Source organism: Oryctolagus cuniculus, chromosome 6 (assembly GCF_964237555.1).
Source record: "Oryctolagus cuniculus chromosome 6, mOryCun1.1, whole genome shotgun sequence".
In the NCBI taxonomy this organism is placed as follows: domain Eukaryota; kingdom Metazoa; phylum Chordata; class Mammalia; order Lagomorpha; family Leporidae; genus Oryctolagus; species Oryctolagus cuniculus.
Window position 1 is genome coordinate 151,295,982 of NC_091437.1, and position 72,089 is coordinate 151,368,070.

The following is a 72,089-nucleotide window of genomic DNA, read 5'->3' on the forward strand; positions in this document are numbered from 1 at the left end:
AGTTATAGCATTAACTCACATTGGACAACACATTAAGGACAGATTCCCATGTGAGAAGTAAGTACACAGTGACTGCTGTTGTTGACTTAACAATTTGACAATCTTGTTTATGGTGTCAGTAATCTCCCTAGGCTCTAGTCATGAGTTGCCAAGGCTATGGAAGCCTTTTGAGTTCGCTGACTTTGATCTTATTCCTACAGGGTCATAGTCAAAGTGGAAGTTCTCTCCTCCCTTCAGAGAAAGGTACCTCCTTCTTTGATGACTCCATTCTTTCCACTGGGATCTCACTCGCAGAGATCTTTCATTTAGGTCTTTTTTTTTTCCAGAGTGTCTTGGCTTTCCATGCCTGAAATACTCTCATGGGCTCTTCAGCCATATCTGAATGCCTTAAAGGCTGATTCTGAGGGCAGAGTGCTATTTAGGACATCTGCCATTCTATGAGTCTGCTGTGTATCCCGCTTCCCATGTTGAATTGTTCTCTCCCTTTTTTATTCTATCAGTTAGTATCAACAGACAGTAGTCTTGTTTGTGTGATCCCTTTGCCTCTTAGACCTATCAGTGTGATCAATTGTGAACTGAAATTGATCACTTGGACTAATGAGATGGCATTGGTACATTGGTACATGCAATCTTGATGGGATTGTATTGGAATCCCTGGCACGTTTCTTTCTTTTTTTTTTCAATTTTTGACAGGCAGAGTGGACAGTGAGAGAGAGAGAGAGAGAGAGAGAGAGAAAAGTCTTCCTTTTTGCCATTGGTTCACCCTCCAATGGCCACTGGAGCCGGCGTGCTGCGGCCGGTGCATTGCGATGATCCGAAGCCAAGAGCCAGGTGCTTCTCCTGGTCTCCCATGTGGGTGCAGGGCCGGCCCAAGGACTTGGGCCATCCTCCACTGCACTCCCAGGCCATAGCAGAGGGCTGGCCTGGAAGAGGGGCAACCGGGACAGAATCAGGCACCCCGACCAGGACTAGAACCCCATGTGCCAGTGCCACAAGGCAGAGAATTATCCTATTGAGCTGTGGCGCTGGCCCCCCTGGCACGTTTCTAACTCCACCATTTGGGGCAAGTCCAATTGAGCATGTCCCAAATTGTACATCTCCTCCCTCTCTTATTCCCATTCTTATATTTAACAGGATCACTTTTCAGTTAAAATTTAAACACCTAAGAATAATTGTGTGTTAATTACAGAGTTCAACCAATGGCACTAGAACAAAAAAAATATTAAAAGGGATAAAGTATTACATAGTACATCAACAATCAGAACAAGGGCTGATCAAGTCACTGTTTCTCATAGTGTCCATTTCACTTCAACAGGTTTCCCCTTTGGTGCTAAGTTAGTTGTCGCTGATCAGGGAGAACATATGATATCTGTCCCTTTGGGACTGGCTTAATTCACTCAGCATAATGTTTTCCAGATTCCTCCATCTTGTTGCAAATGACCGGATTTCATTGTTTTTGACTGCTGTATAGTATTCTATAGAGTACATGTCCCACAGTTTCTTTATCCAGTCTACTGTTGATGGGCATTTGGGTTGGTTCCAGGTCTTAGCTCTTGTGAATTGAGCTGCAATAAACATTAATGTGCAGACAACTCTTTTATTTGCCAATTTAATTTCCTTTGGGTAAATTCCATGGAGTGGTATGGCTGGGTTGTATGGTTGGGTTATATTCAGATTTCTGAGGAATCTCCAGACTGCCTTCCATAGTGGCTTAACCAGTTTGCATTCCCACCAACAGTGGGTTAGTGGGTTAGTAGTGTCCCTTTTACCCCACATCCTCGCCAGCATCTATTGTTGGTAGATTTCTGAATGTGAGCCATTCTAACCAGGGTGAGGTGAAACCTCATTGTGGTTTTGATTTGCATTTCCCTGATTGCTAGTGACCTTGAACATTTTTTCATGTGCCTGTTGGCCATTTGGATTTCCTCTTTTGAAAAATGTCTATTGAAGTTCTTGTCCCATCTCTTAAGTGGGTTGTTTGTTTTGATGTTGTGGAGTTTCTTGATCTCTTTGTAGATTCTGGTTATGAACCCTTTATCTGTTGCATACTTTGCAAATATTTTTTCCCATTCTGTTGGTTGCCTCTTCACTTTCTTGACTGTTTCTTTTGCAGTACAGAAACTTCTCAATTTGATGTAATCCCGATTGTTAATTTTGGCTTTGACCGCCTGTGCTTCTGGGGTCTTTTCCAAGAAATCTTTGCCGGTACCTATATCTTGCAGGGTTTCTCCAATGTTCTCTAATAATTTGATGGTGTCGGGTTGTATATTTAAGTCTTTAATCCATGTTGAGTGAATTTTTGTGTAAGGTGAAAGGTAGGGGTCTTGCTTTATGATTCTGCACGTGGAAATCCAATTTTCCCAGCACCATTTGTTGAATAGACTGTCCTTACTCCAGGGATTGGTTTTGGATCCTTGATCAAATATAAGTTGCCTGTAGATGTTTGGGTTGATTTCTCTTCTTTCTATTCTGTTCCATTGGTCTATCCATCTGTTTCTGTACCAGTACCATGCTGTTTTGATTACAACTGCCCTGTAGTATGTCCTGAAATCTGGTATTCTGATGCCTCCTCCTTCAGATGTTTTCTCGGTGTCTATTGAGATAATCATATGGTTTTTCTTCTGCAGTCTGTTAGTGTGGTGTATCACATTGATTGTTTTGCGAACATCGAACCATCCCTGTATACCAGGGATAAATCCCACTTGGTCTGGGTGGATGATCTTTCTGATGTGTTGTTGCATTCTATTGGCCAGAATTTTATTGAGGATTTTTGCATCTATGTTCATCAGGGTTATTGGTCTGTAATTCTCTTTCAATGCTGCATCTTTTTCTGGCTTAGGAATTAAGGGGATACTGGCTTCATAAAAAGAATTTGGGAGGATTCCCTCTTTTTTTGATTGTCCTGAATAGTTTGAGAAGAATTGGAGTTAGCTCTTCTTTAAATGTCTGGTAGAATTCAGCAGTGAATCCATCTGGTCCTGGGCTTTTCTTTGTTGGGAGGGCCTTTATATCTGTTTCAATTTCTGTCTCAGTTATGGGTCTGTTTACGTTTTTCTATGTTTTCCTGGTTCAATTTAGGTAGGTTGCATGTGTCCAGGAATCTATCCATTTCTGATAGCTTTCCCTGTTTGCTGGCATAGCAATTTCTGATGATTATTTTTATTTCTGTGGCGTCTGTTGTTACGTTTCCTTTTTCATCCCTGATTTTATTGATTTGGGTCTTTTCTCTTCTTTTTTTAATTAGTTGTGCCAATGGGGTGTCAATTTTGTTAATTTTTTCAAAAAGCCAGCTCCTCATTTGGCTGATTTTTTTGTAATTTTTTTTGGATTCAATCCTGTTGATTTCCTCTCTGATTTTAATTATTTCTCTTCTCCTACTAGATTTGGGTCTAATTTGCTACATATTTCCTAGATCCTTGAGATGTATTGAAAGCTCATTTATTTGGTGCCTTTCCAATTTCTTGAGGTAGGCACATATTGTTATAAACTTTCCTCTTAACACTGCTTTTGCTGTATCCCATAAGTTTTGGTATGTTGTGCTGTTATCCTCATTTACTTCCAGAGAATTTCTGATTTCTCTTTTAATTTCTTCTATGACCCATTGTTCATTCAGGAGCATGTTGTTCAATCCCCATGTGTTTGCATATTCTCTAGGGATTCCTGAGTTGCTGATTTCCAACTTTATTCCTTTATGGTTTGTGAGGCTGCATGGTATGATTCTAATTCTTTTGAATTTGCTGAGACTTGCTTTCTGGCCTAGTATGTGGTCAATCCTAGAGAAGGTTCCATGTACTGCTGAGAAGAATGTAAATTCTTTATGTGTAAGGTGAAAAGTTCTGTAGATATCTGTTAGATCCATTTGGGCTACAGTGTCATTTAAATCTACTGTCTCCATGTTGATCTCGGTCCGGTTGATCTGAGAGTGGAGTATTGAAGTCCCCCAGTACTATTGTATTGGGGTCTAAGTCTCCCTTTAAGTCCCTTAACAAATTTTTAAAATAAACTGGTGCCCTGTAATTAGGTGCGTATACATTGATAATCGTTATATCTTCCTGTTGAATTGATCCCTTAATCATTATACAGTGCCCCTTTTTGTCTCTCTTAAGAGTTTTTGTGTTGAAGTTTATGTTGTCCAATATTAAGATGGCTACGCCTGCTCTTTTTTCATTTCTGTTGGCATGGTATATCTTTTTCCAGCCTTTCACTTTCAGTCTGTATGCATCTTTGTTGGAAGGATGTGTTTCTTGTAAGCAGCAAATAGATGGGTTTTGTTCCTTAACCCAATCAGCCAATCTGTCTTTTAACTGGACAGTTCAGGCCATTCACGTTCAATGTGACTATTGATAAGTAGTAACTTTGCCCTGCCATTTGCCAAAGATATTTTCTAATATATGCTCTGAACTTCCTGTGGTCTTTTGGTGTGAGGTTTCCTTCCTTTACCTTCTTTCATATTGATGACCGTGTTCCTGTGTTTCTGTGTGCAACATATCTTTAAGCATCTTTTGCAGGGCTGGACGAATGACAAATTCTTTCAATTTCTGTTTGCTATGAAAGGTCTTTATTTCACCTTCATTCGCAAATGAGAGCTTTGCAGGATATAATATTCTGGGCTGGCAGTTTTACTCTCTTAGTACCTGGGCTATGTCTCACCATTCCCTTCTAGCTTATAGGGTTTCTGTTGAGAAGTCTGCTATGAGTCTAATTGGAGATCCTCTGAGAGTAATCTGACGTTTCTCTCTTGCACATTTTAGGATCTTTTCTTTATGCTTCACTGTGGAGAGTTTAATTACAACGTGTCGTGGTGAGGATCTCTTTTGGTCATGTTTACTAGGGGTTCTATGAGCTTCCTGTACTAGGGTGTCTCTGTCTTTCTCCAAACCCAGGAAGTTCTCTGCAAGTATCTCACTAAAAAGGCCTTCTAATCCTTTCTCTCTCCATGCCTTCAAGAACTTCTAGAACCTGAATGTTGGGTTTTTTAATAGTGTCCTGTAGATTCCCAACAATATCTTTTAGATTTCTAATTTCCTCTTCTTTTCTTTGGTTTGACTGTATACTTTCCTGAGCTCTGTCTTCTAAGTCCGATATTCTCTCTTCTGTTTCACTGACTCTGTTTTTAAGGCTCTCTAATGTGTTTGTCATTTGATCTATTGAGTTCTTCATTTCATTTTGATTTCTCTTCACTATCACACTTTCTTGTTCTACTAGTTTCTGCATTTCATTTTGATTCCTCCTTAAGATTTCATTTTCTCGAAGGAGATTTTCTATCCTGTCCAGTAAGGATTTCCGCAGCTCAACCATTTGTTTTTGAAGACTTCTAATTGTTCTTATCATAAATTTTTTTAACTCGGTATCTTACATTTCTTCTATCTCATCATCTTCATAATCTTGGCTTGGGGTGTCTTGTTCATTTGGGAGTGTCATAATGTCTTCCTTGTTCTTGTTTCTTTGGTTTCTCCATTTGTTCCTTGGCATTGTGGAGATATTCTTTGGATTCTTCTTCCCTCGCTGTGGTGCTTTTTCTTTTTATACTAAGACTGTATTAAGTGGACTGTCTGCTTTTGATGGAGCCTTAGAGGCTTGAGATGGGTGTAGCCTGAGAGCTCTGTTTGGTTCCTCAGGGTTAAGGGTGTGCCAAAAGTGACACTCCCAGAGTAGGTGTGGCAAATCTCTCTTTCTTTTTTTGATTCAGAAGGGAAGTAATTCTGCACAGTTGAGCAGAATTGAAGGTACTTAGCAGGCGAATGATATACCCATAGGAGCCAGAGATTGGAAGCTCTTTCCCAAGGACCACACAGGGAATCTGTGCTACCCTCAGTGTGGGCTCAGATTCTCCTGCAGTCTCCCACTGGGTTGCCTGCCAACATTACCAAATTGTAGTGTCTCTGGAGAGTACTCACGTGAATTCCATAAGTTCTCTCCCCCACTGTCTCTTTTTTCACAGTCTCAGTTCATTAGCACCACATATTCACTAGGTCCTAATCTCCTGTTATTTCACTCCTCCCAGAGTCAGGTTTTTCTGCTTGGCTAAGGGCAGGTGCAGACCTGAAGTTGCCCCGCTTATGACGTATGTCCAAAATGGCGCCAGCTCTTTGTCTTCCTTTGAGAGGTGAGCGGAGAGAGAGAAATTTGTGTCCGTATCGGTCACTTTTTTTTTTCTCCTCTCTCTTCTAGTTAGCCTGGTGAACTTTTCCCCATGGGGTTTCAAGCCTCGTTCCCTCTAGTTTCCTGTTTCCGCTTGCCTGCTGGTGTCTCAGGCTATTGAGGTTCGGCTCACCTCACGTTCCAGCGCTGGTGTGTGATTCTGCCATTGGTGTCCCAAACCGTGGGCTCCCACACCACTCTCCACGCAGGTCCACTGTGAATCACTAGTTCAGGAAGAGTTTCCTCTGCTATTTCTTCCCCTACTCTTCCTTGAACCTGCAGTATCTTCACTTTTATTAAACTGTCTCTTCCCGGACTATCAGTGTGCGCCCTTCCTATTCTGCCATCTTGCCTGATATCCTGTAACCTACTTTTAAATACTTCAGCATTACAGTGATTTCATATATGTACCATCTCATTTAAACCACAGCCTCAGTGTAGTCAGCTAACCATAAATCAGGAATTCACCTCCCAGGAGTGGATAGCAAGGAATCTAATCAGAAAGTTTGCATTCTGGAAATGGATATGGCAATCTGTTCTGTTTAATTTTTCCTTTATCATTACTAGAGATTTTGCTAATTAGTACAAGGAGTTAAGAAATGGGTGATTTATGTAGGTTATTAATTAGTGTAATGGATGTTAGAAAGGAATTCTTACTGGCAAAATTAGTGCTACTCTCAGTATGTGGGTTGGATTAACTATTTTAGAGAAAATTGAGGACCAAGGCTAACCCTGTAGCTTGTGTCATTAGGGCTGGTGCCCTGTGCTTGGTCCCCAAAGGATCTCCCCTCCACTGAGTAGATGGTGCTATTGCCTGGTGCTAATGAGAGGCACAAACTAATCCTGACTTGAAGAGTGTTCTTTTGGCATACAAAATGGTTTGCATAATGGACAGAGAGCTGAGTCTTCATTGAGCTTATGGAATAGGCTCTGTTAACTATTTTTGTCTTCTTACTAATAGATGCTTGTCTATAAAACACCACATGTGTGGCCTGTGTTAGCCAGAATTCTTCAGAGAAGCAGAACCAAATAGGTATGTTTGTCTCTCTTTCCGTTATTTGTGATGCTGTTTGAAAATACCTGAGACTGGGTCATTACGAAGAATAGAAATGTGTTTCTCACAGGTCTGGAAGTTGAATGTCCAAGACCAAGGCACCAGCATCTGCAGTATCTGGTGTCTGGTGAGGACCTTCTCTGGTCCACGTGGTACAAGGTGGAAGAGCAAAAGGCCATGAACTCCCTCCATAAAGCCCAAATACAGGGGCACCTAATCCTATTCATGAGGGTAGAACCCTTTTGACCAAATCACCCCTCAAGGCCATCCCTCTGAATACTGTTGTTGGGAAGGGAAATGCAACATGAATTTTGGAGGGGACAAAACATTCAAACTAGAGCTAATTTGCTCGCTCTATCTATCTATCCATCATCATCTGTCTATTGAGGGATTTATATTAAGGAATTGGCTTACACAGTTGTGGGAGCTGGCAAGTCCAAAATCTTTTTCCTGCCAAACTGGCAGGCCGGAGACCTAGCAAAGAGCTAATGCTGCAATTTTCATCCAAAGGCAGTCTCCAGGCAGAATTCCCTCTTCTATGGAGGACCTCAGTCTGCTTTCTCAGAAGGCCTTCAGCTGATTGCATGCAGCCCATATTATGGGGCAACAAGTTACATTCAAAGGCTGCTCATTTAAATGTTAATCTCATCTAAAACATACTATACAGTAATATCTAGGCTGATGTTTGACCAGACACCTGGGTTCCATGGCCTAGCCAGGTTGACACATAAAATTAATCATTGCACATATACTATTTTGCCTGAGTTATATTGCTATAAGTTGGTTGAGAACTTGCAGGAGAAAGTAGCTTGATTTGCCTTGACTATTCACTTTTGGTAGCTTCTGAGTTACTGTTATCTATCAGAAATAACCTAGTAGTTGTGCTTGTCTAAATTGGCCTACAACATGCAGGTGGAGGTCATTGGTTTATAGTATCTAGATGATGGAATAAAATGCAAGCCTGAATGCACTCACAACCTTGCCAAATCTCCGCCACAACTCTCCATTTGTTTTCAACTCATTTTTCAATTTGGAGCCCTGGGGCTCTCATACTTTTGACTTTCCTAAGGCTATTACAATCTTAATTTGTCAAGCATGAGCCCACCCTGGGATGCCTGGTTGCCTCCCAATGATGCTTCAAACTCCTTATCATAACCTACTGATGAGGTGAAGAAAGGGCTCAGGCACTTGTTGTAAAGGATACAGGAGTTAAAAAGAAAAAGGCACCAGCATGGTGGTATTGTGCTGCCTTGCTCTGGGGGCTGCCCACTCCTGTGGGGAGCAACCCGGACTGGACTGAGTTACTGGAATTAAGACTTATTCTATGCATCTGCTCTCCCACAATGTGGCGCTGGGAGAGGAGCGTACAGCTTCTACCCAGCTGCCTCTCACCAACTTGACAAGCTGCAGGAGCCGCTCCTGATTGGAGGAGAGCAGCGTACTCGGCGTGTGGGCAGCCGAGTTAGGATTGGCGGAGGAGGACTATAAAGGAGGAGAGAAACGGCATGCACCAGGAACATCTATGGGGAACATCTAGCTGAAGGAACACCCGTGCAGCCCCCGAGAAAGCCGGCCGGCGGTGTGCCGCTCCCCTGCGGAAGTGGGGAAAGTGGCCAGGGGGAACCGCCCTTCCACGGAGGTGGAAGGGACAGTAGCCAACCCAGGAAGAACCAGCAGCAAACCCGGGGAGGGCCGAGCAGACAAAAGAACAGCGCAGGGTCCTGTGTCGTTCCTCCACGAAGAGGGGGAGTGACACACTCCAGCAAGTGCTTCCCTGAATGAGTACTCTGCCAGGCTGGCCATGGCCTACCTTAGACCATGAAAGGCACATACTTTGGGCAGATTTTAAAAAAAAACACTGGTGTCCAAGCCCTGCTTCAAACTCATCAAATCAGAATCTCTGTACACTGAGCTAGCCATTGAGATACTGTACAATCATGGGGGTGTGCAACTGGGGTTGACAAACATGACTCCAGGGCTGTGTACTCTCTGTGTTAAAGACCACAGGGTCAATGCTTCAGGCTTCCTGGCTGTACAGTCTGCTGTGACTCCTCAACTCTGTCCTTGAAGAGATGGTGTTCAGGCCAGTGAACATGTTGTGCGCCAATGAAACTTCATTGGCAGAAATGGACACTTGAAGTCTACGTAATTTTCATGTCACGAAGTAGTATTCTATTACTTTTACTCCCAGGATTCTTAGCTTGCAGACCATACCAGAACAGGCATGGGCCAAATTTGAAACATAAAATGCATTTTACTGACTCTTACTCTGTTTTGTTTCTGTTTTCTTCAAGACTTTTCTTTTCGGGAGTGGGTGTTTGGCCTCATGGTTAAGGTGCCAAGTTAAGTTGCACGTGTTCCATTTCAGGGTACTTGAGTTCAATACCTGCCTACAGCTTCTGACTCCAGCTTCCTGCTAATGCAGACTCTGGAGGCAGCAGTGATGGCTTAAGTAAAGGGTCCCTACTACCCACGTGGGAAACTGGGGTTGAGTTTCCAGCTTTCTGCTTCGGCTGATGGCAGCCCTAGCCACTGTGGACATTTGAGAAGTTACCCAGCAGGTAGCAATTCTCTGTCTGCCTCTCTGTCTCTCAAATAAACAAATAGAGAAAGAGAAATTACATGCCCTGTCACTCATTCTCTTAGCATCCCAGTTATTTTCTGGAGTCCATTAAAATATTTAACAAAACTGTCTGTCCTGGTATTCAAGACATCGTTTTCCCTTGAAAATGTACAGTGTAACTGAGGCTTCTGGTGAGAATCTCTTCCTCCAATAATGTCTTTTTTTTGACAGGCAGAGTGGACAGTGAGAGAAAGAGACAGAGAGAAAGGTCTTCCTTTTACCGTTGTTTCACCCTCCAATGGCCGCTGCAGCCGGCGTGCTGCGGCTGGTGCACCGCGCTGATCTGATGGCAGGAGCCAGGTGCTTCTCCTGGTCTCCCATGGGGTGCAGGGCCCAAGCACTTGGGCCATCCTCCACTGCCTTCCCAGGCCACAGCAGAGAGCTGGCCTGGAAGAGGGGCAACCGGGAAAGAATCCGGCGCCCCGACTGGGACTAGAACCCCGTGTGCTGGCACCGCTAGGTGGAGGATTAGCCTATTGAGCCGCAGCACCAGCCCCAATAATGTCTTAATGGTCAAATTTCATTTTGGGCTTGATGAAATTCAGGATATACCACCCTCAGATAGGTTACATTGAAGACCCTTGAAATGCAGCAGATGCATGGAGGGGCTTTCTCTGAATGCCCCTTACCTGCCTGAAGGCAGATGGTCCAAGAAGAACTCGGTTGTCATTGGTCCCTTCCCTGGGAGTTTGATCCACCAGGGAAAATGAACTGGAATAATAGGAGAGGGGATGAGAAGTCCATGCCACACTGAAACTGCCACAAATGCTCACACTTCCCATCTATTCTTCAAAGTGCTGGTGTTGGTACATTTTCCATTGCTGTAACCAGATATCTGAGGCTGAATAGTTTGTAAAGGAAGGAGTTTTGAAGACTGATAAAGTCTAAGATTGGTAGTTCCATCGTTCCAGCCTCTGATGAGGGCTGCTTTGACTAAGTGACATCATAGTAGATGACATCATGGGGGGAGCATGTGTGAAAGGGAAACCAGAGAGAGAGAGAGAGAGAGAGAGAGAGAGATACTGGAAGGGGTTGCTCTTTCATAGCAAATCTTCAGGGAGAACCAGCCAGAGCCCCAGAAGAACTCTCCTTCTGAGGTCAGTGTCCCCAGTGACCTCATGACATCCACACCACCTCCCAACATTGTCATACAGTGATCAAGCTTCTTAGCCATGAGCCCTCTGATTACACTCACACTATAGCAGGGCTCGTTCGTATTTTCTAAAAATAATTTTGTAAGGCCATCACAAAACACAGCAAATACCAGAGTTAGAGGAAAGGTTTATTGTTGGGTGGGGGAAGCCTGACAGGCCAGGGGGAGAGGGCGAGAGAGTAAGAGAGGGTAGAAGAGTGTAAGAGAGAGAGATCAAGAGAGCATGTGTTCAGGAACAGGTCCTGTTAAACTTTTGCTGGGGGGTGGGCAGGGAAATAGGAGCATCGAATCCCATTAGGGTGGGGGTGGGGCTGACATTGGTGGTTGGGCCAAGGGGCTTAGGACCGAAGCCTACTGTGCAACATGGAGACCGGGGCCAGGGCGTAAGATAGCGAGTGAGGCATTGATGGTGCCACAGATAAGACCGCACCATTTTACTAACAAATTTACTTTCCCTCTAAATTCCCTACATTCCCCTATGAAGAGTGTGTATGAGCCCATAAAACCCAGTGGTTTTGGAAGAACCAGCCAGAGGGAATGTCTTTGCTGAACCATAGAGTCTTAGCCATACAGACTGGTAGAGCTAGAAGATGCCTTAGATTAGCTCTTTTTGTTTAAATAATTTATTCATCCATCCATTCAGAGCATTCTTATTAATCTTGGAGCTATACATCTCTGCCCACAGAAGAAAATTTTTAGCAAGTGACAATTTCTTGCCTTTGGTGTTTTCTAAAACAAGCCTGTGTCTCAGAAGAACCTTCCCAGCTCCCCTGGCCTCAGGAAATGCTGTTTATCCCTCCAAGCCCAGAGCAGGTGTCGATTCCTCAGGAAACCTCTGACTCCTTGCTCTATCCAAGAAGATGAGTTTGTTCTTCCAAGGTGTTGCCCTTGAATCCATCATCTCTGTGTTTCTACCCTTCTTTTATTGATCAATGAACTTCTCTGCACTTATTGTCTCTTGCTAGACAGCTGGAAGATTGAGAATTGTCTTACCCATTTCCATTTGCCAGAGCCTGACACACAGTAGGTGCTCAATAATCATGTATTGAATTGATTTACTTGCTCCACAAGTACTTTAGAGTCCCTACTATGTGCCAGACATTCTTCTGAACAGAGAACAGAACAGGCAAATGTCCCTGCCATCCTAGACCTGCCCTGCTGAGGAAGGGAGTGGGAGAAATAATCAACTAAATAAATAAGCGAGTAACACAGTATGTCAGATGGTGGCAATGGAGAAAGTAGATTGTGGAAGGAGCTGTGGAGTGGGGATGGGGTTGTAGTTACAAACAGGGGATCCTGCAAAGACTGAAGAGGGGGGCAGAGGGAACCATGATGCTGTCTGCAGGGCGAGGGTCCTAAAGCCGGTGTGGTGTGTGCAAAGTCCTAGAAGCAGAATGTGGCTGCAGCTAGGTAAGTAAGTGACAGGAGTAAGGCTCAGTGCATTGATTTGGAAGAGGAAGAGAATGGAGTTCTTGACCTCCAGAGACTTAGAGACTCAAAGGGAAGCCAAGACTCAGGAAGGTGAATGTTTTTCTTTGGATCACACAGCACTGCAGGTTAGTGCTTGATCTGGAGCCCGGGAACTGTGCCCTAATCTCTGGCACAGACATTACAGAGCCCCACCCCCTCCCCTTGCAGCATGAAGATAAATGGCCCTGCCGCCTTACAGGAAGCATGTCTTGTGTCCTGCCCTGAACAAAGGAAGAGGATGAGATTCAGCCAGACGCGGTGTCCAGGGAGGGCGTGTCAGTCAGAGCCTCAGCGCTGCCAGCAATTTTGAAGCTACCCATATTTCTGCTCATGAGGGACATTTTCTTGTTCTGCAACCTTTTAGCAGATGACAAGGTATTGCCCCGGGTGTATTCCAGAACACAAGTATTCGCTAAAGTGGTTAGACAGTTACTTCCCTTCAAAGCCAGGGCCTGCCCCGGGGGTGAAACCATTTGGATAGCATTTTATATTTTCAAAATATTGCTCTGACATGTTATCATGTATTTCTTGCAGCAGCTAGGCGATCCTGGCGGAGCTTTCTCGGATGCCCTATATGTCTGGGAGGAAGGGAAAGGACAAGGGCGCGCTGATGCAGTGGTGGTCATTACCATTGTCAGCAGGCTCGTCAACATCATCAACATCAGCACCATTTTCAATCATGATGAGGCACAAGAAAGTGTACAGCCTGGCTCCTGTGAAAAATGTACCATTGTGGTCAGGTAGATGGTTCTACCCACCCATTTCTCCATTCACATATTCATTCAATCATGCCCTCATCCTGCACGCTCCTACTGAGCTCCTGTTACATTCTGGATGATTATTGAGGATCCAAATGGATACTCTTTGCCCCTGGGGCAGGTGTTAGGGGAAGGCTGCACAGAGAAGAGAAGCTCTGCTTAGCTCAAAGGATGGACAGAATTGTACATAGATGGCAGAATAAAGAGGGGATGTTCAGGCCAACGGAGCAGCAAGTGCAAAGAAGAAGAGGCAACAAAGGGTGTGGCATATCTAGGGAAGACCAGAAGTCCGTTGTGTGTGGCTGGCACATGGGAGGGGAGCGCTGGGGTAGCTAAAAGGCAGGTAGGTTGGGCCAGAACTGAGGGTCGATCTGTCTGCCATGATAAGCTTCAAGGTACTTCTTCCTCCCAGCAACCAGGAGCAGGGGAGTGACATGATCAATGGAGTTTTTCAGGAGACCTCCTGATTGCAATGCAGAGGATGAGGAGGTAGCAGGGACTCATCCCTGTGATTTCTCTAGAAACCACGTGGATCCAGATAAACAGAGCATGGGGGATGATGGAGATGCGGTTCAAGGAGAATGTGGAGAGGTAAGTTCTGTGTGGCCTGTGGGTGAGAACGCTTCCTCTCTCCCCTGGTATTCCTCCTACATGGAGGGGGCTGTCTCTGGGCAGCAGTCCTGACATGTGGCCTGTTCTACCCCTGTAGACAGGGGTGGGCCTGGGTTAGCCTCATTTCCAAGAAGCAGAGTGGGCAAGTGTGTCTAACTCTGGGCTTCAGGACTAGGAATCTCACTCTAATTTTTCTTAAAGATTTATTTATTTATTTGAAAGTCAGAGTTACAGAGAGAGAGAAGGAGAGGCAGAGAGAAAGATGTCTTCCATCCATTGGTTCACTCCCCCATTGGCCCTAAAGGCTGGGGCTGCGCTATTCTGATGCCAGGAACCAGGAGCTTCTTCTGAGTCTTCCCACACTGGTGCAGGGGCCCAAAGACTTGGGCCATCTTCTACTGCTTTCCCAGGCCATAGTAGAGAACTGGATAGGAAGTGAGCAGCCGGGACTTGGCGCCCAGATGGGATGCCGGCACTGCAGGTGGTGGCTTTACTCACTATGCCACAGCACTGGCCCCATCACTCTAATTTCTAATACACATTCTCCAGCACAAGTGTTTGTCAGGAAAAAGAATGATGTGTTGATTCTCCATAAATTGACATTTTTGTCTTATTTCTTTATTAACTCATAATTGGGGAGGGAAGAGAGTACTATTACTAGATCTCCTCAAAGGGCCAAGAGAGCAGCCATGATGCTGGTCTGGATATTTTTGAGCCATTGAGCTAACGTTAGCAACCACTTCCCTTGACAGGTGAGCAAGATAAAGCCCTGCTTGTGCAGTTCAGAGGGACCCAGCAGCCTTTCTGATAAATTGTGAGTGTATTCCCACCTGATAGCAGGAGGCTGTGAAGCCCTCAAATGTTGACCTCCACAGAGGACAGGTTTGAAGAGTGGATTTGGAGCCATCAGTGTTGAGATGGAAGTGGAGGTCATGGCACTGGGCATTGTGGGAGCACAGGGGAAGGGCACCTAGCTGACATGCAGAGTCAAGAAAAGCTTCCTGGAAGAATGGTTGTCACTCCATCTTGAAGAGTGAGAAGAGAAAGAGACATTGAGGTCTGAGAGTGGAGATTTGGTGGAGGTAGGATGAGGGTGGGTGGCGCTGCAGTTAGGGTAGGCAGACATGAACATGAAGGAATGAAGCCCGTAACAAACGTGCATGTGTGTGTGTTTGTATGTGTGTGTGTGTGCGTGTGTGTGTGTGAGTGGCCATGCACATGCACCTGAGGAGTGGTTGCAGTGATGACAAGAAAGAAGACAGATGGATATCAAGGAGATGTCTCAATATGGTGAAGCATGAGGAATGATAAGAACTTGAACTAAGCTCCGACAGAGGGGACAGAAAGGGCAGCACTGATTTGGGAGGCATTTATGAACAGGAAGAGCAGCACGTTTCAGTCAAGGAGATGATGTGGTTTCAGATTCCAGGACAGAATCACCAACCTCTATGGCTACAATAGGACCCACGTCTGCCAGCTGCCAGTACCTTCATGGTGTGTGGTGCATGTTTCGCTGGGTTCTGAATCCCTGGGGATGCTCTGGGAAGTTGTATTTTTCCTGGTAATATGGAAAGGGATGAACAGGCAGCAGGCAATGTCTCTTCTCTCTTTCTTATTGCCTCCTATTCAGCAACCTCAGGACATTTTGAACCAATAAGAGGAGAAAAAGTCATGAGAACAGCCCTAGGGTGGGCACTGTGCAGTGGTTAGGACACTGCTTTGGACACTCGCATCCCATTCCAGAGCACCTGGGTTCGAATTTTCGCTCCACTCCCAATTCCAGCTTCCTGCTAATGCACACTGTGGGAGGCAGCAGGTGATGGCTCAAGTAGCTGATTCCCTGCCACCCATATGGAGGACCTGGATTGAGATCCTGGCTTTTGGCTTCAACTTTGCTTAGGCCTGGCTGTTGCTATCATTTGAGAAGTGTGCCAGTGGGTAGGGGGTCTCTCTCTCTGCTTCTCTCTCTTTCAAATAACATAAACAAGCAAATAAAAAGAAAACAGCCATGGTGCTGGCCTTGACATCATAGAGTTATTGAATGTATGCCAGCAGCCACTTACCTCCATACTACCTGATAATGGCCTGTTTCAATCAGGCTTTCTGGTAAACTGCGTGAACATACTACTTGATACAGCAAAGTCAAGGCTGCATTAGGCCCAGCCCTCTGGAGAGCATAGAGCTGCAGACTGTGGTTTGGGGGCCATAAGTGCGTATTTGGAAGGTGGAGTCAGGGGCTGGTTACATAGAGTGACTAGTGAAGAGGGAGTGACTGGCTTTCGGGGAGTCAGAAAACTGGGAAAAATGATCTACGGAGGCCAAGTGTGAAGTTCATTGTCAACAACTTGATGGATGCTGGGCTGCTTTCTCTCTCTGGGCTTCACATCAGTCACTCATTTAACACTTGTTTACTAAGAGAAAGTCCCATGCTTGAGTGGCTGTGGCAGTTACACAGCTGTCCTTTTGGGCACGGGCTCTGTGATTTCTGGAGAGCCCCATCCAGCATTTCCCTGTGTGCGGAAGAGGACCTGTCTTGTTTCTGAGTGAGCCGCCTGGCAGTACTCTGTGGCTGTTGCCCTTGTCTGTACTGGGCATGGTGCAGGGAAGAGTAGCTGATGTTTGACCCTAGATAGTCCACAAGTTCAACTGTGTGGGGTCTGGGAGTCTTTGAAAAAGCCACGCACCATGAACAAGGTCAATGCTTGCCTTTGGACAAGTCAGTGTTCTCTGTGACTTGTAAAAGCTATCAGATTGCGGTATCCTCACTGCTCTTTCTTTATAGAGGACCCTGGCTTCTTTACTTCGTGGTGTAGATCAGCGATATGATGACATCACTGGAGGGGAGTTGGCTGCAGCAGGAATCTGCCAGGTCGCAGTTTTTGGTTCTCCTGGAGCCAGCACAGTATGTGCTCAGAGAACAGTGGCTGTGGCATCAACATTCTTGAACCCCAGCCTCAGTCCCAAGATCAGTGAAGGAGCCTCATTTGTAAAGTGGGGATCATATTGAGCTAAGTTATATGCTGTTTGCCACAGCAACTGATTGTAGGGGGCTGTTGAGCTCCATCCCCTATTTTTTTTTATTTCATTACATTAAAAGCATTACTTCTATTTGCAAGGCAGAGCAACCTTCCATTTGCTGGCTCACTCCCCAAATGTCTGCATCAGCTAGGGCTGAGCCAGGCAGAAGCCAGGAGTCAGCAATTCCATCTGGGTCTCCCACATAGGTGTCAGGGACCCAAGTACTTGAGTCATCATCTCCTGCCTCCTAGGGTATGCATTAGTAGGAAGTTAGATCAGAAGAGGAGGTGGGACTCTATCTCAGGCACTCTGATGTGGGATCAGAGCATTTCAGGCAGCAGCCTAATAGGCTGCACACCAGAACCCTCCCTCACTTAAAACACTTGACTCCTATGTAATGCTAGCTTGTACATCTTCATGGGCCACAGTGAAACATTACGATAGATGCATTCAGTGTGAACTGATCAAGTCAGCCAACCAGCATTCTCACCTCCCCTTCTCCCCCCAGGTTTGGAGTCTACTAGCTGTCTCCTCCAGATCATTACACAGTGTAGAATAAACTATAGTGATCTGCAGTTGCCCCACTGTGCTGGGGAGCACCAGAACCCGCCTATTCTAGATTTTGGTACTCCTTGCTTTTCACAGCCTCATGCAACACACCTTCAACATGTAGGGAGCTTCAGATTCAAGCTGAATTCTGTCTTCAACAATCTGATCCATTTCGAGTCTCCTCTCCTTGCAGGGGCTTGGCCCTGGAAATGATTTTTGAAGGCTTCTCTGATTTGAACTACTCAATGATTCTGTTAAAGCTGGTTTCAATGTCTGGAGTTTTTCTTTTTGCCAGAAGGTGGTGCTATGAAGTCTCTTATTTTATTACGAACAGCTCTGTGTTTGCCTCAAGGTCTGGGTGATCCAAGGTGGCCCCTTAGATGGTCTGAATGTGAACTTTTGGTGGTGATGGTGTGGGAGTGTCGTTTTGTAGATCCTAACTATTCTTCAACCCCAGTCTTTCCCAGTCCTGCTAAGTCAGGCTGCAGTCTGGTCCAGCTCTTCTCAAGTCTCACATCTGATCTGTGCCTCCTAGGTTCTGTGGCCACAGAAGGGAGGCTGTGAGCCCCTGCACCATGGGGATGGCAGGTGTCTGAGGCCTGGTCCCCAAGACTATGCTGGCGCAGGTTGCACCTGAGACTGGACTGGTTGAGGGCCTCAGCAGAAACAGTATTTGGGCTTGGCCAGGCCTCCCAAGACCATTTCCTACTGCTCACCCCACAGCCGCATGTCCTCGTGTCCCTGCAAGCCTCAGGTGAGCTACTACTCACTATTCCCAGGCCTCCCCCTGCTCCAGTTGGATGGGTCAGACCTTAGGCTAAGGACAAGAGTTGACCTGGGTTTTGGTGGGGTTGAGGAGGCCACTCACTTCTAGCTGTCTCCCCCTAGGAGCAGGTCCCAGGAGGCAGCCATGGTGTTCTGTTACAACAGTAAGGGGGTTGGCTCTCGATGGGTGTAGACTGCTCTGTGGCCCACCAACAGCAGTCAGTGTCAGTCTCTCAGACACACAATATTGTTAAGGTTGGAACAGTATACAAATAAAGAAAGATGTGAAAAGTTGATATCATCTGAGGAAGGGCTTTCTGCTCATAGACCAGCTCCCAAGGTGCCTGCCTTTCTTGGGACTGGTCCCTGGGACTCATTGGCCTGCCTTCCCTTTGGGGACTGTCCCCACCTTCCAGGTCTCCTGTCCTGGGTTGCTTTCCCTCCTCAAGTCCAGAGGAAATTGTTGGTTTTGCTGTGGATCACTATGTAGAAACAGCTGCTGTCTTCCACATGGTGACAAGTCACAGCAGAGAGACGGTGAGTGCTGCAAGGGCAGGGGCTGGATGAGGCCCCCAGCTCTGTGATCACTGCCTGCAAGTTACTGTCTCTGTTCTGCATCAGTTTTCATCTTAGCTTGCCTTTCTTTCCTTTCTTATTATCTCTTTTCTTTTCCATTCCTTTCCCTTCCCTTCCCTCTCTTCTTTTCTTCTCACTTTCTCTCCTTCCTTCCTCACTCCCTCCCTCTCTCCCTCCCTCTCTTCTTCCTTCCTCCCTTCCTCCCTTCCTTCCCTCCCTCCCTCCCTCCCTCTCTTCTTCTCACTTTCTCTCCTTCCTTCCTTCCTTCCTCCCTTCCTTCCTTCCTTCCCTCCCGCCCTCTCTTCTTCTCACTTTCTCTCCTTCCTTCCTTCCTTCCTTCCTTCCTTCCTTCCTTCCTTCCTTCCTTCCTTCCCTTCTCCCTCCCTCCCTCCCTCTCTTCTTCCTTCCTCCCTCTCTCCCTTCCTTCTTTTCTTCTTTTGTTTCTGCCTTATTTATGGCAGAGACACACAAAAAGAGACAGAGTGAGCTCCCATTCACCGGTTCTCTCTCCAAATGCCCAGAATCATTAACACTGCTCTGGAGTTGGAGTTAGGAACTCAATCCAGGTCTCCCAGTTGGGTGACAGGAACTCAATTCTTTGAGCCATCACCTCTGCCTCTCAGTGTCAGCATGAGTAGGAAGCTGAGTCAGGAGCCGGAGTTGGGTATTGAACCCAGGCATTCTGATGTGGGACACGAATGTGTTAACCAGTGTCTTCATTGCCAGGCTAAATTCTGACCCAAAGCATTGACTTTTTTCTTTATCCATTCAATGGATAATAAACCTGCTTTATAGGATTAGATGAAAGAACTCTGAGTAAAAAATGGATTTTATTGAAAACTTACTCTGTTCTGGGTCTTAGGCTAAGCTATGTATATAATGTGACCTAAATAACACAACCAAAAGATTTGTTTTTGTATTTTATAAAACATGTAACATATATATTAATGTTAATATAAAATTTTTGTATTACAAAAGTGCAAAGAAATATATACAATAATTTTTAATCATATATTTTATTTAGCCCAAAATGTGACAATCGCAATATGTGGGCACCAAAGTACTCAAAAGGCACATGCAGCTAGCATCTGTTCTATGGACAATGGCTGTCATTTACATAATTATATATATTATATTCAGTTTTGTTGTTATTTGCATGTGTACCTTGGAGTTCATATGTTGGAAACTTAATTACTCAATGCACAGTGTTGAGAGATGAGGGAATGCATGAATGTGATTATCACGGAGCTGAGATTCAGATAAAAGAATGAATTTGCCCCTTTTCTCTCCCCCCTCCTCTTCCTCACTTATCTCTTGCTCTTCTGCCTTCCATGATGGGGTAATGCATCAAGAAGGCTTTCCCCAGGAGTCAGTCCCTCAGCCTCCATCACTGTAAGAACTCCCCAGACTCCACCACTGTAAGAAATAAATCTTTTTTCTTCAAAAGTTACCCAGCCCTAGACATTCTGTTATAGCAGAACAAAACAGACTAAGGCACATGTATAATACACACAGAGACACACACATGTAAACACTTGCATATATATTGTGCATTGCATGCAATGGTTTGAAACATTCATACGCTAGAATATGCAAAAAATACCTGATACTTATTGCCAAGAACTATGCTAAGTATTCATTCATATTAACTTACTGAATCTTCACACACATTCCCGAGAACAGGAGTGGAGTGACATGGGAAGAGAGTGCATGGGAAGAGAGTGCATGGGTGCATGGGTGTATTCTTGAACCATATACTACTGTGGGCAACCTGGACTTGATTCTGTCTTGGAATAGTTAACTAGAGACAGGAAGAACTGTGTTTTGATCTTCAATGGCTATGCAGTGTCCTGGGGGTGTCAACTCTGCTGCCCTCTGGTTTGCACATGAGCCAGATTCCTGCCTGCAGCTCAAAAAGTGAGAGGCTCCAGGCAGAAAGCAAGGAATGCTTGGTGCTGAAGAAGGAGGTTGCTATAGCTTGTTGCTTCGACAAAGACCAGGGAAAATGATGACCAAGAGAGGATGAGGTGGGGATGAAACATGTACAGCACCGTTGTCTTTCTGGCACCCTGCCCCAGAGGGCTGATGCATGGTGAAATCTGAGTGTTTGGAAAATGCAAATAGATAATTTCAGAGTGCTTGTCTCAGGGTAGCAAATTGCAGTGGGGAGAGTCATGGGGACCTCCCACATGTGTCCCATCAGAGCTAATACTTGGATACCAACCACTACGGGTTCACAGGTGGCCTAGACAGCAGCTGTCATGAGAAAAGATTTTCCTCCTGACTCCCTGCCCTCTCTGTTCCTCCCGCAGGAGAAATTAGAAGTATAGACTGAGGAGGAAGGAGAAGAGAGAATGAATGCGCCACTTCCCCGCTGTTTCCTCCCAAGTCATATTGGCAAGATAAGTTGAGCCAAGAGGAGAGAGGAATGTGAATTAAAAATTCAACATGACACTGTTTTCGAATGAACTGGACTGAATTTTAATATCTAAAAGTGACTGAAAAACTATGTTGCTAAGAGATGGGAAGGGAGATTTAACACAGCAACATTGAAGCAGTGATGAGAGGGAATAAAGTCTCCATGTTTGAACCTCACCAGGTTTGGATTTGCAAACACTGGCTACATTATCATTTAGCTATTCATCTCCTAGGATAACTGAATTAGCAATGCTTCCTTCTCCTGGCAGCAGAGTTCTTGGTGTAGGCAATGTCATGTGTGTGTGATCAGCAGTGTTTAGGAGAAAGTGTATGTTATGATGATGCTGTCAGCTTCTAGGGCCCTCAGGAGCCAGAAAGATCACACATGAGGGAAGCAGGCTTGGTTAGGACTGACAAGCCAGAGAGCTCATGCCCTACTTAAAGGGTTGTTCAGCTGCTGCCTTGCAGAATCAGTAGGGTAGGAGCTTGTATTGTTGGTCATGAGCACTAAATCCTTGGCTTGGTTGCCACTAGCATTCCCTCTGCCTCTTGTTGGATTGCATAGATCTGCCAGTTCTTGACATTTCTCTACCCAGCCCTTTCAGATACAGTTTTGCTGTGTCCTCGCATTGTGGTCAGGGGCACTTCCTCACTTCTCTCTGTGTTCTCTCTTGACTTTCTCATGACTTGTGTTGGCTGATGGTCTGTTAGCAGATGAGGTTGAGAGGCAGGCTTGCAGTGCACTTGGACGAGTGGGTTTGTTGCCTTGTGCCTCTGCCATTGCCATGAGTAGAACATGCTTGAGATAGCCTGGCAACTGATTCCATAAGAGGAGTGAGAGGTATTTGGAGCAGAGCTGAGCCACACCTGTCAAATCCATCTTGCGACAACACATGATGGCTGTTGCAGGCCTCTGAATTGTGGGGTGGTTGGTCACATAGCAATTTTGCAGTGACAGTGAGACCAGCACAACCCCTCCAGCCAGCACTGACATGGCAACTCTCTTTCTTGCTGAGTCTCTAGATGGCCATTGTTAATCCACAAGAATGAGCAGACCAGGTGAACTGGTGAACCAGGTGAACCTCCAGGGGGCACACAGAGAGCCTCTGAAGGCTGGCCTGGGGGTTTTGGGTGTGTTCATGGTGCCTCTTCTTTGTCTGTTTTGTTTTTGAATTTATAGAGCTTTGGCTCTGCCACAGTGAGCTGTTCAATACTCACAGGGTATCTGATTTTGTCTATTTGGTCCCTTTTCTTAGCATTTGTACTCTGGGCTTTTTACAGCTTCAAAGAGCTTCTCGCCCATATTCACTAATTAATTCATTACTCCTGTGAGTAAAACCTGCAGCAGTGAGTGGAGAATGTCATTAGCAAGAATACCAGAGGCTCATTATTTAAAAGAGGTTGTCCAAATCCAGGCCCCCTCCACCAGAGCTGTTAACCACATCTCTGCTGACAGTGCCTGAGCAGCAGGTGTATAGCAGGGAGTTACCAAGCACTGATTATGTATGCAGCTATGCCCAGCGCCATTGGGATAAAGAAGCTGTAAAACATGGTTTCTCTACCTTTAGTCTAGTGAGACTTTGGAGTTATACAGACCTGAATTTGAATCCTGGAAATTTAGAATTGTGTGGCTTTGGGCTAAGTAGCTCCTGTAAGTTTCAATTTCCACATCTCTAAATGCCTCTTTAGTGTCTAAGTGAGGATGACCCCACATGATGCAAATGGAAGTTTCAGTTCAAGGTCTGGACCACAGTAAGTGCTCCACCAATATGGTGATTCCCAACCTCACTCAGCTGGTGCCTGGCACAGGCATACAGGACACTGGGGCAGAGGGTTGAAGTATTGGGAATACCTTTATGTCATAGTTGAGATGAGGGGGATGGGAGAGAAGGACATAGAAGGGCTGGAGAAGTAGGAGGGATACCAGTGCAATGCCAGCACGCAGAGGCCAAGGAAGAATTTCAGGAATGGTGAGGGTGGGGGGGTGTGGCACTCAGTCCTGTCCTGCACTAAGGAGAGAAAGAGCAAATGTAGATGGAAAACATCCATCCGTTCAACCCCCCAGAAGTTATTAAGTGCCTGGGGTGGCCATGAAAACACCCATCCAAAGTGTGTGAGGGGAGCATGACTGGCAGTCCAGACACGTTCTGCTCTCCAAACAGCCATGCATGAGTGTGGGATATGTTTCTTCTGGGCTTTTCTGTGAGACTCAGGTGGTCTAATGGACTCCTCATTGGCCCAATCAAAAACAATCTTAAAATCATTATGGGTCTAATATTCTTCCTACCCCTCTCCTGGTACAGCTCTCAGAGCTGCACTTCGGTTCCAAGGATCTCCTTGTTCCCTGTAACCCGTATCTGTCACAAGTGGGATATACAACATATCTCTTGCTCTTCTAGCTTCATCTGGGCTTTGGCTTTCTGGAATATGCAAATTAACACCAACTAATGGAGTGCCTAACATGAGTCATGCCATATATTCTGCTTTGGAGAAAATAGTGGTGGCCAAGACAAACATTCCTAACCCCATGCAGTAGTGAAGGTAATACAGAATGCAGGATAAATAGGTCAATATATCTACCCATTCGTCTGTCCACCCATCCATCCATCCATCCATTCACCCATCCACCCATCCATAAGAATATAAATTTTAGACACTGAAGCTTGCTACGAAAAAACCCAACCCAACCAAACCTAACAAAATCAAGGAGATAGTTTAGATTGGGGAGTGAGGAAGGGCCTTTGAAATATTCAACCAGAGACCAGAAAGTTGAGGAGTCAGCTAGTCCAGTGATGGAGTTGTGGTCTTTGATGATTAATTTTATCTGTCATCCTGGCTGTGCTAGGGGTCAAATATTCTGGATGTTTCTCTAAGAGTGTTTTGGAATGAGATTAACATTTAAATTGGTGGTCTCTGAGTCAAGCAGATTTCCCTTTATAATGTGGGTGAGTCACATCCAATAAGTTGAAAGCTGAATGGAACAAAAGATTGACCTCTTCCCAATTAAGAGAGAATTTTGGCCTTTGGACTTGAACCACTACGTTGACTTTTCCTGATTCTCCTTCCTGACAACCTTCAGACTCCCCATCCTGGGTCTTGAGCCTGCTAACCCAGCTTGCGGATTTTGAACTTGTCAACCTTCCCCACTGTATGAGCCAATTCCCTAAAGCAAATCTATTTCTATATTCATACACATCCTATTGGTTCTCTTTCTCTGGAGAGTTCTGACTAATTCAGGGTGGGGAAGTATTCTGTATTCTTTGTAGAGAGAACAGCACTTGCCAAGAAGGGGAGTGTGTCTTCAAGTCAGCAGGAAGGCTACTGTGGCTGGGGCTTAGTGACAGAGGAGGACCTGGGGAGAGATGAGGGCTTGCTGGAACCAAACCACAGGAACAGACAATGTGGACATTGTTGGTGACCTCTGAGAGCATTGTTAGTCCAGCAGTGAGAGTGGGAGCCAATAAGTGTTTCAGACCTAAGTGGGTGGCGTGGAAGTTGGAGTTGAGGAATAGGCCATTGTGTCTAGGCTCAGTGCTTACAGAACGAAGAGTAGCCTCAGTGGGGATTTTTAAGAAAAAGAATCTTGCTCACAGATATGAGCAGGCTAAAGAGTGAGAGATTGATTGACATGGCAAGAGGGAGAGAGGGGATAATTGATGACAAGGAGTCCCAGACACAGTGAAAGTTAGGCCATTGTTATTGAAGGATGCCTCCTGTAATGTAATGATGTCCTAATATCCAGGTGCTATGAATGTGATGTAATAAAGAAAAAAAAAATCTATCTTTGCAAATGTAATTAGGTTAAGGATCTTGAGATGAGATCATCCCATATGGGCCTTAAATCTATCACAGAATATTCTTGTAAGAGAAAGAAGAAAAGACACGGAAACACATGAAGAGCAACTGGACCACGGAGACTACCCAGAGTGAGGCTGCCAAGGACGCCAGGGATTGAGGGGAGCCAACAGAGCTCCAGCGGGAGGGCAGCCCTGCTGACAGTCTGATTTAGGACCTGCAGCTTTCAGAACTCTGACAGAATAAATTTCCATTGTTTTAGGGCACTGAGTACGTAGTAATTTGTTGTGGCAGCCCTGGGAAACAAACACAGGAGTGACGGACCCAAAGTGACATCTCTTCCTCCTATAAATGTGGGCAGCTCACCTGTTTGGGGATATGCACCTCCTGGGATACCTCATTACTGTGGGCTCTGTGCCTTCTCTTATTGCTGTGTACAATAATTTTTATTTATTTGATTCGAAATGGAAACAGAGAGAGTGAGAGTGAGAGAGAGAGAGAGAAGAGAGAGGAACAGAGATCTCCCAACTATAGATTCATTTCCTAAATGACAGCGACACGGGCTGGTGCTGTGGTGTAATGAGTAAAGCTGCCGCCTGCAGTGCTAGCATCCCACACAGGTGCTGATTCGAGTCCTGGCTGCTCGACTTCCAATCCAGCTCTCTGCTATGTCCTGGGGAAGCAGTAGAAGATGGCCCAAGTCCTTGGTCCCCTGCACCCACATGGGCAACCCGGGAGAAACTCCTGGCTGCTGGCTTTGGATTGACCCAGCTCCAGCTGTTGCAGCCATTTGGGGAGTGAACCAGTAGATAGAAGACTCTCTCTCTCTCTTTCTCTCTCTTTCTCTCTCTCCACCTCTGCCTCTCCGTAATTCTGCCTTTCAAATGTATAAATAAATCTTAAAAAAATGCCAGCAACAGTTTGAAGTTTAATTCAGGTCTCTCAAATGGGTGACAGTGACCCAAGTACTGGAGCCATCATCTGCTGCCACTCAACGTATGAATCAGCAGGAAGTTGGAATGGAGAATGGAGCTGGGACTCAAACCCAGCACTGTGAATTGGCATGTGGGCATCCCAAGAAGCACCTTAACCACCGTGCCCCTCTTGTTGCTTTTGCCTATTTTTCATGCTTCCACCCAGGAAGCCCAGCGGTGTAGGGAAATGATATGACCTCGGGATGCAGACTTGCTAGATTTTGAAATACAGCTTCTTATTTGCTTGCTTTGTGATCTCTGAGCCTCATGTTATTCCAGGTTTCCTTGAGGACCAAATGTTCCACTTCATGTGGAGTTCTTAGCACAGGCCCTGGGGCTGGTGTACGCTTTACTTATGTCCTTTCACCTCAATGTGATGTATTCATCTTTATTCTCCTTTAAGAGTTATTGGATGTAATACATTCATAATAAGGAGTTATTGACTTGTGATTCGCTGAGATTTTGATTTGTTGTTATTGTTGATTGTTGAAGTATCTATGTATTGAGTCACTGCTATATGTCAGGTGTCCATCTCACCATTTAAATAATGTATTTATTTAATTCTCATGCATGCTAACATTCATGTACTATCGTTGAAGGGGATAAAAGCAGTGGAGGCATAATTGGCACCTGGATCTGATTCCTGGGTCCATTGTACTATCCTGATGAAGAGCCCTTTCTGTCAAGCAAGTTGAAGCCTTTTGTGTTCTTGCCTTCACTTCCTAAGAGCTAGCCTAAGTCCCTCTTGCTGCAGTCTGTCTGTAGTCCCCTGCTAAGCCCCTGCCAGAGCCAAACCATGTCCTGGCTGCTTTGCAGCTTTCTCATCCAGTGTTTGTCTTTTTCTTTTCCCTTACTGGGTGTAGAGTTAAAGCCCATTGCTAAGACCCTGTCTCTTCACAGATCTTTTCACATAACGTTTAATGGCTTGTAATGACTATGACCCCAGTGGCAGTCACCTAGTGACCTTCAAGTTGGCATTTCAGTTAGCTGTACTGATTGCTGGGTTTGGGCATTTCATATATTTGTGAGTAAACTTAGCTGAAGAGCAGTCAGTTAAGGGACTTAGCACTAGCCTGCTTCTTTGGGGGAAGGGTGGGAATTAAAAACCTCATTGCATTTTCTTTTGCTCTGGTTGAGAGAAAGAAAGAAAAGGTGACTCTCAGGCAGGCAGTCACAGCGGGAGGCTTAGCCTCCTGTCAGCTTAACAAGTGTGAGAATTCCCTTTTCTCCCCTCTCATCTTCCCCTTCTCTTCCTTCCTCTCCCCTCTCCCTGTCACCCCTTCCTTTCTTTTCCTCTCCTCTTCTTGTTTTTCTTCCATTCTTCATTTCTTTCTGGATGATTTTGGTGGACACATTAAGAACTTAATGTCTCCATGCCTCATTAGCCTATGGGCACCGATGGGGCAGATTGTTAGAGTTGACCTTGGACTTCACACACATACCTCAATTGTCTGTGTGAGCCCTTGTGTCCCCTGTGAAGGCCAAGTCCTTCCTTCCCAGGTACCCCTGGGAGTCCTCTGCATGTCTCAAGATGCTTACCCGCCAGCTGCTCTGTGGTACCTGCCATGCCTTTCCTCCCCTACAGGGATCTTCTTCCACGGCGTCCTCTTCCTACTGGGCTTCCTGAGGCATCTCACTGTGGCCAGTGCTGCTGGGATCTCTGGTGGGAGGGTGGTAAATCTGGGAGCACAGAGTCCTCTGATGCTGCTGAGTTCAGCTGTCTTGGGGTGGGACCACCTGGAGCCCCCAGGATTCAAAAGTTCATGTCATGAAGGGTTGGACTTGGCCCCTGGCCTCCAGAGATTCAGATACCCTTTGCTCTCCATTTCCCCCTCTTTTCTCTTCTCTGGGTGTCCATACCTCAGTGCTTCCCCTCTTGAATGCCATCTCCACCATTCCAAATAAATAAACCAAACCCAAGTGACAGTAAAACAGGAAGATGCACAGATGTTTTGTGGGTTCAAGGGACACAATACCACTTCAAAAAAAAAAAAAAAGAGTTGTTAAAAATAGAAGCTTCTTTTTAAGCTTTTTTTTTTTTTTTTTTGACAGGCAGAGTGGACAGTGAGAGAGAGAGACAGAGAGAAAGGTCTTCCTTTTTTGCCGTTGGTTCAACCCCCAGTGGCCGCTGCGGCTGGTGTACTGCGCTGATCCAAAGCTAGGAGCCAGGTGCTTCTCCTGGTCTCCCATACTGGTGCAGGGCCCAAGGACTTGGGCCATCCTCCACTGCATTCCCGGGCCACAGCAGAGAGCTAGACTGGAAGAGGAGCAACTGGGACAGAATCCGGCACCCCGACCGGGACTAGAACCTGGTGTGCTGGTGCCGCAGGAGGAGGATTAGCCTATTGAGCCGTGGTGCCGGCCATCTTTTTAAGTTTGATATGACCAAGTCTACACTGTCTACTCTCAATCAAGGTCTTCCACATATATTGTTATTTCTTTAAATAAACACCTGTGTGGCCCTAGAAAGAGACTTGAACTTAATGGAGTGGGAGACCCTTATCTTGATACTTCCACCACTTTGACTTGTGTGACTTAGGTCTGTTACTTATTAACATTTTGCTTGAATTCTTTATCCATTAAACTCAATGGATTAACCCGGCGCTGCGGCTCAATAGGCTAATCCTCCTCCTTGCGGCGCCGGCACACCGGGTTCTAGTCCCGGTCGGGGCGCCGGATTCTGTCTCGGTTGCCCCTCTTCCAGGCCAGCTCTCTGCTATGGCCTGGGAGTGCAGTGGAGGATGGCCCAAGTGCTTGGGCCCTGCACCCACATGGGAGACCAGGAGAAGCACCTGGCTCCTGGCTTCGGATCAGCGCGGTGCGCCGGCCGTAGCGCACTGGCCGGCGGCCATTGGAGGGTGAACCAACAGCAAAGGAAGATCTTTCTCTCTGTCTCTCTCTCTCTCACTGTCCACTCTGCCTGCCAAAAAAATAAAAAAAAAAACTCAATGGATTAGATGAAATAATTTTAATAAAACATCTCCTTGGTACATAATAGGAAAGCCATATATATTTTTAAAAATCAACCTAAAATCACTACACTATTTTAAACATATAGTTGCCTACTGTAATGATTTAATTCCTATGCTTGGCATCCACCACATGGTCTCCATGAGCCCTCACACTCACCTTTCCCTTTCGCAGTTTCCTGCCTGGTTCTTTCTGTCTTCCTCAGTGAGCTGAGTTGGAAAAGGTTGAGGATTTGGACAAAAGAACCTTACAATTTAATTCAGCTTGCTGTTTACTAGTTATTTAAACTTGTGCAGATAACTCAGGATCTCTGTTCATATAAAATGATGAATGCAGGGCCCTTGTCAGGGACTTGGTACCTGCTCATTTCATTGCAGTATGGTCCATACTAGTTCTCTTCAAGTTCCATCATGTTTAGAGGCTGGGCTTCTGGGCCACAAATCTTGGAGGGCATTGGGAATCTGACAAGTGCGTGGAAGGAGGTCCCATGATCTAAAGAGATCTGTTCCCAGTGTCAGTGAGCAGGACACTGAAGAACGAAGGAATGTGATAATGAGATAGTTGCCATGTATTGATTCCTTCCAATGAGATATAATTCTTACAAGAGTCCTTGGAAGTAGCCCATAGTATTATTCACATTTGACAAAGGGAAAGATTGAGGGACAAAACTCAGCATTATCCAGAAAGTAAGTGATAGTCTTCAAAAACAGAAGGCTAATTAGAGTCTAGAATTTCAATCTAGGTTATGAAATAGTGGTTTAAGATCTGAAGAGGCAGCAGAATGACAGACCAAGGATGAAGATGGAGGAAAGAGAGAGTGGTGGGTTAGCACAGAGAACACAGAGTGAGGGTGCCAAGAATCTGGGGCTCTTGGGCCATGGATTCCCAGTCCAGACCTTTGCATAACTAACACATCTATACCAACCTATTGGACAGGCACCTACTATACTGTGGGTGTTGGCTTGATTGTCCTACTAAGGCTCACAATTAAGACTTGGTCTCCAGGGTGAAGCTACTGGGAGATGATGGAACATTTGAGAGGTAGGGGTCTTGTGGAGTATCCTTGTCATGGGGATCATGCTTTCAGAAGGCAGTTCTTATGCAACCTCTTAAGTTCTTAGAATTTTATAAAATTTTGGACTTGAGCTGCACACTCTCTGTTGCTGGTTCAAGATGGAATCAGTTGCTGGCTCATTCATGAAGTCATGCTGTTGCTCCCTGCCATGATGCAACAAAACAGAAGTGCACTGCTGCTTGTGCAATGTCCTTGAACCTTCAAAACGGTGAGCTAAGTAGACATTTTCTCTTTAAAGTTGAGTGCCTCAAGCATTTTATTATAGTAATGCAGTTGTGATGAATATATATCCCAATGTCTTTTCCACCTTACTTGAATTACTTCTTCTCCTTTCCTGCATAAAACCTTGGGCAGTTTCTGAAATTTTTTCTACCAGTATTGGAAAATAAATGAATAGCTCTGGTGTTTTGACATCAAAAAGCTCAGGCTAATGAAAATCCGCCAACTCCAGTACAGTCTATGTAGTACTGTGATTCTGGTACTATCTGATGTCATCATTGCACTCTATGTTCTTACCTAATTTAAAGTTTCCCCATCACTCCCTTCTTCAGGTGATGTTGCGTGCCAAAAAACTGAGGGATGGAGGTGGCTTCATCTTGTCTTATTTCCTCCTTTTACACCAGCTCCTGTTTCTGTCCTCTCTAGATTCATACCAGGTAAGAGGGCATATAGAGAAAGTCCCTCTGAGAGCAGTGCTCTCTAGATGGCCACTGCATAACTGCTATCTCTGTCCCTCATGGGGAGCTATTTTGAGCTCTCTGTGAAGTTTTTGCCAGTGACCTCCTCCATATTTCTGCCAGTAACCCTTTGATACAGATCCTAGATCTTTCCTGAATGGTCACTTTGACCATCCTCTTAGTCACTGAGCCACCAGCAGTTCATCATGCTCTTGGGCTCACACCATCCTTCAGGCCATCCTTTCTGTTGAATATCATTTAAGACAATAATTGGGGCCTGTGCTGTGGTGTAACAAGTAAGGCCGCTGCCTGCAGTGCTGGCATCCCTTATGGGCACTGGTTCAAGACCCGGCTGCTTCACTTCCTATCCAGCTCTCTGCTATGGCCTGGGAAAGCAGTGGAAGACGGCCAAATCCTTGGGTACCTGCACCTGCATTGAAGACCTGGAAGAAGCTCCTGGCTTCTTGTTTTGGATCGGCACAGCTCCAGCCAATGTGGCCAATTGGGGAGTGAACCATCAGATGGAAGACCCCTTTCTCTCTCTCTCCTCTCTCTGTGTAACTCTGACTTTCAAATAAATAAATAAATAAATCTTAAAAAAAGGCAATAGACCATTTGACTCTGCCAAATCAGTATCTGGAAGAAAGGCACCCCTTTATCACATCACTGACGAAAGCGCACTCCACTCCCTGTGCATCCTCACCTTCATCGTGCTGCTCAGAGTTCCAGGTTTGTGCCATCGGAGACTCTCGGCCAGAGTCGTGGCCCTTCCTATGCTTTGGAATTCTTTGTGACACCTACAGAAGGCTTTCTAGGGGCCTCCTTGAAAACTTTCCCATTTGATTCAACAGGAGAGGAAATCGAACTCCCTGTGGTTAAAGATAGGTACTGCATAATATATTGTTATGAGCTTCAAAAACGCATCTCTTGATTCCTCCACTGTAGTCTTGAAGAAGCCTGGTTATAGAATGCAGATTCTGTGTAAGCAGCCTGGTACCTGCCTCCAGAGGGTGATGGTGCTTGGCACTTACTGTTTTGTCCTCAACATTGATGAAAAGCTAAAATAACACAAAAGAATTCATTTTACTTTCTTTTTCCATAAGTTGGTGATATTTCATAAGTATGGGAATACAGCAGCTTCCATCCTGGATAGATTTTGTCCTTGGAAGCTTCTCTGATGACCCCATCGACAATGATCCTCTGAGTGCACCTGCCCTTGCAGGCACCATGGCTGCCCGATTTCTTGTTTCATTCTTGCTCCCCAATACAGCACTTGGCACACAGTAGGGACTCGAGAAACATTTTCTTAATGGCCAACTCAACACTTTGTCCTAGTGATTCTGCGTGTAGTTTTGGCTTCCCACTGAGGTTGGGAGTTTCTGTGGGGGAAGATCCAGGCTTCCCACATCTTCAGAAATATCCTTACCTTCAGCCAAAGCTGGTACCTCATTTATGAAGGAAAGATATTCATGGTAAAATGGAATTAAAATGTAAATTTATTTTAGTGCAAAATTTTTTGAAGCCCATGCATAGCTTTTTTAAGAAAGATTTTAATTATTTTTTGAGAGGTAGAGTTACAGACAGTGAGAAAGACAGAGAGAAATGTCTTCCATCAGCTGGTTCACTCCTCAAATGGCCACAACGGCCAGAGCTGTGCCGATCCAAAGCCAGGAGCCAGGTGCTTCTTCTGGGTCCCCCACGTGGGTGCAGAGGCCCAAGCACTTGGGCCATCTTCTACTGCTTTTCCAGGCCACAGCAGAGAGCTGTATTGGAAGAGGAGCATCCGGGACTAGAACCCGTGCCCATATTAGATGCCGGCTCCACAGGTGGAGGATTAACCTACTATGCCACGGTGCCGGCCCATAGCTTTTATTTTTTATTTTTTTGACAGGCAGAGTGGACAGTAAGAGAGAGAGAGAGAGACAGAGAGAAAGGTCTCCTTTTTGCCGTTGGTACACCCTCCAATGGCCGCCGCGGCCGGCGCGCTGCGGCCGGTGCACCGCGCTAATCCGATGGCAGGAGCCAGGTACTTATCCTGGTCTCCCATGGGATGCAGGGCCCAAGCACTTGAGCCATGCTCCACTGCCCTCCCTGGCCACAGCAGAGAGCTGGCCTGGAAGAGGGGCAACCAGGACAGAATCCGGCGCCCTGAACGGGACTAGAACCCAGCATGCCGGTGCCACAAGGCAGAGGATTAGCTTAGTGAGCCGCGGCGCCGGCCGGTCCATAGCTTTTAAATAATATGCATTTTCCATGAACTTTTTCAATTACTCTTGTATCCTCAACCAATAAGTACTGGTGGATTGACTTATTAGTTTATTCGTTCAATCAATAAATGCTTAGTGAGCTTCTATTTTGTGCTGGGTACTTGGCTAGTTGAATGGACATAATAGATAAAACAACAACAATAAACCAGAACATGGCTTCTGCCCCCCTGTTGTTCTCAGCTTTCTAAATATATACTAAACAGGACACTTTTGATCAATTCGCATGCTTTAGCTAAAACATCAGAATGCCTGAACATACCAAATGGACTTAAACAACATATGGGTTAATATTTAAGACAATTGGCAGATGATTTTAGCAGTGCGGGCATTTTGATGACCATTTCTCATGATTACAAGATTGCAGCAGCAGCTCCAGACATCACAGTCTCCATCTACCTATGTTCAGAGGCAGAAAACAAGTAATCTTTGTCTCACTTGTTTTTTTTTTTTAATAAATAATAGAAAAGTATTTTCAGAAACCCTATACTTTAGTCCATGCCTACATTAGTCATTGATGAGAATGAAATTAACTTGATTAGCATATACCAGTCAACATTCACTTCTGGGGTTGAGAAGAAACCATGAATCATATGTGGTCCCTAATTTCTGAGCAAAACTGGGGTCCCTTCTACAAGGAAGACAGGGTGAGTAATTGTTGGTTGGAGAAACTACATGTGAAGACTCTTTGATGCCATCAAAGTCTTAGCACATAACTTATCCATCTGTTATCCGCATTAACAGAGAGAATTTTGTAATTTTTGTTATATGGAAAGTGAAGTTCAAAGATGATAAATGACTGAGTGTACAGAGCTAGTACATTGGAGAATTAACCCTTGGATTAATGTTTTTTAACTTTAAATTTGCTGGAGCATGATTCTCTCCCCATTCTTATCCTAACTTTTTGAAATGTCAACTTTATTTTTTTTTTTGTTTTTTTTTTTTTGTTTTTTGACAGGCAGAGTGGGCAGTGAGAGAGAGAGACAGAGAGAAAGGTCTTCCTTTGCCGTTGGTTCACCCTCCAATGGCCGCTGCGGCTGGTGCGCTGCGGCCGGCGCACCGCGCTGATCCGAAGCCAGGAGCCAGGTGCCTCTCCTGGTCTCCCATGGGGTGCAGGGCCCAAGCACTTGGGCCATCCTCCACTGCACTCCTGGGCCACAGCAGAGAGCTGGCCTGGAAGAGGGGCAACCAGACTAGAACCTGGTGTGCCGGCGCCGCAAGGCGGAGGATTAGCCTAGTGAGCCGCGGCACCGGCCTGAAATGTCAATTTTAAATGCATGTTAGCTAATGCCTGTGGATGGGAAATATGAGCTTGGTCTTTCGGACTAAACATACCTGGGTTCAAATCCCTCTCCAGCATTTATCATCTCGGTTATCTTCATGAAGTACCTACAACACTCTGGCTCTCGGTTTTCTCATCTATAAAATGAGAAATAATAAATCCTGCATAACAGAGTGATCAGAGGACAAGGGCACAGATGTGGAAAGAACTTATTACAGTGTAAGAGTCCAATAGTTGGTAGGTATTATTATTACCCTTTTTCTAAATATCATGGAGTTACTTATCTTAAGCAAAGTTCAACAGCCCATCTGCCCTTCTTTCTTTTTGCGCTTCTTCCCTTGTCCCTTTAAGTTCATTTTATTTTTTCTACAGATCCATACTTATAACTTTATTGAACTCTTACTTACGAGGACAAACACCTCCTTCCCACACAGCCCTGCTGTTCTGGGGCTGAGATCTGCAGACCACTTTCCAAGACTGGAGGAGTAGGAGGAGGTACGCTCCTTCTCACCTGACCACTGGAGGCTCCTGCTGCCTGTGCTTCCAGTAAACATCACTGGAAGCAGCAGCTGAATCCAGTTTGTTGTTTTCCAAACAAATGCAGAGCCAGCTTCCTCACAACCCATTTCAAAGATGTTGACCTGCCCAGGCCCCCTGCTTAGATCTGGGGCCCAGCCACATGCCAGTTTCCTCTGAGCTCAGAGACACCAGCATTTGCCCTCCTTACAGGTCTAGGTCTCAGCTCCATGGTGCATTCTTCTCCAAGTGTCTGAATTTTTTTTTAACTTTTATTTAATAAATATAAATTTCCAAAGTACAACTTTTGGATTATAGCAGCTTTTACCACCCATAACCTCCCTCCCACCTGCAACCATCCCATCTCCGACTCCCTCTCCCATCCCATTCTTCATGATGATTCATTTTCAATTATCTTTATATGCAGAAGATCAACTTAGTATATACTAAGTAAAGGTTTCAACAGTTTGCACCCACACAGAAACACCAAGTATAAAGTACTGTTTGAGTACTAGTTATACCATTAATTCACATAGTACGAAGACAGTATCTGGGAGAGGCAGGGTTCAAGGTGGCGGAATAGGGAGGGAGCACACTGAAGGTCAGGGAAGGGAAGGTTCAAAGAGGGGTGAGAATTTGTGGTTTTGGGGAAAGGGAAGCTCTTCCGAAACTGGGGAGACAGGGTGGACCTTTGAGGAGGACACGGATGCCTGAGGTGCAGGACACCAGCAGGAGTGTGTACGCACCAGCGCTGGAAGCCGAGGGGACGGGGCACTCACCCAGCACCACAGCACAGCTGCCACCGCCCCTCCCCCAACCCACCCTGGGACGGACACTGAGACACACACGACTGAGTGGGGGAGGAAATAGAAAACAGAACAGAGTGAGTGGTGCCTGCAGAAAGAGTGGGCGATTCAGGGGTACTAATTGAGAGACTGAGTAAGCCAGTATCTCTTGGTGCCTCCTCGGAGCTGCAGCAGGCGGGAAGCAGCCATTTTGTTTGTTTACATTCAGGCTTAAAGGAGAACTGTCTCTGCCTCAGCACTAACCTTCGGAGGTGGAGCCCAAAGGTGGAGTGGAACGACACTACACTCCTTGTGCTGGGGCAGGCATCGAGGGAGGGCAGCTCAAAGCCCTGACACCCGTCTACCCAAGTTACAAGAAAAAAAATTGAATAGCGCCTGCAGGAAGAGGGCAGGATCCAGAACTGAGGGATCCTCAGGAGCCGCCCAACCCATAATCAGAGCAGCAACGGGCAGAGTACAGCCATCCTGTTTGTTTACATCCAGGCTTAAAGGAGGCTGGCCTCTGCTCCGAAGGAGGAAGCAGAAGGGGCGGAGTCCAAAGGTGGTATGGAGCTACTTGACACTCCTCACGCAGGATCCAGAACTCTAGGAGTGTCTCTCTAATGAGAGAGCAATAAATAAGTTAGACAAAATAGTCACCTCACATTCTGTCAGGCAAAATGGAAAATGAATACATGGATCAATAAAATATGGTCTGTTGGGGTGGTAAGTGTTATATTGAAAAATACCAGGGAAGGAGTATGGGAGTGTTGGGCTTGGGGTACTTTAACATTTAAGTGGAAATTTTCTTTCTTTTTTTTAACTTTTATTTAATGAATATAAATTTCCAAAGTACAGCTTATGGATTACAATGGCTTCCCCCACCCATTACTTCCCTCCCACCCGCAACCCTCCCCTTTCCCACTCCCTCTCCCCTTCCATTCACATCAAGATTCATTTTCTATTCTCTTTATATCCAGAAGATTAGTTTAGCAAATATTGAGTAAATATTTCAACAGTTTGCACCCACACAGAAACACAAAGTGAAACATACTGTTTTAGTATTAGTTATAGCATTAAATCCCAATGTACAGCACATTAAGGACAGAGATCCTACATGAGGAGTAAGTGCACAGTGACTCCTGATGTTGACTTAACAAATTGACACGCTTGTTTATGACCTCAGTAATCACCCTAGGTTCTTGTCATGAGTTGCCAAGGCTATGGAAGCCTTTTGAGTTCACCGACTCTGACCATATGTAGACAAGGTCATAGTCAAAGTGGAAGTTCTCTCCTCCCTTCAGAGAAAGGTACCTCCTTCTTTGATGACCCATTCTTTCCACTGGGATCTCACTTGCGGAGATCTTTCATTTAGGTTTTTTTTTTTCCCCCCAGAGTGTCTTGGCTTTCCATGCCTGAAATACTCTCATGGGCATTTCAGCCGGATCTGCATGCCTTAAGGGCTGATTCTGAGGCCAGAGTGCTATTTAGGACAACTGCCATTCTATGAGTCTGCTGTGTATCTCGCTTCCCGTGTTGGATCGTTCTCTCCCTTTTTTATTCTATCAGTTAGTATTAGCAGACACTAGTCTTGTTTATTTGATCCCTTTGGCTCTTAGTCCTATCATTATGATCAATTGTGAACAGAAATTGATCACTGGGACTAGTGAGATGGCATTGGTACATGCCACCTTGATGGGATTGAATTGGAATCCCCTGGTATGTTTCTAACTCTACCGTTTGAGGCAAGTCAGCTTGAGCATGTCCCAAATTGCACATCTCTTCCCTCTCTTATTCCCACTCTTATATTTGACAGGGATCACATTAAGTGGAAATTTTCACATGACACCACTAACTGCATGTATGAGCTCTTTTGCCTTTTTGTGAATCTTGAAGAGTTTGTAAAACCTGGGAGAGCATAGAATTAATAGTGCTCTAAATGAATGTTATATCTGGAAAAAGTAGCAAAGTGTTTGTATTAGGTGGCAACTGTGTGTGTGTGTGTGTGTGTGTGTGTGTAGCAGGAGGGCATATCCCCTGTGTTGACAGCCTGATTGCTGAATCCAGCAGTCCTGTTTGGGACAGATTCTGAGGTTTATTTTGAACCACAGAATCAAAGCATCACGAAAGAGGGTTCTATATTTCAAATAAAAGCTTTTGGGTTTCCCTTCTCATTTCGCAGTTCTCAAAGGAACCCAAACAAATCCACCTGCATATATTCCTCAATTATTTTCCTCAGTATGAAGGAGGCCTCTTGCATTGAAAAATGCCATTATTGGGGCTTTCATTTGGATTATTTGCCTAGAGGAGCAGCTTTTGATTCCAGATTTCAGAGAACAGTTTTGCAGGAAGACCTGAGCATAAGTCTTTGGGGCAAAAGTCCATGGTTATGGGTTGTATTAACTCTATTGGCTGGGAAAGAGGGAGTAGGTGTTGCACCTCAATGACCAGCCTAACTTCTTGCTGACTCATGTTGTCATGGCTTTCTTTTTTTTAAAATTTCTTTTCCCCCAGAAAACTTCTATTTAAGGTATACAAAATTCATACATTTCATGAACACAACTTTAGGAGCATAGTGATTCTTCCCACCGTACCCACACTCCCGTTCAAATTCTTACCCTTCTTCCTCCTCCCTCTTCTATACCCACTCTTATTTTTTTTTATTAAGGTCTATTTTCAATTAACTTTTTAACAATCTTATACACATAAGATTGATTCTATACAAGTAAAGAGTTCAACAAATAGTATCATGGCTCTTTTGCAATGCTTTTTCTGAAGCCTAGAAACAAATCTGGACTCAAACTGGCACTTTCTATCTTGCAGAACAAGCTTTTATGTTTGTTGGAGAACTTGATGTTGAGGCTGAAGAAGGAAGTCATAGATGAGGGATCTTTAGAAAGAGGGATCAGATTGGAATCCCTGAGACTGGGATTTCTCAGGTCCTCATTCAGAAAAAAATCACAAGATTTTCCTCTTTGACTTTCTGGAAATCCCTGGGCTAGGCTTCAAGGAATGCTTTGATTATTATAGAGGTCAAGAAATAGATCCAGCTTTTTCCCTACTTATTGCTCCATGTGCACCAATTCAAAATTAGAGAAAGTTTATTTCATTGCTCTTGTGAAGGCACAAGTTAGAGTCTGAGTTATTCCCATTGATGGGGTTCAGAAACGTCAGATAAGTTGTTGGGGCAGGCAGTGGGCTGCAGGATACAAAAGTGACACTGAGTGATTGTGCCTGGAGCTGGGCTAAATATTTTATATGCATTTATCTTTTTTCATTCATGCAGCCACTCTATGAGATAAGAGGCTATTATTATTTTTGTCATATATCCTCTCCTATTACACAGGAAGTAACAGAGGCTCTGAGATGTTGTCTTGGTCTCTTTTACTACAGTAACAGGACACAATAGACTGGATGGTTCATAAACAACAGAAGCTTATTTATCATAGTTCTGGGGCCGTGAAGTCCAAGATCACTGTGTGCTCAGGTTTGGTGTCAGTGAGAGTTGGCTTCCTGGTTCACAGATGCTGCCTTCTTGTCTTCATGTGGAAAAGAGACAAGGAAGCTCTTTGGAGTCGCTATGATAAGGGCACTAATCTCATCCACGAGGTTTCTGTCTTTATGACCTAATCACCCCAAAAGGCCCAATTATTAATGCCATTGCTTGAAGGTTAGGATTTCAGCACTTGAATTTTGGGGGGATATGCAACTATTTTAATCACAGCAGATACTAATAATTAAAGATTATTCAGCTATTAAGGGTTACAAGTGGTATGAGTAGGACTCTATCTGATACAAATTTGCAAAAGATATTACACGAGGCAGGTCAGGGGAAAGAATATTTTTGAGATAAAACCATTTTATGTTTCTCTGTATTACTCAATATTGATGGAGGATTAATCTGAAAGGAAGGTTCTCTTTGCTCTGTGTTATTAAGACAAAGCAGATAAAACCTAATCTAAACTTATTATTAAATGGCTCTATTAGGCCAGGTAGTATACTAAGTGCTTTTAAACATCCAATCTTATTTAATTTTCTCAGTATCTTGCAGGATGGAGATTAACATCCTCCTTTTACAGTGGCAGTTGCTGCGACCAAGTTTGAATTAACTTGCTCTATCTACATAGTTTCAGTCTTCCTGATATCAGGTCCAAGGTTTTTAAAGGTTAATCACTTTTTTGAAATGAGCCTGCTGTGGTTCTGATTATCCATTGCTGTGAATAAACTGCTCCAGAACTAAGTGACATTAAATAACATCTTACTATGCCCACACTTTGGTTGCTTGTGAATGCAGGCAGCATGCTGCATGGTAGCCCCTTGATCCCTTGATGAATGGGCAGCAGTGTTAGCTGTTAGCAATGTCTGGATTGGACTAGGGCTGTGAGTGGGTTCTTGAGTTCTTCTTCACATTCTTTCTGATGACCAGAATATCCACCCTCACTCTTGTGTCTGGCATCGGGGTGAGTGTGGCTGGCACTATGGAGCTATTCAAGCTTTTTCTCTCCTTCCGCATGGTCTGTCCACATAGGTAGCTTGGGTTTCCTCCTAGCATGGTGATTTCAGAATGGATGGGATTCTTATATGGCAGTGTGCTTTTGCCAGAGTTGGGCTTTGAGTTGGACAAATCTTTATGGGAGTGGGGTACCTTGAGATATTTAGTATGTTTAGCGGCATCCCTGGATTCTCCGCCCACTCAATGCCTGTAGCTCCAAAATATCTCAAGCATTGCCAAATGATACCCAGGGGACAAACCCACCTCTCCAACTTCCACTGAGCACCCAGGGCAGGGATTCCAAGAGATCCTTGCAGAAGATACAGAGCTTCTATGACCTAGCCTTGGAAATCCCAGGACTTCACTTTTGTCACTTTCTTTGAGCTAGGAAAGTCACCAAGGCTAATCTAATTGCAAGACAGGGAGAATTAGACTTTTCTATGGGAGAAGTAGCAAAGAATTTATAGCTAGCATTATTTTTATTGTGACAAAACAGGCATAACATCAAATTTACCATTTTAAACCTTCCTTGAGGGTACTGCTCAGCAGCATTAGGTACATACAGACATCAGCGCCATCCATCTCCTGAATTGCTCTCATTTTCCCAAACTGAAACTCAATACTCATTGAACAACAATCCTCATTCTTGCTCCCATCAGCTCCTAGCAACTATACTGTATTTTTTGTGTTTATGAATTCGACTGCTGTAGGGATCCTCACATAAGTGGACTCATACAGTGTTTGTCCTTTTGTGATTGTTTTATTTTACTTAGCATAATTTTCTTAAGGTTTATCTATGTTGGATCTTCTGTCAGAATTTCCTTTCTATTTAAGACTGAATAATATTGCAGACATCTTTTATCTACTACAGCTATTCAATATCAAATTTTCATTGGTCTATGAAGACTGGGAAGAAATAACTCTTGTGTGACTTGGAATTTTCCCACGGAAATGTTTTCCCAGGCTTAAAGTTAAGAATTGTGCTAAATTGTCATGGTAAGATGGCTCATGCTGACTGACTGAAGCAATGCTGGGGATTCTGGGTCAGCCTGTTGTATCATGTAGATATAAACTAAAATCAGATGGCTCTGGAACAAAGGGTCTTTATTGTTCCAAAGGAAAACATACTATGCACATTTGAAATATTTAATATTGTCTTTACACCAGGTTAATTTGGGAAGAGGATTCTATGATCTCAGCGTTTATGTCTTCCCCAAATTTGTATGTTAAGATGTAACCCTTAAGATGATGAGTTTGAGGCCAACAGAAGGTCTCAAGGTCAGGAGTGTTAAGTCTTCATAAATGGGCTAGTGTCCTATGAAAGGGACCTATGGAAGCCTGTTTGTTTTTTCCCTTCCACCCTGGGAGGTCATACAGTATGCACCATCTATAAGGAATGGGCTCCACCAGACACAGACTCTGCTGGAGCCTGAATCTTGAATTTCCCTTTTCTAAAACTGTGAATAATACTTTTCTATTGTTTATAAATTATCCAGACTAAGGTATATGCATGGATTAAGAAATGGGGCATGGCAGAGAAGAGGCAAGTGACTGGCTACAGATCTTAGGGAGAGAGAAAGGCCTTGAGATCATAAGGTTATCAGAGCTTGGAGATGTTCTAGTCATCTTATTGACAAGAAAACAATTAACTTGCATTAAGTAACTTCAGAATTTTGTAACCGCTTTCACTCTTCTTTATTTGATTTTGATTCTAACAATGCCACTGTATGTTGGGATGGGCTGTGCTCTCTATTTGGAGGAAATGGTCACATGTAGACACAGGGACATGTTGGGGTGGAAGAAATAGTGAGTGTCTAAGTGCAAACAGTGTCACCTCTGGCTTTTCTGTCTCACTGAGATACACTTGAATTGAGTAAATCCTTGTTGAAGTCATGGGCTTTGACCCACAGTCCACTCGGCTTTGTACTTCTCTCTAGATCTCACTTAGGAAAATAGATGATGGTTATGCCAGGCATTATAACATTTTAAAATCTGAAAAGGAGAGAGTAAAAGAACCATTATTTGTCTAATCCTATTTATCACATGTTATTCTAGGCCCTTTACATATATTAAATATTTTTTTAAAGATTTATTTATTTTCTTGAAAGTCATAGTTACACAGAGAGAGAAGGAGAAGCAGAGACAGAGAGAGAGAGAGAGAGAGAGAGAGAGAGAGAGAGGTTTTCCATCCACTGGTTCACTCCCCAATTGGCTGCAACAACTGGAGCTGTGCCCATCCAAAGCCAGGAGCCAGGAGCTTCTTTTGGGTCTCCCACATGGTTGCAGGGGCCCAAGGACTTGCGCCACCTTCTATTGCTTTCCCAGGTCATAGCAGAGAGCTGGATTGGAAGTGGAGCAGCCAGAACTCGAACTGGCGCCCATATGGGATGTTGACACTGCAGGCAGTGGCTTAACCTGCTACACCACTGCGCCAGCCCCAAATCTTTTAAAAATTTCCCAGTAATCCTATGAAAGTAATTATACCCCTATTTAACTAATAGTGACACTGAGACTCATATAGGTCAAGTGACAGGAATTTTTGGACAACGTAGCAAAGATCTTAAAGGGACTGGAACCTTAATGCCAGCATCATGAAAAATGTAGGGGTTAAAGCATAAACTAACCCCAGGGCTGTTCTATCACTTTCCACTTATGCCATGAACTCATTTTATCTTTCCTCTTTAAAAGTCAGGCCTTTGTACAACTGTGGATCCTCTCCCCGTGTTTCCTAATAGCATCTGGGAATTTGGGAAAAGCTTCCTCTAATATTTACCATGCAAAGTCACTCGGCAATCACAGGCAGTCTCCTTGCAGAGGGTACGCCAGCCTGGCAACTTGGGGAAGGCTGATGAAATACTTTTAGAAACTTGTGCCTGTGAAATTCTTGTTTCTGTGTGTTGCCCTTCACGGATTGCCAGCGGATGAAGATTGTGTGTGGTTGTACGTGACACTGTGGCTGCTGTTCGGTGTGAGCAGCCCCTGAGCCCTTGAGTGACTAGGTGTAATTATTTCGGGCATCTGATAAGGCTGAGGTATGGACATCATGATAGACTGTCTGGGCAGCTTCGGCTCAAGGATGTTTTGATAAGGAAAGGAGGAGGGGTCCAGAAGGAGAATTTGGGTCATGAAGAATAAAAGTTTGATGTTTTGTCACATTAATTGCTAAATAACACTTTCTTCGGATCCCCAAAGTCTTTAACTTTTTATTTGAAGACAACAATGTCAATTTAGTAGTGTTGATCACTGGGACTGACTTTTTAGGGGCCTCTGTGAGCAGATGAGAATTTTCTAGTAATTTAATCCTCAGGAATCATGACTCAATCAATCCCTGACACTCTATACGTGCTCACAAAATGGCAGTTAAGGGAATGGAAGAGCTGCAATTGTTCTGAGAGCTGAACTTGTGCATTACAGGTGTTGATAATGCAGAATTCCATATGTTCACAATTCCTTGTTATTTCAGGGACTCATTTGGTCCAGTCTCAGGGAGAGCTCATGCTAAAGTGTATACGACCTCAATAACTGAAAGATATCCAAGTGAAAACAATGAAAATGTATTTCATATTCATTCCCTGCTTGGCTGTATTGAGAACATCAGAATGGAGGAGCCATTGCATCCACTGTAATAGTGTTAGCCTGTTCCTAAGCACTCCAGCTCAAATGTCTTTCTTCTTTGAATTCTTCAGTGACTTTACTTCCCATGTGTACTAAAAGCAGGCTGATTGTTCTACTGTTTGGCCAAGTCCTGTCATATATCATGGTCATTCATTCAATAAGTATATTCTAATCTAAGTTCCTATCATGTGCCAGGCACTTTTCTAGTTTTTGGGGATGAAATGAATACAACAGAAAAAAATCCTGTTTCAGTGAAGCATAAATTCTGATGTGGGATAAAAGTTGAAAAATATGTGTATAATATATTGGAGGGTGACACGTAGTAAAAAGTATAAGCAAGAAAAGTAGCAAAGAATGTCAAAAGGAAGGGAGCTGTGATTTTTAAAGGGGGAGGGGAGAGAGAGAGAGAGAGAGAGAGAGGAGAGAGATTGATTTCCTTCTGCTGGTTCATTCTCCAAATGGCTGCAATGGCTGGGGCAATTTGGGGCAGTTTTGCCATTAAATGTTGGTAAAATGAATGAGTGAGTGAATGAATGAAACGGTTGCCCATGAGTAATTTATTCTGCACCTGTCAATCAAAACATTAAGAGGAAATAACCAATAAGCCTGCAACGCTATCCGGGTCTCCTATGAGGGTGCAGTGGCCCAAGTCCTTAGACCATTTGCTGCACAGTAGCAGGAAGCTGGATCGGATGTGGAATGGCTTGGACTTAATTGATGCTGATATGGGATGCTGGCATTGTAGGTGGCGGCCTGATCCACTGTACTGCAGCGTTGGCCCCAGGAGCTGTGATTTTAAGGTGGTCAGGAAAACTCACAGAGAAAGTGAGATTAAAGACCTCAAGGAGGTGAGATAGAGACACATGTGAATTCCTGGGACTAGAGCTCTCTAAGCAGGAGAAAGCAAGTACAAAGGCCCTGAGGCGCAGGTGTCTGAGCGTGCAGGGACAGCCAGAAGGTCTGCCCGCTCTGTCAAACCCTGAAGGGCTTGACTCATGTGTTGTCTATCTTGTGTCCCTGTTTGCTTCATCTGTCGTGGGACTGGGCACTTAATGGATGTGAGTAGAATCACAGAATGTCACTGTGTAGAAGGACCTTCTACTGCCCCTGTTCTGTAGGGGAAAAGCCTGAGGCCCAGAGAGGGAAAGTGACTGCCCAGTTGTTGATACCTGGGCTCTTTCTGCGCCTGTGGCTGCCACTGTTACTAATACCACCTTCACTACACTACTGCTAGTGCTTAAATCTGGGGGCTCTGCCTCTGTCCTCTTTGGTGTAGTGTGGCGTGTTGTCACGTTCAGAGACACATTCCAACAAATGCACTGACCAAACCCCAAAGGTTTCTCTTTACCATTGTGAGTGAGAATCGCTCTCAAATGCACAACCACATCCCCCTGGCCTTTCCCACGGCTCATGCTCTCATTCCTCACAGCTATCCCGTAACTCCTCCTCTCACCATTTTCTGCCTCTCCACTAGGACAAGTGGCTTTGGCCTTTTGCCCCCTGCTTCTTCCTTGGTTTTCTTTGGCTTCTCTCTCTCATCTTCCCTATTCTGGATTAAAAAGCATGGTCTGGCAGGTAAAGATGGAACAGAGAAGGGGATGTGGAGAAGCCCAATGGGCAAAGCTGTCGGGAAGAGAAGGAAGGCTGGGAACCCAGCTTTACATTGATATTTGTCCTTGTCCAGCTGCTTCTGTTTCTGTTTCTGCTGGGACTATTGATGGCCTCTATCACTTGTGTTCCATAAGGAACTCACAGCAGATTTCATTAGAGTTGCATTTGGAATCCACATGCTCTGAAGGGCAAGCCTTCATTCCTTCGTTAAATGTTGGTAAAATGAATGAGTGAATGAATGAATTGGTTGCCCATGGGTAATTTATTCAGCACCTGTCAATAAAAATCCAAGAGGAAATAATTCAGTTTTCTTTCCTATGCATTTTCAGTGCTATGACTGATAGCATGTGTTTTCATTGTTTGATGGCAAGAAAGAGGTTTATAATGGCAAATCCAAGAGGGTAAATGGTTTTCATTGAGAATCTGTGATGATTCATTTTGTGTGTAAACTTGACTGGGTCACAGGGGTACTCAGGTATTGGTTACATTTTATTCGGGGTGCTTCTGGGAGGGTGTTTGAGAATGAGACTGAAATTTGAATCAGCAGATTGAGTCAAGCAGACTGCCCTTCCCAGTGTGTGTGTGTGTGTGTGTGTGTGTGTGCTGGGGGGCCTTCTCTAATCCACTGGAGGCCTGAGTAGAATGAACAACTGGAGAAGGGAGAATTTGCTCTCTGCCCTACTGTTTGGAGGCTGATACATCCGTTTTCTTCTGCACGTGGAATGGCATTTACACCATTGGCTCTGTCTCAGACTCCAGGCTGGAGCTGTACCACTCTGGTCTGCAGCTTGAAAGCTCCATAGCATGTGAACAAAGCCCTCTCTCCTTCTCTCTCTCTCTCTCTCCCTTCCTTCCTTCTCTTCATCATCGTCATCATCATCAGCTATCAGCTGTCAGCTATCTTCTTCATCATCCCCATCATCCCCATCATCATCATCATCATCATCACTGGTTCTGTTTCTCTGGACAATTACAACTAACACAGAAACTTTCTGTATGTTTGTATGCACATATATGGAAAACTAGTGAATCATAACGGAAGTTGTTGATCTAGATGGAGATAGAACTGGGTTCAAATACTAGCCTTACCACTTACTAGTGATGTGAACCGAGGCAACTTACTTAATGCCCTTTAATACCTCAGCTGCCTTTTCTGCTAAATGGATGCATTAAGCATCCAGTACAAAGTTGAGATTGCTCGTTGCTACTCAACATCCAAATACCTTTAATGCTTTTTAGTCGGTTTCCAAATTTGTTCCTGTAGTCAGCCTCTACATTGCTATGTGTTTCTCCAAGTCGATTGCTAGTAATAAGGTTAGGAATGATCATGGAATTCATTTCAGGCCAAGGACACAGAGATACTGCTCTTATGTGATTGTGTCTGGAAGTGAGGTTTGGAGCTATGTTGATTATCTTGTGACCACGAGGAATCAGGCTGTCTGAGGGTGGCAGAGAGGACCGGAGAAGCACCTCATTCTTTGTTAGTGGCACCAATGCATTTGCCAATCATGAAGTCATTAATCTCTGGATTCTTTGCATTGTTATAACTTTACTCATGGTTTAGGCCAGTTGAGCTTGAACTTTCTGTTTCTTGGAGTTGAAAGAATCCTAAGTGATGTAATCATTATTGTTTGTGTTGTAGCAAATTAGCCTATATTAAATGAATGAGCCCTTATAAAACACTTTACACACTACTTAGCATTCAGTAAAGAATCAATTCATGTTAGATTTAATAAAAATATGGCTAAATTCATTACATCTGTCACTGGGAATATCTTCAAGTGTAATTCATGTTTTACTTGGTTCTCCCGAAGTTCCTAAGGGAGAGAAAAATAATGGAGATGAGGACAACTGACATGGACAGAGTTGGCAGATTTTTCTATATTTATGAAAACTTCCTTAAGCTAGGTTGCCAGAAGTGCTAACTCTGCGTTAGCATTTTAACTTCTTTTCATACATATTAAATTACTAAAGGATTGTGTCTTTTCTCAGTGCAATCAATGACATTGGCAAGTGGCTTTTTCACTTCATTTTTGTCAGTATTCTGGAATTATTATTTAAAATAATTTTTTTCCTGATAGGCAAACTGTGGAATTATCAGTTTAATTCATTTTTTGGACTAGCGACAACTTCAAAAATTCTTGTCTGGGCATCAGACATCTTCTGGGGCTGACTGAGCCTCAGAAATGGTTCCAGTGTAGACTATAGGTGTTTGTAGGTGTGGGGAGCTTCCCCAGCTGCCCAGGAATTTACAGTGGTTTGCTGGTTTAGTGTAAGAAAGGGGTTTGGAGTCATTTTCTTTTGGGTACTATCCTGATTCATCTAGAATTTCCTTGCTGTATTTCTCCTGAGTGTTCTGAGTCCTCTTCAAGAATGGGAATGGAAAAAAAGTTGCTGGTGCTGTGGATAGCACCTTAACACCAGATGGCCCTCAAGGTATGTGGGCCTCAGAAGATACTTTTTTACAAGGCCTCTGTCTACCTGAACAATTTGAGTCACTTAAAATCAAAATGTCACCATCATTTTCATGGTCAAATCTTGCATGATTTCTGCAGCAGAAATAACTATGCTGGCCGGCAGGAGCAATCCCCTTGTCTGGTTTCCCATGTGGCACGGGGTTCCTGCCAGGAGACTCCCAGTCAACCAAATAGGCACACGTCCCAGGGCCCCATGGGGCATCAGGCCAACCACACAGTAGGGGTGGGAATAGAAGGTTGGACAGCAATTTCAAAAGGAGAACCACAGTCTGACGTCTTTTCTGGCCCATGTTAGATGCTCCTTGCTCAACATCATTGCTTGCCTAAGGCCCATTTTAGCCACTGGAAGTTTACTTAGAAAACTGCAGGGAAAGCACCATGCATCATAGGCTGAATTTAGTGGGTACTCATTGTTATCATTGCACTAACAGCTAATTACCATTGTGCTTTTCTATGACACAGGCCCTGTGCTAAATGATTTACAGTGAGTTAGAAGTGACTACTGTTCCATTTTATAGGTACAGACCTGGGGCTGAAATGCTGACAAATTGGTTAGATCAGGCAGCCTGATGTTGAGCCTGCGCTCTAACCAGCTCTGCCATAGCACCTCTCACGAGGCTGTTTGTCCCCATCTAGTACTTGCTCCTCCCACTCGTCTCTTGAACCTTTCTTACTTCCAGAATTTCTTAACTGTTCTTTCCCGATAAGTATCTGACTTGCACCAGCATTCAGCGCCATCTAAATTGTCCATGATCTCCATACCAACCCTTCCCTTTGACAGAATTTCCTATAAAAATGTCTTCTCCCACTACAAAGACCTTTTCAAGCATTGAATTATGGTTGTGGAATGTTTCATTGCAGTGTGCTGACTCTGAAAATGGCACAAACAGCAGGGTCACACTCAGCCACAATGGACCACATTCCCTGTGTACAGAACTGCTTACCACTTTGATTTTTGAATAACTGACCCAAGAGCTTTGAAAAATGTTTTCACTCCTCCATTACTTTCTTAGGGAATGTCAAATGAACATATAATGTCCAAAGAAGCATCTCTACATCAAAATACAAAATAATTGGCGATCATGTCTCTTCTATGACTTTGATCTAATTATAAGACATTCATTCTTTCCTTTACCTGCTGGGCTACTAAACAATGGCAGACAAATGGCAAAATAAAGAAGTTCAAAGTCTTCAGTCATTTCCAAATTGATAAATTTCCCTTTAAATTTTTTAAATGATGGTAAGTTGTCTTCTTTCACACTTCCACAAAACATAGTTAGATATATTACTAGGAAGTGCACTTCGACTACATTGCATATCATTTTGGTGTGGAATTTGCAAATACACTGAAATAATTGGCCTGTTAGTCCACCATTTACAAGATGAGTTTGCAATATATAGGGATCAGTAAGGAATTTATCATTCTATTAGGAAAGATATCTCATTTTATTTGCTTAGCATTGCTAAAAATGATGTGGAAGGCTTAGCATTCAGACACAGAGCCTGTGGTTTGAATATTTTACATTTGTTAATGGGATGCCTTTTGGCATCTTATCAGAGTGGAATGAATTTGATACTGGAGAGGTGGGAGATCCTGTATACTGTTTACATGCAACAAAAACATCTACCTTGTGACCCAGTGAGCTGGTTTGAATTCCTCCAGCTTGTGGTTCTATTTTCAATTGTCAAACACTTATACTTTCTCCTACTTTTGACATTTCCATTTTACGTGATCTTATTGAAAGAGAATTGTGGCACCTAAGATCTAATTTAAAGCCTGTTTATTGTAATAAGAAGGCACTGCAGGGGACACTATTCTCAATCTCTGGTGGTTGAGATGACTGAATTTGGAAAAATACAAAGATTTAACAGGGATGCAACAAGCCAGAGAATTGGCCTCAGCAGGGAGATGGCAGCTATGGAAAAAAGGCACTGGTTGTAATCATAGTCCAGTCTTCAGGACTATTAGGTAGTGGAATTAAAACATCTCTTTTTTTCTTTACCCTGTGCAGAGTGCAATATCTGGACCAATGCATTCAAAATTTCAGATAGGAAGAAGATTTCTTCTTAATCTGACAATGAATTTCCTGTAAATTCCTTCATCCAACAAAAGAATGGTCTGCCTTGAGAGAGTGAGTAGTCAGGGCCACCAAACACAAGAACCCTGTATGGTAGAATAGATGATGACCTTTCACTGGTAAGACTTCTGAGGCTCAGAGAGGGTAGGTTGTCAGTCTGCAGTTGCCTAGAGAGTAAGTGTTGCATTTTGATGTCCACTGTCAGACCCCAAATCCTATTGCTTTACCAACACAGGTAAGGCCCCTATCATGGAAGGCCTGGTAGAGACAGGTTGGCAGGGAAGATTTGTACCCTGGGTAGAATTTTGAGTTGAATGATCTCTTAGGTCATGGCAACTTCCAAGGTTCATGATTCCATGATCTTGTGTCTCAGGCAGTATTGTTGCTGAGACAAGATGAAAAATTGGGAGTCATTTATTTTAGTACCTGAACAGAGACTTTTTATTTCACTCGGTCTCTCTCCTGTGCTAGTTCTTTCTTACTCAAGGTTGCCACACACCACGGTTAGATCACCTTCAGCACGTAACATAGTGGGCCTATTTAGTTTGTATCCACGTCTGCCTCCTTGCCAGACTCTCCAACTAGATGTTAGATGTCATTTTTGCATGACTTGTTCCCCTCCTGTGGCTCCTTCCCCTCTCTCAGGATGTAGTTGATTGCCTGGTACTTCATTTATGATTGGACAAAAAGGGTATGTACTAATGCTAATAGACCAAGTGGGGAAACCCAGCAAGGCCTGTCTGTTCAGACTCTTCTTGATCTTTCTGTACAGTGTTCTTTCCTTATAGGCAGGGGTAGGACCTTTTTTGAAATGGAAGTTTTATAATCTATTGTCAGACAAGATATGTCAAAGAATTTCTTTTTAGCTAGTGTAGCCAGACAGAAAGGTGAGGGATATTCTCAGTTTCTAAAACTTGCCCTGGGGAAGAGAAATTCGAGTTTCTGTGGTCAGCATTGGGGAGGGAGTTATAAACCAAGAACTATGGACAAAATACTGTATTGTGTGTGTGTATCCTGATATCACAGTATCCGACACCTGAACTTTTCTCATGAAATCCCTCTGATAGGAATTACTTCTCTGAGCAAATAATTTACATGCGAGCTGACATAAACCTATAACCTGGTTAATTGATTAATCTAGGAATGGACTCCTTGCTCAGGTTTGGTTAATTGATCCTTTCATTGATGCTTTTGGAAGTGGGACAAAAGAAATCTGTAATTTCAGGTGACCAAATCCATCCAATAAAAAATATGGGACTATGCAGTCACCAATGATCATGTTTCCCATTAATAACAGACTCAGTGCCTTGTGGAAGATGGAAGGACAGTACACAGAGAGGAACAGAGAAGAAAATGGTCCTGGGATCCAGGCGGGCTCAAGTCCATAGTTCATACCCATTTGAAGCCCATTGCTGTTTCCACACTTGGTTGATTGACCTCCTTGTTTCCTTTGCAGAAGCAAGTTGGAGCCGACTGCTGCAAACAATGAACTCTTCCATGCAAAGACACTGAAGAATGCTTGGCAGTGTACATCGAGCTCTGTGCCAGCAATCTATCGGGGATCATGGAGGATGGGGAAGGGTCAGGTCACGGCAAGTAGAAACATATTTCCTAAAAGGACATAGAGACTTCCTCTATTTGCTTCCTTCCTTGCATCCTATTCACACATTCTCTCGGATCTTCAGTTCCTTTCACTGTACGTTGCAGGAGCTAGAACCTCATTGCTAACCATTTAGGCCTTAAGATGGCATCAAATATTGGAAAAATCTTTCCTTTACGTAGAAAGGCCAGGAGTTTCTGTTACCGTTAAGCTTACTATGGTAATAAACACAAAGCAATGAATAGCCCTTTTTATTATCAAGCTAGATTTATGTAATAGTTGTTAACAACATGTTAGATACTAAATTACTCCAAATATTGATGAATTGTCAACATCTAAGTTGTAAATTCTAAATTTGTTTGTTGCTCTTGGATTATAGTATTATCTTATGTAAAATTTATTTTACCAGGATAGGGTAGTGTTATTAGACATTTTCACCTTAAAGAAAATCATGTGAAATTTTCTGTTCAGTGGGTTGCAAACCTGAGCCTAGTCCTGGAATAGAGCAGGCCATTTCCTCTTCTATAAACTCCTTTAGCACTTATTACTTGAAAAATACACTAACTTTTTAGCATGGAAGAGAGCAAAATTTCAGAGAAGGCAAAATGACTGTATAACTTAAACTTAGAAAATCAGACGAGGAGAGAATTTTAGGGGAATGATCTCCCACAAATGCAGCAGATACCGAAGACTAAATTTGAAAATTGAAGAGATGTCCAATCATTCATGTCTTGGTACTTCATCCTCTTTAATATCTGTGGATTCTACCTCCTTTTCTGAATCCCTATCAGCAGGAATAGCAGAGGGAGGGGGAAGAAGTGTTGGAGTGCAGGCGGAAGGGAGGGTAGGTGCAAAGTATTACCATGTTCCTAAATATGTATAAATGAAGTGCATGAAACTTGTCTAACCTAAATAAAATTTCAAAAAGTCCAAATCTCTATTAATTCTTTCTAATACTACAAGCAATTCTTAATTGTCCTCAGTTTCTCTGTCAGCTTAGTTAACATGCATCCTCCACGTTGGGACTTAGAGTGGAGAAAGACGATAAGGGGTTGGTATGAACCATCTTAATCTCTACCTTCATTCACTTGAATGGGCAAACACAGTTTGCTCCACTTCCTTTCTTCTTATTGGACTGGGAGATCCCTTCTGCAAAAGTATAATCTCAATTATGCCAGGACACCTCTTGGAAATTTAAAGGGGAGGGATAAAGGAATTTAGAAAAAATCTCTTTCTTGACAAAATCTGCATTTCAGTAGTAGGGTCTGGTTGCAACTTTCTGTTTTGTACATCTACCCAGCAATACTAGTTCTGTCTGTTTTCCTTGAAGATTTATTGTCATCTTCTTACCTCCACACCATGCAGAGCAGATGGGTAATTTAGATTGATTACACAGATTATATACACAGAAATGCAAAGGAGAAAAGCTCATTAATTGCTTTAAAATATTACTCTGGTAATTATCCTTATTTTATGGAAGAGGAATCCAAGGCTTAGAGAAGTTAGGTGACTTCTCTGACTCAGAGTTAATAAAGGGCAGAGAAAAAGCTGAAATTTCAAGCAAGTGCCATTTTTCCAGGGGTATCTATGGAGGGCTGATACACTCTGCTTATTGGAAAGAGAATGTGGACTTCCCAGGAGAGGAGTGATGGATTGAGAGAGAAGTCAGAAGAGGGGCACAGACAGCACAGATGAGGTGAAAGGCACTGAATTCCATCCATTTCTGCACTACTCAGCCCTCACCAGAGTACATGTGTCTGTGATGTTATACATTTGTTTGCATCATTTGCATGTGTCCCCTTCTTGCCCTATAAAGTCACAATGAATTTTATTATATGTGCAAATATGAGAGGAAAAAATATATATAAAAGAAAGCTGGGTAGTTTTCTTCTTCTTTTGAGTAGGGAGAAAGAAGGTCTCATAAAAGTGCTTTCTCACTTGGGTGGTCCCCTTTGACCCAGGCACAGAGACGAACTGGAATAGCAGATAGAGGAAGCATGACTTGAGAACTTTTTTTAAAAATTGATTTTTTTGGAGGGGGTAAGAGTGAGACACACACACACACATACACTCACATGCAGAGAGAGAGAGAGGAAGAGGGAGAGAGAGAGGAAGAGGGAGAGAGGGAGGAAAAGGGAGAGAAAGAGAGAGAGAGCGAGCATGCAAGAGGAAGAGAGATTCTTATTTAGTTCACTACCCAGATGCCTACAACCACAACAGCTGGGACTGAACCAGACCAAAGCCAGGAGCCAGGAACTCAATCTGGGTCTCCCATGTGGGTGCCAGGGACCCACTCTTTGGGCCTCGCAAGGTCTGCACTAACAGTAAGCTGGAGTCAGGAGCCAGAGGTGGATCTCAAACCCTGGCACTCTGATGTAGGACACTGATGTTCTAAGTGGTGTCCCAGCTGCCAGGACAAACACTTGCCTCAGGAATGAGACCTCTGGACATTTGAGGAGGGATTTGAACTTGGTAAATTGATGGAATTTTGAGCTCCCACTATCTGGGTATTCTCAGGGCAAGAGAGTCTCTCTGATCTTTGAAATTTATCAGTCCTCTGCTCTGTCCCTTATGCTCCTGGGGGGTGAGGACCATGTTTTGCTAAATGGTTTATTTGACACAGGCATTCCAGAGAACTGGTCCTGTAGGATCACAGGGGCCAATGTCTGGCTGAGGAAGAGTCAGGAGAAAGTCTGAGATGGAAGTGCAGAAGCTGTGGACATTGGCTACATGACTGAGAACTGGTGCAGTGGTGGCTAAAATTGGCAGCACAGTCGAATAAACGTCTTACTGCTGTTTTATGATAACGACACAGGGCTTAAGAATGCTAGTGGGCAGAGGGGAATGAAAGGATTCTTATTTTAGAGTAAATTGGCTTTTTTCTCTTTGACTGTCTATTCATTTTATAAAACAACGCGTGATATGTGGTCACCTAAACATCAATGCCTACTGTGGTTTTGAAATCGGACAAGACCCCCTAAAATTCACACTGAAATGTGGCCCTTTAAAGTTCCATAGAAATGCTATCCAAGGGCCGGCGCCGCGGCTCACTAGGCTAATCCTCCACCTTGCGGTGCCAGCACACCGGGTTCTAGTCCCGGTCGGGGCGCCGGATTCTGTCCCGGTTGCCCCTCTTCCAGGCCAGCTCTCTGCTGTGGCCCGGGAAGGCAGTGGAGGATGGCCCAAGTGCTTGGGCCCTGCACCCCATGGGAGACCAGGAGAAGCACCTGGCTCCTGCCATCAGATCAGCATGGTGCGCTGGCCGCAGCGCGCCAGCCGTGGCAGCCATTGAAGGGTGAACCAACGGCAAAGGAAGACCTTTTTCTCTGTCTCTCTCACTGTCCACTCTGCCTGTCAAAAAAAAAAAAAAAAAAAAAAAAAAAAAAAAAAAAAAAAAAAGAAATGCGCCATGCGCCCTGGAGGCCCGGGGCTACAACAAGCCCCTTCTAGCAAGAGGCCAGGGAAAAAGAGAGCTGGCTGGGCCACACCTTGGCCCAGCTTTTAACCCACTTCCAAAGAGGAGTGGTTAATGAAACTGATTGGCTGGTGGGCACCCAGGTGTGGCCAGGTAGGGGAATGAGGCCACACAGGGGCATGGCAAAGGCATCTGGTAGGTGCATGAGGCCACACAGGGGCGTGGTGAAGGCGTGGTCTTCCAGTTCTCAAATCTGATCAATTTTTTTCTTTTCTTTTTTTTTGACAGGTAGAGTGGACAGTGAGAGAGAGAGACAGAAAGGTCTTCCTTTGCTGTTGGTTCACCCTCCAATGGCTGCTGTGGCCGGCGCACTGCGCTAATCTGAAGCCAGGAGCCAGGTGCTTCTCCTGGTCTCCCATGCGGGTGCAGGGCCCAAGCACTTGGGCCATCCTCCACTGCACTCCCAGGCCATAGCAGAGAGATGGCCTGGAAGAGGGGCAACTGGGACAGAATCCGGCACCCCGACTGGGACTAGAACCCGGCGTGCCGGCACCGCAGGTGGAGGATTAGCCTATCGAGCTGCGGCGCCGGCCAAATCTGATCAATTTTAACCTGTATGCTTGCCTACTTCAGTTTGAATGTATTTGCAAACAGTCCCCAGATTCACACTGATGACAGTCTGTTGGAGGTGAGGTTTTGGGAGGTCATTAGGATTGTGAGAGGTCACAAGGGTGAGCACACGCGGTGGCATTGGAGGCTTTATAAGAAGAGGAAGAGAGATCCGAGCTGGCACCCTCACTGCCTCTCACCTTGTGACTCCCTCTGCCGTGATATGCCACAGCCAGAAGACCCTCACCACGTGCTGAGCAGGTGCTGGTACTGTGTTCTTGGACTTCCCAAGAAATAATATAAACCTCGGGGCTCAGCTATTTTGTCATAGTAACAGAAAACAGATTTAGATAATACTGCAGCATTTTGTCTGCAGTAATTTCTTCAAGACTTTTTTGGACTTTCCAGAACCTTCCGTGGATAGTATAGTTTACAGCATGTGACCTCACTTCACCTGACTCCCACTTCTCCAGCCTTGTCTTCATCTACACCCCAGGATGCACACTCCTGCTATAGTGAACCACCTGCAGTGTCAGGAAGGCACCATGCTCTTGTACACAAATTATCTGCCTCCCAGCACTGCCCTCTCTGCTTGAACTTCCTGTTCTCACTCTCTTTCTGCTCGGATAAGTTCTCATCTTAGCACAAGTAATGCCTCCCCTGGAAAGCCGCTCTCTGCCACAGCCATGTGGGTGTTCCCACAGCAATCTGCACTTCCCTCTCTGCTCACTCTTGCTAGCAACACAGAGTGATGCTCTGTTTACTAGCTGTCTAGATGCAGTGTTTTTTGATGGCAGGGACTGTTGTCTTTTGTCCCTGCATTCTTGTTCCTTTGCCTGTCACATAATAGGACTGTAATAATTTCCTGCTGGTTCAATGAAGCAAGAGCAAAGAACACTTAACCATTTGTAGCACTAATTATTTCAAAATTTTGCTGTCTGCTTCCATTTTATGGCTTTAAAAGAGAAATGTTTTATTGTTGCTATTTTTGTGTTTGGTTGATTCTAAATTCCACCCTTTCCTCTCATCATGGTGTGGTTCATTTCAGATCTAAATAGAGTTCTGGGAGGCAGCTGCACTCACAGTGATACACAACAGATTTCTCCTCTTCTTTCCCTCATAATTGCTGCATTTACAGACCATATCACACCACAGGGTATGCAGTATCTGAGTAGGTCAGTTGTCGCCCAGGTTTAGATATTTCAAGTTTCGGGGATAATATTTAGGGCGACTATAAACATCTTTGCTGAAATGAATTTTTTTTGCTTTAGAATTAATTTCTTGGGATAAATTCCCCAAATTGATATTACTTGGTCAGAACATAAACATTTTTATGGCTCTTGATAAACTGCTTTTTGCAGATTGTGCCACTTTATAGTGCCACTGCCATACCTATTTTTCCCAACTTTTCAGATGATGTTTTGCTATTTGATAAGAGGGAATGAATGAATGGATATACTTTTATTATTTTGGTAGATATAAAATAGATATTTCTAATACTTTAATGTACATTTCTCTAAGTATTAGTAAGGAAGGATTTTGTTGTAGTTCCTATTTGTATTTTCTTTTTTTTTTTTTTATTTTTGACAGGCAGAGTGGACAGTGAGAGAGAGAGACAGAGAGAGAAAGGTCTTCCTTTGCCGTTGGTTCACCCTCCAATGGCCGCCGCTGCAGCCGGCGCACCACGCTGATCCGATGGCAGGAGCCAGGATCCAGGTGCTTTTCCTGGTCTCCCATGGGGTGCAGGGCCCAAGCACCTGGGCCATCCTCCACTGCACTCCCTGGCCATAGCAGAGAGCTGGCCTGGAAGAGGGGCAACCGGGACAGAATCCGGCACCCCGACCGGGACTAGAACCCGGTGTGCCAGCGCCGCAAGGTGGAGGATTAGCCTATTGAGCCACGGCGCCGGCCCCTATTTGTATTTTCTTGTGTGAATTATCTATAAATATGTATAGAAGTAATTTGAAGGCAGAAGGCAAAGAATAAATTCTAATACTTGAAAAAAGCTGGGAAAATTAATGAAGAGTAATCCAAAAAGGGTTCTCAGGGGAGGAAATGAGTTTATATTTGCTGTATAGCTTGGCTGTGGTTTGAGTGTGTGCCCCGCAGGTTCATGGGCTGGGTGCTTGATCTTCAGTGTGGCAGTGTTGGGAGGTGTGGGCACCTCCAACTGGCTCCCTGGGCCACCACCCTGGTGGAATAATTCTCACCCTTGTGGGAAGCCTCTCAAGAGTAGGTTGTTACAACAAGAGTCATTGTGCACTAACTTCCCATGCAGGACCTCTGTCCTCCAAGAGTTACATCATAATTATGTATAAGTATTGGCAAAAGATGTATCATTTTGGGTGCTTCTTTATAGTTAATTAAGTTTCTAAAAGAAAAGTGTAATACTTTATTCCTTTTAGTATTTTTTTTTGTTCTAGTACTATTGGTTGAACTCTGTAATTAACATACAATTATTCTTAGGTGTTTAAATTTTAACTGAAAAGTGATCACTGTTAAATATAAGAATGGGAATAAGAGAGGGAGGAGATGTACAATTTGGTACATGCTCAATCGGACTTGCCCCAAATGGTGGAGTTAGAAACATGCCAGGGGATTCCAATACAATCCCATCAAGGTGGCGTATACCAATGCCATCTCACTAGTCCAAGTGATCAATTTCAGTTCACAATTGATCACACTGATAGGTCTAAGAGGCAAAGGGATCACATAAACAAGACTAGTGTCTGCTGATACTAACTGATAGAATAAAAAAGGGAGAGAACAATCCAAAATGGGAAGCAGGATACACAGCAGACTCATAGAATGGCAGATGTTCTAAATAGCCCTCTGGCCTCAGAATCAGCCTTTAAGGCATTCGGATCTGGCTGAAGAGCCCACGAGAGTATTTTAGGCATGGAAAGCCAAGACACTCTGGAAAAAAAAGACCTAAATGAAAGATCTCTGCAAGTGAGATCCCAGTGGAAAGAATGGAACCATCAAAGAAGGAGGTACCTTTCTCTGAAGGGAGGAGAGAACTTCCACTTTGATTATGACCCTGTTGGAATAAGATCGAAGTCGGCGAACTCAAAAGGCTTCCATAGCCTTGGCAACTCATGACTAGAGCCTAGGGAGATTACTGACACCATAAACAAGATTGTCAAATTGTTAAGTCAACAACAGGAGTCACTGTGTACTTACTTCTCACATGGGAATCTGTCCTTAATGTGTTGTCCAATGTGAAGTAATGCTATAACTAGTACTGAAACAGTATTTTACACTTTATGTTCTGTGTGGGTGCAAACTGATGAAATCTTTACTTAATGTATTCTAAATAGATTTTCTGTATATAAAGATAATTGAAAATGAATCTTGATGTGAATGGAATGGGAGAGAGAGCGGGAGACGGGAGGGGTGCGAGTGGGAGGGAAATTATGGGGGGGAAAGCCATTGCAATCCATAAACTGTACTTTGGAAATTTATATTTACTAAATAAAAGTTAAAAAAAAGAAATTAGGGGTCAGCACAGTGGCGTAGCGGGTAAAAACCACCGCCTGAAGTGCCAGCATCCCATATGGGTGCTGGTTTGAGTCCCATCTGCTCCATTTCCAATCCAGCTCTCTGCTATGGCCTGGGAAAGCAATAGAAGATGGCCCCAATCCTTGCACCCCTGCACCCACATAGGAGATCCAGAAGAGGCTGCTGGCTTCAGATCAGCCCAGCTCCTGCTGTTGTGGCTAACTGGGGAGTGAAGCGTGAAGCAGTGGATGGAAGACTCTCTCTCTCTGCCTCTCCTACTCTGTGTAACTCTGATTTTCAAGTAAATAAATAAATCTTTAAAAAAAGTGAAATTAACTTCGAGATGCAATGACTTTGAACAGCCCTTGTCTCCACTGTTAGGAACAGTTTTTTTTTTTTTTCTGTGTAAATTGTTGAACTCTTTACTTAGTATAGAGTTGGTATTCTGGGTATCAAGTGAATTGAAAATGGATCTTAGTGGAGAATGGGACTGGGAATGGGAGAGGGAGGAGAAGAAGGGATGGGAGGGCGGTATGGTGGTAATCACTGTATTCCCATGCTTATGAAATGCATGAAGTTTGTATTCCTTAAATAAAAGGTTTCTTTGGGGGAGAGATAAATAAATTAATAAAAAACAAACAAACAAAGAGAGTAAGTTGTTACAAGGCAAGGCCACTACATGCACGTGGTCCCATCCCCATGCTGCCGGTTCCCTTCTTATTTCTCTGCCATGTTGTGATGTAGTCAGGGAGACCCTTTCCAGGACATGGGTGCCACGCTCTTGAACCCCCCAGAACTGTGAGCTAAATGAACCTGCTTTCTGTATGACATACCTAGCCTCAAGTATTTTGTTAAAACCACAGAAAATGGACCAAAAAATTTGTAAAGTTGGAGGGAAGGGGCTGTCACCGTGGCTCACTAGGCTAATCCTCTGCCTGCGGTGCCGGCACCCCGGGTTCTAGTCCAAGTTGGGGTGCTGGTTCTGTCCCGGTTGCTCCTCTTCCAGTCCAGCTCTCTGCTGTGGCCTGGGAAGGCAGTGGAGGATGGCCCAATCCTTGGGCCCTGCACCCGCATGGGAGACCAGGAAGAAGCACCTGGCTCCTGGCTTCAGATGGGTCCGGCGCGCCGGCTGTAGTGACCATTTAGGGGGTGAACCAACGGAAGGAAGACCTTTCTCTCTGTCTTTCTCTCTCTCTCTGTCTAACTCTGCCTGTCAAAAAAAAAAAAAAAAAAAAAAGATGGAAGGAAGGGCCAGCCCTGTGCCACAGTAGGTTAAGCTGTTGTCTGCAGTGCTGGCATCCCATGTGGGCACTGGTTTGAGTCCTGGCTGCTCCACTTCCAATGCAGCTCTCTCTGATGATGCTCATGGGAAAGCAATGAAGGATGGCCGAACTGTTTGGGACCTATGCCCACATGGGAGACCCAGAGTAGGTTCCTGGCTCCTGGATTAGTCCTGGACATTGTGGCCATCTGGGGAATGAACCAGTTGATGGAAGATTCTGTCTCTTCCTCTCTCTGTAACTCTTTTAAATAACATAAATAACTTTTAAGGAGAGATGAAGGGACACAATTTTTTTCCCACAAGATAGTTAAGAAGATATTTAATAATTGAAAATAATAACCTGCATTTACTGAACAATTAATGTGTTAGAATTACTGTGCTAATTGCTTTTCATACATTTACTCTTTAAATTTTCAGAACCACTCATTTCACAGATGGAGAAACTGAAGTTCAGTGATAGTTGGAGAATTATTTATGATCACACAGAAAGTCCACATAGAACTAGGATTCAGATCCATTTCCGAGATCTATACCCTTAACCAACATCCTGTACCTCAAAGCTGAGCTGGGGAAGAGTTTCCTGTGACCCCAATTCAGTAAAACAGGAGAGGGAAAATCTTCTGAGAGGGGTCACAGAGAGGAAAATGTTCTTGGAATGCAAGATGATAGAAGCAACTCTGGGTCAGATTCTGGTTAGTATATTTCTGTGCTAGGGCTTTGGGAAGAAGAGAAAAAAGGCAGAGAGAGAGAGAGAGAGAGGTATGGTCTCATTTGTGTGGTGTCAGGCTGCAGCTAGAGGTGGGGAGCAGAGTCTAGCAGTCTTGAGTCTGGAGGATGGCACTAAAGTGGGCTGATGAGGCTGCCCAGGCTAGACAGGAATATACACATATACACATGGCCAGGTCATTAGCTGTCTTCATTCATATTAATATTACTTCTGTCACCAAGGCAGCCATGATGACTAAGACGACCGACAGGCAGAGAGAGCAATGATCCATGATCTCTGACTTCCTGGCTGCTAGTTAGGCCAAAGGAGGTGTCAGCAGTGGTTACGCCTCTTTCATGGTCCCAGCTTCCTCCCACTATGTTTCCTGTGGCTCCAGCTCTCATATGAGAAGTTGCTGTTGAGAGAAGCTACTTTCCCAAGATCTCCAGCTATCAGATGATGGAGCTAGTACACAAAGTTGATAGTCTGGGGGTGGGTACTGAGGCTTAGAGAGTTGAGGAACAAGTCCAGGGTCACACCGCTATCAGGTGATGGGGCCAGAATCACAGTGCATGCTGCAAACGGAGAAGTGGCCGCTGAGGAAGTGAAGGGTGAGCCAGATGCAGAAAGCTCCCTGGTCCTTTACCTTGCTGCCCCTGAGCATGAAGGACAAGTCAGCAGCTCCTGGAAGAGGAAGAGAAAAAGGAGGTGGAGGAGAAAGAGGGAGGTGGGGGTAGGTTGGGGAGAAGGAGGAGGAGGATGCAGGGCCTCAGCGTTGTCGTTGAGTGTGTTTGAATGGACAAGTCCAAGCAGCAGCTGTCAGAGGCTGTTTTTTTTTTTTTTCTTTACAGGCAGAGTGGACAGTGAGAGAGAGAAAGAGAAAGAAAGGTCTTCCTTTGCTGTTGGTTCACCCTCCAATGCCGCCGTGGCCGGTGCGCTGCAGCCAGTGCACCGCGCTGATCCGATGGCAGGAGCCAGGTACTTATCCTGGTCTCCCATGGGGTGCAGGGCCCAAGCACTTGGGCCATCCTCCACTGCACTCCCTGGCCACAGCAGAGAGCTGGCCTGGAAGAGGGGCAACCAGGACAGAATCCGGCGCCGCAACCGGGACTAGAACCCGGTGTGCCCGCGCTGCAAGGCGGAGGATTAGCCTAGTGAGCCGCGGCGCCGGCCAGAGGCTGGGTTTTTACACACACTCGCTTTGTCTTCTCCGCAGCTGTTCCTGATTAGCTCCGGGCATCAGCTCCTCTCCAAAACCACAGGAAACTGGTTCTCTTGCCCTTTGCCTGGACTTTTGATCAAAAGGTGCAGGGCACTGAAGTCACAGCTAGGAAGCTCCTCTTTGGGCTCCCTGGGATGGCTTCAAAGGTTGGAAACCAATTTGCAGCTTTTGTGTGGAAGGCCACAGGATTTGGGGAGGGAGTGCTCCAGTTGGAGGGGGAGCTAATTAGTCCTAGTAACTGTTCGGCCACCTCACCCTCACTTGAAAGCCCTCCAGGATGATGGGGCTAAGAGGCCGGAGGCCACTTTGTGCTCAGCAGGCAGTTTGCTGATGCTGCGTGAGTCTGAGGTTTGGGAAATGTGGTCTGGGGACACCAGTACTTAATAATCTTCAGGAGATTTGCCAAATGGGCTCCATGTGCAGTTGTTCTCCATTTATACCTTGCAGTAGGGCATGCTAAGGCCATGATGCTCTAATGCTACACATTTTTTTTTCTGGGATGACTTCTGTGCAGAAATACTAATTATAGATCACATATACTGGTATAACCTTATTAATAAAAGATATCCATTCTTATCAATGAAGGAACTGTTTCCATAGTGACTAATGTACTTTGCAAGAGTGAAATTGGAGTATTCTAAAAGCAGATCCCCCAAGGAAATGCCAGAAAAGTCAAAAGACATTTGGATTATTTATAAAGCATGATTCTGTCAGGTTTTTCTGGGGGGGGGGAAGAGAAACAGAAAGATGTGCTATTAGGCCACTTTTGGGCAAAAGAGAGCTATTGTGAAGGGCTTCATTTCTAAGGTTGAGTAGACCTAACTCTAACTTTGAATTTGCTATCTGCTAGCTGTGTGACTCCATTCTGGAAACTCAGGCACCCACAATTTCAGCTTCCTCATGGGGGTAATTGTTGGATCTCACGAGATGGTGAATATAAATAAATAATCCGGCCAGGTAGGCACATGGGAAGTATTCAGTGTGGATTTGTTGTTGCTTTTACTATTATATAAAAGTCCCTTTCTTCCAGTTACTAAAGTTGGTAAGTAATTGCCAGCTCTCTAATTCCTGTCTTTCTTTTCCTCCCTGTAGGCAATAGTCAGAGGCACTCAATCCCCTCCTGTTCTGGAACCAGCAAATTACACAGGCATTTCTATCACTCTCTAATGAGTGCCTGGTTGGTCTTTAATTGGGATGTTAAGCCAACAGGAATGACTGGATAAGTGCATACAACTTTGCTAAAGAATAGGGCTAAATATTACAACTTAATCATGCCAGGGGCTGTGAGCTGTTTTCTAGATCAGCAATTTATTTTTTCCCTGTGTTTTTTATGTTGTGATCCAATTTCCATTCTGATCATTTTTATGTTCCTTGTGGTGACTTCACAGGATCCCTCTGCAATGAACCAAGGGCCCAGGTATTCTATTGAAAGGACTACGTAGTCCTGGGTGCAAATCCTCATAACTGGGACTCTTCCTTTTCCCTTGGTGGCTTCCCTATCCTGTGCTCTTTGCACAGGACTAATTACAGACTGCGAATCTGCACATAGTGAACAGCAGGGTGCACCTGCTGGGTGACTTTGCCTCCTTAAGTATTATGTGTTAGAACAATGAACAAATGGGTTAAGCGTGATTTAATACTTAAGGAGAGCATTTATGATATATCAGACACTCAATTCCTTGTTTGGTGGATATTAGCACTTTTTTTTGATAGGCAGAGTTAGCCAGTGAGAGAGAGAGACAGAGAGAAAGGTCTTCCTTCTGTTGGTCCACCCCCTCAAATGGCCGCTACGGCTGCTGTGTTGCACTGATCTGAAGCCAGGAGCCAGGTACTTCCTCCTGGTCTCCTGTGCAGGTGCAGGGCCCAAGGATTGGGCCATCTTCCACTGCCTTCCCAGGCCACAGCAGAGAGCTGGACTGGAAGAGGAGCAACCGGGACAGAATCCAATGCCCTGACTGGGACTAGAACCCGGGGTACCGGCGCCACAGGTGGAGGATTAGCCTATTGAGCTGCTGTGCCGGCAGCACTTTTAACTATTTCAGATCTGAGAGACAGGCAATAGTAGAGTCAGACACTTAGATTTGCATTCTTTCTCTACGTACTGCTCTGTAACCATGCACAAATCACTCATGGGCCTCAGGTTCCTTGTCTGTAAAATAACACTCACCATAATTGCTTCAGAGGCTTGCAGGAAGAAGAAATGAATTATCATATATAAAGTGTAAGTCAGATAAAATAAGTGTGAATTATTTTTCCCTCTTTAAAGTTTGTTGAATAAATTCTGCAAACATTCAGTCATCCAAAAACTGCCCCGAGTTTGGCTTTCCTTGAGCTTCCCTATGTCCATTTTTTACCCCGAGCTCAGTCCGGCATTTCTGCTTCTCCACTCTGCCGTGGAGCACACCTCTTTTGGGCTGCTGGAATCTGCACTGGAATCCGCATGCCTTCTGTGGTTTTGCTTCTCAGAAATTTGTTAGATTAAGTTTTGAAACTGGCTAGTGTGATAGCTTGAAAAATGGCTCTCTGAAAGGTATTAATTCCCTAGTTCCTGGAACTTGTGAATGTTAACCTTACATGGCAATTAAAGGTCTTTCTGATGTGATTAAGTTGAGATTCTTAAAATAGGATGATATCTGGATTTTCTGGGTGGGCCATAAATACAGCCACAATTATAGAAAAAGGCATAGGCATATCACACACCCATCCACCCACCCCCACCCCCACCCACACACCCACACAGGGGGTGGGTGATTGAGGAGAGGGGAGAGAGAAAGAGAGAAGCAAAAATGGTTCCCAGAGAGATTTGAAGATTTGGCCTTGATGAGTAGAGTGATTTCCCACAAGCCACAAGGAAAGATCTGTCATCTGACTGAGGCATGGAACAGGAATCCCGCTAAAGCCTTTAGAGGGAGAGTGGTATCCCTGACTCCTGGATTTTGGCCTGGTGATACTGATTTCAAGCTTCTTGCCTCCAGAATTGTAGGAGAATGCATTTCTGCTTTAAGACACTACTTTTGTGGTTAGTGGGCCATAGGAAGGTAGTATAAATTTTCAAAATTTTTTTCTTTCTTTTAGCAGTTTGATTTGATATGTTTAGATGTGAATATACATTTAGTTTATTTGTTGGTTGAATACATTAGTAATTTTTCATAGAATTTAGACAGTTTTGGCCATTATTTTTAACAGTAGTTTTCCATCTTTTTCTCTCTCATCACCTTTTGTGACTTGGTTGCACGTGTGTTGGTACACTTGATGGTGTCCCACAAGTCTCTGAGGCTTTGCTTTTTTCATTTTTTTCTCTTGAGATTAAATAGTTTCTACTAACTTACTTTCAAGTTTAGTTCTATCCACTCATGTAGTGAATTTTTCATTTCAATTATACTGTGCTTTTCAATTCTGGAATTTCTATTTGGTCTTTTTCAAAGAGAGTTCCTTTTTCTCTATTGGGATTATTTTGAGTCATCATATTATTTAATTCATCAACATAATTGCCTTAGCATTTAATTATTTGAACATATTTATATTAGCTACTTTGTAGTCCTTGCTATATCCAATATGTAGCCCTCCATTGGAGACAGTTCTGTTGACTTCTTCCTTCCTAAGAAATGCATCATGTTTTCCTATTTCTTTGCAAGGTGTGTGTGTGTGTGTGTGTGTGTGTGTGTGTGTGATTTTTGTTATTGTTGTATGCTGGCTGCTGGCAATTTTAAATATATGGCAGCAACTCTGAAATTTAACTTTTTCTAACTTGCCTGGACTTCAGCTAGGAAATTTGTTTTCTCTATAGTGTGCCATCATTGATGCCTCTCCTCAATATTTTATTCTTATTTTCATATTTATTTGGCTTCCTAGGGTTACTCCTATGTCCACTTTGCTCAGTAGTAGATCAATGATTTGGAAAAAAGATTTTTCTCAAACATCTCAAGCCCAAAAGGCTCCCACTCTTGGCTGCTGGGTGTGCTTTAAGCATAAGCCTAGGCAATTCTCAGGTCTGCTTAATTTTACACTGGGCTGTTTGCAGTTTTCCTCGCTCAGAATTGTGGTTAAATCTTCTCTGCTCATCTTATGACTCTCTCATTTTTCCCATCTCCATGTTAAATTTCTGGCTGATTTGTTGTCCACCCCAATCAGGTTTGAAAACAGGTTATCAGAACTGTTGGATTTTTCCATTCGTGATATTTTCTGCTTAGATATTTGCCTTCTGCTCCAAATAAATTCTTCCCTCTTTGGTGCACTGGCAACCGATTTCTAAGATTTCCCCCATTTTGATAAACTACTACTGTCAAGCCAGCAAGGGTTGGGAGCCCTTCTAGTTGATAAGATCATAGACTTCTGTTATTCTTACCTAAAGTTTTAGCAGTTTTTCATAAGTTAATGCTCTTGAGTTTGTTTATTGCCTTTTTGCTTGATTTCTAGGACCTTAAAATGGTTGCTTATAATAATGTACCTCAGTTTTATGGTTTATATATTTTTCCCTTTTATGGAAGAAGATTTGGAGATCTCTTCAGAGAAGAAAGACAGGATCTGAATATATTTTAGGACACTTTGGCTGTAATGGATTGAAAAAGTAGGTTCAGATGTGAGAAGCCCATTTAGCTGAATGGATGGAGTCTGGGGCAGGGAGAGAATTTTTGGTAACACAGTGGAGGTTGGAGAGGAATGGAGCCATGCAGAAACAGCATATACTCAAAGGGGGTGGTTGGGGAGATGTCAGTGGCAGAATCAACAGACAAAAGAGGTATTCATATTTTTTTCTCTGACATTCAAGGGCTTCATACTTGTCTATATGGAATTCTCTAGTTGTTTATGTTAAAATTTTTATCTTCCCCTACATTAGAACTTGTATCAAGCGGAGTGGACTACTCATTTTTCTTTAACCTGTTCTTCAGTGTCTACCAGGGTAGTAGTTTATCAAGATGTATCATCTTTATTCCAACAGCATGGTAATTCTGTCTTTTTTTTTTTAATCTTTTATTTAATGAATATAAATTTCCAAAGTACGACTCATGTGTTACAATGGCTTCCCCCCCATACCGTCCCTCCCACCCACAACCCTCCCCTTTCCCACTCCCTCTCCCCTTCCATTCACATCAAGATTCATTTTCGATTATCTTAATATACAGAAGATCAGCTTAGTATACCTTAAGTAAGTATTTCAACAGTTTGCTCCCACACAGAAACATAAAGTGAAAAATAATAGATGATTTTTTTTAAATGATGATGAAATCAGATCAGACCTATTGTCATGTTTAATCCCAGTGAGAGTCAAGTTGGGAATTGATAATTTCTTTCTTTCTTTTTTTTTTTTTTTTTTTACAGAAGATCAGTTTAGTGTACATTAAGTAAAGATTTCAGTCGTTTGTACCCCCATAGAAACACAAAGTGAAATATACTGTTTGAGTACTCGTTATAGCATTAAGCCTCAGTGTACAGCACGTTAAGGACAGAGATCCTACATGAGGAGTAAGTGCACAGTGACTCCTGTTGTTGACTTCACCAATTGACACTCCTGTTTATGGCATCAGTAATCTCCCTATGCACCAGTCATGAGTTTCCAAGGCTATGGAAGCCCCTTGAGTTCTCCGACTCTTATCTTGTTTAGACACAGTCATAGTCAAAGTGGAGGTTCTCTCCTCCCTTCAGAGAAAGGCACCTCCCTCTTTGAAGACCTGTTCTTTCCACTGGGATCTCACTCACAGAGATCTTTTTGCCAGAGTGTCTTGGCTTTCCATGCCTGAAATACTCTCATGGGCTTTTCAGCCAGATCCGAGTGCCTTTAGGGCTGATTCTGAGGCCAGAGTGCTATTTAGGACATCCGCCATTCTATGAGTCTGCTGAGTATCTCACTTCCCATGTTGGATCACTCTCCCCTTTATTTATTCTATCGGTTGGTGTTAGCAGATACTAGACTTGTTTATGTGCTCCCTTTGACTCTGAGTCCTTTCATTATGATCAATTGTGAACTGAAATTGATCACTTGCAGTAGTGAGATGGCATTGGCACATGCCACCTTGATGGGATTGAATTGGAATCCCCTGGTATGTTTCCAACTCTACCAACTGGGGCAAGTCAGCCCGAGCATGCCCCAAATTATACATCTCTTCCCTCTCTTATTCCCACTCTTATGTTTAACAGGGATCACATTTCAGTTAATTTTCAACACTTAAGAATAACTGTGTGATAATTACAGAATTAAACCAGTCATATTAAGTAGAACAGACAAAAAAAAAAATACTATGAGGGATAATGTATTAAGTTGTCCATTAGCAGTCAGGGCTATGCTGATCAAGTCACCATTTCTCATAGTATCCATTTCACTTCAGGAGGTTTCCTTTTTGGTGTTCAGTCAGTTGTCACCGATCAGGGAGAACATATGGTATTTGTCCCTTTGGGACTGGCTTACTTCACTCAGCATGATGTGTTCCAGATTCCTCCATTTTGTTGCAAATGACTGGATTTCGTTGTTTCTTACTGCGGTATAGTACTCTAAAGAATACATATCCCATAATTTCTTTATCCAGTCTACCGTTGATGGGCATTTAGGTTGGTTCCAGGTCTTGGCTATTGTGAATTGTGCTGCAATAAACATTAGGGTGCAGACAGCTTGTTTGTTTATCAATTTAAACTCCTTTGGGTAAATTCCAAGGAGTGGGATGGCTGGGTCGAACGGTAGGGTTATATTCAGGTTTCTGAGGAATCTCCAGACTGATTTCCATAGTGGCTTGACCAGTTTGCATTCCCACCAACAGTGGGTTAGTGTCCCTTTTTCCCCACATCCTCGCCAGCATCTGTTGTTGGTAGATTTCTGTATGTGAGGCATTCTAACCGGGGTGAGGTGAAACCTCATTGTGGTTTTGATTTGCATTTCCCTGATTGCTAGTGACCTTGAACATTTTTTCATGTGTCTGTTGGCCATTTGGATTTCCTCTTTTGAAAAATGTCTATTGAAGTCCTTGGCCCATCTCTTAAGTGGGTTGTTTGTTTTGTTTTTGTGGAGTTTCTTGATCTCTTTGTAGATTCTGGTTATTAACCCTTTATCAGTTGCATAGTTTGCAAATATTTTTTCCCATTCTGTCGGTTGTCTCTTCACTCTCCTGACTGTTTCTTTTGCAGTACAGAAACTTCTCAATTTGATGCAATCCCAATAGTTGATTTTGGCTTTGACTGTCTGTGCCTCCCGGGTGTTTTCCAGAAATTCTTTGCCTGTGCCAATATCTTGAAGGGTTTCTCCAATGTTCTCTAATAACTTAATGGTGTCAGGATGTAGATTTAGGTCTTTAATCCATGTTGAGTGGATTTTTGTGTAAGGTGTAAGGTAGGGGTCTTGCTTCATGCTTCTGCACGTGGAAATCCAGTTTTCCCAGCACCATTTATTGAATAGACTGTCCTTACTCCAGGAATTAGTTTTAGATCCTTGATCAAATATAAGTTGGCTGTAGATGTTTGGGTTGATTTCTGGTGTTTCGATTCTGTTCCATTGGTCTATCCATCTGTTTCTGTACCGTACCATGCTGTTTTGATTACAACTGCCCTGTAGTATGTCCTGAAGTCTGGTATTGTGATGCCTCCGGCTTTGTTTTTGTTGTACAAGATTGCTTTAGCTATTCGAGGTCTCTTGTGCCTCCATATGAATTTCAGCATCATTTTTTCTAGATCTGAGAAGAAGGTCTTCGGTATCTTGATTGGGATTGCATTGAATCTATAAATTGCTTTTGGGAGAATGGACATTTTGATGATGTTGATTCTTCCAATCCATGAGCATGGAAGATTTTTCCATTTTTTGGTATCCTCTTCTATTTCTTTCTTTAAGGTTTTGTAATTTTCATCGTAGAGATCTTTAACGTCCTTGGTTAAGTTTATTCCAAGGTATTTGATTGTTTTTGTAGCTATTGTGAATGGGATTGATCTTAGCAGCTCTTTCTCAGTCATGGCATTGCTTGTGTATACAAAGGCTGTTGATTTTTGTGCATTGATTTTATATCCTGCCACTTTGCCAAACTCCTCTATGAGTTCCAATAGTCTCTTAGTAGAGTTCTTTGGATCCTCTAAGTACAGAATCATATCGTCTGCAAAGAGGGATAGTTTGACTTCTTCCTTCTTGATTTGTATTCCTTTGATTTCTTTTTCTTGTCTGATGGCTCTGGCTAAAACTTCCAGAACTATGTTAAATAGCAGTGGTGAGAGTGGGCATCCCTGCCTGGTGCCAGATTTCAGTGGAAATGCTTCCAACTTTTCCCCATTCAATAGGATGCTGGCTGTGGGTTTTTTATAAATTGCTTTGATTATATTGAGGAATGTTCCTTCTATACCCAATTTGCTTAGAGTTTTCATCATGAAAGGGTGTTGAATTTTATCAAATGCTTTCTCGGCATCAATTGAGATAATCATATGGTTTTTCTTCTGCAGTCTGTTAATGTGGTGAATCACATTGATTGATTTGCGAATGTTGAACCATCCCTGCATACCAGGGATGAATCCCACTTGGTCTGGGTGGATGATTTTCCTGATGTGTTGTTGTATTCTATTGGCCAGAATTTTATTGAGGATTTTTGCGTCTATGTTCATCAGGGATATTGGTCTGTAATTTTCTTTCAGTGCTGCATCTTTCTCTGGCTTAGGGATTAAGGTGATGCTGGCTTCATAGAAAGAATTTGGGAGGATTCCCTCTTTTTCGATTGTTCTGAATAGTTTGAGAAGAAATGGGATTAGTTCTTCTTTAAATGTCTGGTAGAATTCAGCAGTGAATCCATCTGGTCCTGGGCTTTTCTTTGTTGGGAGGGCCTTTATTACTGTTTCAATTTCTGTTTCAGTTATGGGTCTATTTAGGTTTTCGATGTCTTCATGGTTCAATTTTGGTAGATTGCATGTGTCCAGGAATCTATCCATTTCTGATAGGTTTTCCTGTTTGCTGGCATACAGGTCCTTGTAGTAATTTCTGATGATTCTTTTTATTTCTGTGGTGTCTGTTGTTACGTTTCCTTTTTCATCTCTGATTTTATTGATTTGGGTCTTTTCTCTTCTTTTTTTAGTTAGTTGGGCCAATGGGGTGTCAATTTTGTTTATTTTTTCAAAAAACCAGCTTCTCGCTTGGCTGATTTTTTGTAATGTTTTTTTGGATTCAATCCTGTTAATTTCTTCTCTGGTTTTAATTATTTCTCTTCTCCTACTAGATTTGGGTTTGGTTTGCTGCAGTTTTTCTAGGTCCTTGAGGTGCGCTGAAAGCTCATTTATTTGGTACCTTTCCAATTTCTTGGTATAGGCACCTATTGCTATAAATTTGCCTCTCAATACTGCTTTTGCTGTATCCCATAAGTTTTGATATGTTGTGTTGTTGTCTTCATTTACTTCCAGAAAGTTTTTGATTTCTCTTTTGATTTCTTGAATGACCCAGTGTTCATTCAGGAGCATGTTGTTCAGTCTCCATGTGTTTGCATACTTTCTGGGGTTTCCTGAGTTGCTAATTTCCAGCTTCATCCCGCTGTGGTCTGAGAAGCTGCATGGTATGATTCTAATTCTTTTAAATTTGCTGAGACTTGCTTTATGGCCTAGTATGTGGTCAATCCTAGAGAAGGTTCCATGCGCTGCTGAGAAGAATGTGAAGTCTGTAGATGTAGGGTTGAAAGTTCTGTAGATATCTGTTAGATCCATTTGGGCAATAGTGTCAATTAAATCTGCTGTTTCCTTGTTGATCTTCTGTCCGGATGATCTGTCTATTTCTGAGAGTGGAGTATTGAAGTCCCCCAGTACTATTGTATTGGAATCTAAATCTCCCTTTAAGTCCCTTAACATATCTTTTAAATAGACCGGTGCCCTGTAATTAGGTGCATATACATTTATAATAGTTACATCTTCCTGTTGAATTGAACCCTTAATCATTATATAGTGTCCCTCTTTGTCTCTCTTAACAGTTTTTGTATTAAAGTTTATTTTGTCTGATATTAATATGGCTACACCTGCTTTTTTTTGGTTTCTGTTGGCATGGAATATCTTTTTCCAACCTTTCACT

General features: G+C 43.8%; 1 long non-coding RNA gene across 7 annotated transcripts; it reads left to right on the plus strand.

The window, feature by feature from the left end:
- The first annotated feature begins 10,832 nt into the window (after nt 1–10,832).
- LOC103348130 (uncharacterized) lies at nt 10,833–28,002 on the plus strand. Of its 7 annotated transcripts, none has more exons than XR_011389514.1 (7): nt 10,833–10,915; nt 12,610–12,816; nt 12,976–13,181; nt 13,721–13,790; nt 14,564–14,625; nt 17,914–18,132; nt 21,032–28,002. It is a non-coding gene; the product is annotated as an uncharacterized lncRNA (long non-coding RNA). The 7 variants fall into 7 exon arrangements; XR_011389515.1 differs by having other exon boundaries at nt 12,979–13,181; XR_011389518.1 differs by lacking the exon at nt 17,914–18,132 and having other exon boundaries at nt 13,612–13,790.
- Nucleotides 28,003–72,089: the final 44,087 nt, after the last annotated feature.